The sequence below is a fragment of the Erinaceus europaeus genome, chromosome 4 (genome assembly GCF_950295315.1).
Source record: "Erinaceus europaeus chromosome 4, mEriEur2.1, whole genome shotgun sequence".
NCBI lineage: Eukaryota > Metazoa > Chordata > Mammalia > Eulipotyphla > Erinaceidae > Erinaceus > Erinaceus europaeus.
The window spans coordinates 34658107-34730195 of record NC_080165.1 but is presented as its reverse complement, the minus strand read 5'-3'; the positions used below and the strand labels follow the sequence as shown (position 1 = coordinate 34730195).

General features: G+C 39.6%; 1 protein-coding gene across 5 annotated transcripts; it reads right to left on the bottom strand.

Moving 5' to 3' along the window:
• Nucleotides 1-33957: 33957 nt before the first annotated feature.
• On the bottom strand, nt 33958-67128 carry BLOC1S5 (biogenesis of lysosomal organelles complex 1 subunit 5). 5 transcript variants are annotated; one of them, XM_060189193.1, is made up of 6 exons: nt 66960-67120; nt 64585-64667; nt 50846-50975; nt 47778-47836; nt 38328-38427; nt 37245-37380 (listed from the first exon to the last, which is right to left on the bottom strand). In XM_060189193.1, exons 1-5 carry the CDS (start codon nt 67069-67071, stop codon nt 38329-38331), a joined length of 483 nt encoding a protein of 160 aa, XP_060045176.1. In that variant the 5' UTR covers nt 67072-67120; the 3' UTR covers nt 37245-37380; nt 38328. The 5 variants fall into 5 exon arrangements, with proteins under 5 accessions (XP_060045175.1, XP_007524319.1, XP_060045178.1 ...); XM_007524257.3 differs by lacking the exon at nt 38328-38427 and having other exon boundaries at nt 34378-37380; nt 66960-67118; XM_060189194.1 differs by lacking the exon at nt 50846-50975 and having other exon boundaries at nt 66960-67128.
• Between the last annotated feature and the right edge of the window lie 4961 nt (nt 67129-72089).

The window sequence follows — 72089 nt, the reverse complement described above, 5'->3', positions numbered from 1 at the left end:
CTGGGGTGGATAATACCCACTGACTCAGAGGAAGTCAGTCAGTTCTTCAAAGTGGGCCCCGCTCATTGTGGAATGTTATTCTGAGGCACTGGCTAAAGCCAAAAAAAGAGAGGAGGTTAGGGGAAATTCCTTCCTTTGCAGTGATCAGCTTACATCCTGCACCCTCGGATTTGATTATCCTTATCTTCTCTTGCACAGCTACAAATGTTATGACTGAATAGAAGTGAGTAGACTTCCAAAAGAAAAAAAAAAATAGAAAAAGAAATTCCAGCCAAGATATTTGACTCTATGGCTGCCTGTGGTGAATTCCTTAGACTGACTCCACACTGTGTGAAGACCTATTTCCTTTGATTTATTCATTTACCAGGCCTGAACTCCATCAGGTGCCCCATTTTCACATTAGAGAACAAGGCAATAAGAAAAGCCTGCACATCTTGATCATCCCCTTTTACGTAGGCCATTTAAGTGTCATCTATCCCCCTTCTCTCACACTGCATAGTCCTTAATTTTTTTTCTTTGTCTAAACTAGCTTTAAACAAATTTTAAAAGGCCTGATTAAAATTACTTAGGCACTGATAAATATAAACAGTATCTCTTTTACCAGTGAGACTGTTGACTCACTGTTCCTTTCTCCCAGTTGTTGAGTCAACTCTAGAAATACCCAGACTTTCATATGTGTGCACATTTTTCTTCAGAAGAGCATTTCCCATTGCCATCTGTCCTGGAAATAATACCACTATGTCATGAAGTGTACTGTGTCATACTTTTTCAGAGCTACATAGTATTCTGGCTTGGATATACCACATTGTATTTAACTAGCTCTATATTGACAAGAATTCAAATTTATAGGAGTTTCCTTATACATGTAAGATTTCAACAAATATTTCTGCATACATGTTATCACATATAAGTACGACTGTGTGCAATTTAAATGTTGATAGGCACTTCCAGGTTTTCTTCCAAAGAAGTCACATCAATTTATATTCTCACAAGCTATTGCCACTATAGTATCTAAATGTATTTTTTTAATGGTTCTTTTTTCCCCTTTTTTGTTGCCCTTGTTGTTTTTTATTGTTATAGTTATTATTGTTGTTATTGACGCCTTCGTTGGTAGATAGGACAGAGAGAAATGGAGAGAGGAGAGGAAGACAGAGAGAGGGAGAGAAAGATAGACACCTGCAGACCTGCTTCATGGCTTGTGAAGCGACTCCCCTGCAGGTGAGGAGCCAGGGCTCAAACCGGGATCCTTACGCCTGTCCTTGCGCTTTGCACCACGTGTGCTTAACCCGCTGCGCTAAACTCCCTAAATGTATTCTTCTAAATAATTTATTTATTTTTAAAAATATTTATTTATTCTCTTTTGTTACCCTTGTTTTATTGTTGTTGTTGTTGTTGGATAGGACAGAGAGGAATGGAGAGAGGAGGGGAAGACCTTAGAGAGGGGGAGAGAAAGACACCTGCAGACCTGCTTCACTACTTGTGAAGCGATCCCCTGCAGGTGGGGAGCTGGGGCCTTGAACCGGAATCCTTATCGCTGGTCCTTGTGCTTTGGGCCACGTGCGCTTAAACCACTGTGCTACCGCCCGACTCCCCTAAATGTATGTTTTTCCAGAAAATTTTATGGAACAAAAATTGGTTTATAATATTATGTAAGTTAAAGGTGTGTTGTATAGTAATTCAACAACTGTATAGACTACATTATGTTCATCACCAAAACTCTAGTTTCCAAGTGCTACCACCCACTTGAGATCATTTCCCCATTTCACCTATCCTTTCCCTTTTGCTAACTTCCAGCTTGAGTTCTGTATCAAAGACTTTTTTTTTTTTTTCAAATTACTGTGATTTTTTTTTTTATCTCATACCTGAGAAACAATACAGTGTTTGTCACTCACACTCTGACTTATTTCACTTAGCATAAAACCATCCATCTATAGTGCTGCCAAGGGGCAGATTGTTATCTTCTTTATAGTTGTGTAGGATGCCACTATGTATATATCTCACACCTTCTACATCTACTTGTCAGTTGATAGATTTTTAGCTTGTTTTCATATTTTGTTTTTTTGTGGATAATGCTGCAAAAAAAAAAAAACGAAAGGAGGTGTAGATATTTTCTTGAAATTGTGTTCTTATATTTAGATAAACCCATATAACTGAGTTTATGGAATTTATATCCTATTTTTTGAGAAATCTCCATATTGGATTTCTACAGTGTGTCTCTCTTTCTCTCGTTTTATATAAATCCTTCCACTACTACCTGCTCAACTTCTCTTTGTCCTATCAAATAAAATAGAAAGATGGCGAAGGGGGAAGAAAGGGAAATAATGGCTGTCGGGAGCAGTGGATTCATAGTGCCGGCAGTGAGCCCCAGCGACAAAGCTGGTAGTAATAAAACAAACAAACAAACAATGGAGATCTGGTGGTGGGAATTGTGTGGAGTTGTACCCCTCTTATCCTATGGTTTTGTCAATGTTTCCTTTTTATAAATAAAAAAAATTAAAACAAAACAAAACTAACCAATGAAGAAGTATATTTGGTAGTCTAAAATGAAGAAACGCTGGCAGCGAGGCCTCAGCAGTGGTCAGCATCCACCAGGAGTGCAGCAGCACCGAGTCCCAGTGTCAGGTGGTGGTGCTGTCGTCCCCAGCCTCCTCTCTGTCTTTTCTTTGGGTTTTCCAGGATCTCCCAGTGCAGAAGCACCTGCCTTTGTGCTTTACTTGGCAGCTTTCCAAACAGAACTCACCCCTCCCTAAGCTATCCCTCCTCAGAGTAGCTCCTTCATCACTCTGTCCCATCCATGAACTCTCTCAATCCCTTGGGCACCCTGTCTCTAGTCCTCATCTGGTTTCCCTTGATAATTAATTTCCATCTGGTTTGTGTGATGGCTTTTTCATTACTTCACCAACTGACCTAACCCAACTTCCAATATGAAAGGATCTTTAACTTTCTCCAGCAGACAAAACGTTTGTCCTCACTCTGAATGGAATGTCCTGTCCACTCCCTCTGCAGGGTAAATGAATACACTATAGACTCTGGAGTTAGTCAAGATGAAGTTATGACTGCAGCCTGTTAGAAACCTTGGGAGTTCTTTGTCTTGTTAAAGGCTTATTCATCACACTCAGCCTAGGAGGTAACTATTACTGCTCCAGTTTACAAGCAGAGAACCAAGAACTGGAACTAAAAAAAAAAAAAAAAAAAAATCAAGTATAGCCACGTTTTAGAGAAGGATTCAGATCCACAGTGCCTGGAAGTCAAAGCCAATTATCAGAAGCACTGCTCCTTGCCAACTCACTTGTAGAAGCCTGAGCAAGCTGCTCACCCTCTTCATGCTTAATAGATGGATGCATAGCTGTCTGATTTGTTGGATTCAGAGATCATGAATATGAAGCTACTACCAAAGTATCTGGATTTTGGAAGAGGCTCCATAGATGTGTCTCTTGTTCTTTCTGTCCAGTTACCTTCTACTCATCTGGGGCATCCTACCTCCTCCTGGAAGGTGAAATGAATCACTTTTCATCCTACCTAACTCAAGAGTTCTAGAGCATAGAATTAAATTGTTTTCTAACTGTTTCATCTGATAGTTTTTGTTTTCTTACCTAAAGTGTTATTTAGGCTGCAGACACTATCAGTGCTTCAGTTACCTTCATAAAAAGGTATGGTGCACAGACACCATAAGGACTATATACACTCTGACAAGATTATGGTACAGCCCCTGGAGGAAGCTTAACATATATCTTGCTTTAGAAAATTTTCAATGTGCATGTTTAAATTGTTTAGAAGTAAGTATAGTAAATATAGATTCATGATCTATCATTTCTCCAACATGGATGACAGTGACTTAAAAATAAGGAACCAACCTTAATTTTTAAAATACATTTAAGTGTATTTGTTTATTTACTTTAAGTGTGCTCATTTACTTATTTAGATGCAGACAGAGAATTTGAGAGGGAAGGAGGAGCTACAGAAGGAGGGAGAGAGATACCTGCAGCACTGTCTCACCACTTGTCAAGCTTTCCCCCTATAGGTGGGGACAAGGGGTTTGAACCTAGGTCCTTGTGCACTGCAATCTGTGTACTCAGCCAGGTGTGCTACTCATTACTCATCCCCTAAGCCCTAATTTTTAAGACCCCTTTGTCGACACCAAGATGTACCTGGCACTCTAAGTATTTATATAGCAATGTTGTATCTCATTGAGTTTCTGGATTACAGAAATGATGTTGACACTAGGCACCATCGATTAATGGCAGCAGCACCCCCTTAAGTAGATATCTCAGTTACTAGGGTATAAATGGGATGCATTGGATCGACCTTCTCGTGGTGCATCCCGTGAGTACCCATTCACTGGGGAAACTGACGATCCTTCCTAGCCGACTGAATCCACATGGATCCCAGTCACTTTCAAAGCCAGCAACAAGCAGCTCCTGACAGCTTTCAACCTGACGCTGTTGACTGGCTATGGAAGAAGGGCAAACGCTAGAAGAAGAAGAAGGAGGAGGAGGAGGAGGAGGAGGAGGAGGAGGAGGAGGAGGAGGAGGAGGAGGAGGAGAAGGAGAAGGAGAAGGAGAAGGAGAAGGAGAAGAAGAAGAAGAAGAAGAAAGGGAAGAAGGAGGGTATAAATGCTTCATAGATGTGTCTATTATGAGTAGTGGCTGGTTACCCTCTGAAATAGTTATAAAGACTCTCAATGTAACTGGAATTTACAGAATTGGGAATTATTGTGTTAAGTCAATCCTGGGAAAGAACCAAGAAGCCAAAACTCACCCAAAAAATATAAATTAGAATCCAAACAATAAGCACACAGAATTTAAGTTTGCAGATACAGCTCAACATCTATAAAGCATGAAACTCAGCCCCTTGCTACATGTCTTAACAGGACATGACTTGACATGCTCCACAGAAGGACCCAGTGGCAAGGCTCCCAACATAGACTAGCCCCTAAATAGTACTCTGCCTTTTGGAGAGCCTGCTAGACAAGCCTTGTCTGTGCTCTTATCTGTTATCAATGAACAAAACAAGTGGACCCATTTCTAGCTCCAGATTCTGTGTCTGAAAGTCTCTTGGTTTGAAAAGAGGTCCCTGTCCAGGTAATGACAGGTATTGGAGAGACTGTGGAGAAAAGAGAACTCTGCTTCGCTGCTGGTGGGAATGCAGATTGGTACAGCCCCTTTGGAAGGCTCTATGGAGACTGCTTAAACAAATATAAATGGAAGTACCTTATGATCTAGCAATACAACTCTTAAGCATTTATCCAGTTGACACTCAAGCACTAATTAGAAGGGACATATGCACCCCTATGTTCATAGCTGCATTATTTACAACAGCCAAAGAATAGAAGCAACCTAATGCCCTTTAACAGATGACTGGCTAAGGAAGTTTTGCGATGTATATTCCATAGAATATTACTCCACAGTCAGAAAAGATGATATGGTGTTCTTTGGGATGAAATGGATGGAATTGGAGTGATTGTGCTTAGTTAAATAAGTAAAACAGATGGAAGGGGGACTTCTGGAGGTAGGGCTATGGAGCAGCAGCAGCTGTGTTTCTCTCACCTCCTCTCCTGGGTCAACTAGGGATACCAAAGGAGACCACCTGGGACTGAACAAGACAGGACTAGAACAACTTCAGTAACCCACCAAATCACTGGTGAGTGTACACAACATGTGGCTCATGGACAGAGAGGAGCCTAGGGAGAGATTAAGTGGCTGGTAACAGTTCGGCAGTTTACCGTCAGTTTCAACAACAAGGGGATGACTGAAGGAAGGAGAGGACTCCGCTGAGACCCACTAAATGCAACTGTGAGTCTTCATTGCTACTGCCCTCAGAATCTGAAGCAGTGGCAGGGAGGCCCTGTGTTGACACCAGGGGAGAGAGAACTCACCAGGAAACTCAGGAGAAGATCTATATCTCGATGGCCTGGCTTTGGGGCTATGAGAGTCTCTTTGCATAACCACTGGATTACCTCTGCCCCACCCTACTTTATCTCTTGGTCAGGAATCAATGATTAAACTAAGAAGTCTACTTATAGGTTAAAACCCCTCTGGCTCCCATAGCCTACAGGGAAGAAAAAGAACAAAAGAGGCTTTTAAGCCACTGAGCTCCAAATCAGGGATTAAAATACTATTGAAAAAAAAAAAAATAAATAAATAAATAAATAAATAAAATACTATTGAAACAATTGTCAATTTCCACACTGTGAATCCTTTAATTGCCTTACTTAGATACAAGTCAATCCAGGCAAGAGTGATCAGTAATTTGAAAAGTATTGAGAGGGACCTCATAACATACTATATAAAATGGCTAAACCAACAAGAAGAAATAATGGAGAAATGAACCAGGACAAGAGCCCAGCTAACAGCCCCCCAAAGGTTAAAGCACAACATAGTGAGGTTAACATCTGAACACTACTTAAGGAAATAATCACAGGAGTAAGTAAAAAGTTTGAAAGAATTGTCATCAGAAATGCAGAAACAACAAATGAGACCTTGGAAGAAAATACTAATGATCCCAAGGTTATTAGTGAGCTGAAAGCTGAAATAGCTGAGCTAAGAACACAACTAGTTGAACAAGCTAAAACAGTATCCGAACAGGAGAACAAAATAGATCAACTCCAGAAGAATAAATGAGGCTGAAGACAGAATTAGCAAGACCCAGAAAGAATTAGAGATAACTAAAAAAGAAGTAAGAGATCTCAAAAAGAGATTAAGAGATGCTGAAAACAACAGAGACCTATAGGATGACTTTAAAAGAAATAATATACGCATTATTGGCTTACCAGAGGAAGAAAGAGAGGGAGGGGAAGAAAGCATTCTTAAGGACATAATAGCTGAGAACTTCTCTAGTCTAGACAACATCAAAGACATAAAGGTTCAAGAAGCCCAGAGGGTCCTAAACAGAATTAACCCAGACTTAAAGACACCAAGACACATCATATTTAGAATGGAAAGGAATAAGGATAAAGAAAGGATCCTGAAGGCTGCAAGAGAAAAACAAAGAGTCACCTACAGAGGAAAACCCATAAGAATAGCCGCAGACTTCTCCACACAAACACTACAGGCAAGAAGAGAATGGCAAGATATCTATCGAGTGCTCAATGAGAAAGGCTTTCAACCAAGACTACTGTATCCTGCTAGACTGTCACTCAGACTAGATGGAGGCATCAAAACCTTCTCAGAAAAGCAACAGTTGAAAGAATCAACTATTGCCAAGCCTTCCCTGAAAGAAGTTCTGAAAGGTCTCCTATAAACAGTCAGACCACCATAAATAGGCCATATATCAGAACACTCTAAAACCCTACAAGAATGGAGTTAAACTATCTTCAATCTTTGATATCAATAAATGTCAATGGCTTGAATTCACCTCTTAAAAGGCACAGAGTAGGAATATGGATCAGAAAACTGAACCCAACAATATGCTGTGTATAGGAAACCCACCTAAATTAACAAGACAAACACAGACTCAAATTGAGATGATGGAAAACTATCAAAAAGCCAATGGCCCACAAAAAAAGGGGCAGCAATAGCTATTCTCACATCTGACATGATTTTAAAATAAATAAAATTTAAAAAGATAGAGATGGACACTACTTAATGCTCAGTGTATCAGTCAACCAAGAGGACTTAACAATATATGCACCCAATGATAAGACATCTAAATACATCAAACATCTACTGAAAGAACTACAGCAATATATTAACAGCAACACAGTGATACAAGGAGACTTCAACACCTCACTCTCAACTTGACAGGTCATCCAGGCAGAAAATCAATGAAGACATGAGGGAGCTAAATGAGGAGATAGATAAACTAGAACTATTGCACATTTTCAGAGTCATTCATCCCAAGAGACTGGAATACACATTTTATTCAAATCCACATGGGTCATTCTCAAGGATAGCCCATATGGTAGGCCACAAAGATAGCATCAGCAAATTCAAGAGCATTGAAATCATCCCAAGCATCTTCTCAGATCATAGTGGAATTAAACTAACACTTAACAATCAACAAAAGATTAGTAATAGTCGCAAAATGTGGAAGCTCAACAGTACACTACTTAACAACCACTGGGTCAAAGAGGAAATAAAGGAAGAAATCAAATGTTTCGAGAGTTCAATGAAAATGAAGACACAAGCTATCAAAATATTTGGGACACAGCTAAGGCAGTACTGAGAGGGAGCTCATAGCTATGCAAGCACACATTAGGAAACAAGAAAAAGTACAAATAAAAAACCTGATTGCACATCTTCAAGACCTAGAAGAAGAACAAAGGAACCCTAAAGCAACCAGAAGGACACTAAAGTTAGGGCAGAAATCAATAACATTGAAAATAATCAAACCATACAAAAGATCAACAAAAGTAAATGTTAGTTCTTCGAAAGAGTGAACAAAACTGACAAACCTTTAGCCAGACTCACAAAACAAAAAAGGGAGAAGACCCAAATAAATAGGATCACAAATGAAAGAGGAGAGATCACAACAGACACGTCAAAAATTCAACATATCATTCAAGGCTTCTATGAACAACTATATGCCACCAAGCTAGAAAACCTGGAAGAAATGGACAAATTCCTAGATACCTACGAAATTCCAAAATTAAGTAAAGAGGAAGTAGATAACATGAACAGGCCCATCATAGCTAATGAAATTGAAACAGTTATCAAAAAACCTTCCCAAGAATAAAAGTCCTGAACCAGATGGTTTTACAAATGAAATCTACAAAACCTTCAAAAAAGAACTAATACCTCTACTTTTAAAAGTCTTCCAGAGGACTGAAGACACTGGAATACTCCCTTCCAGCTTCTGTGAAGCCAACATCACTCTGATACCAAAAGCAGACAGGGACACAACCAAAAAAGAAAACTACAGACCAATATCTTTGATGAACATAGATGCTAAAATATTGAACAAAATTCTAGCCAACCTGATACAGCAGTATATTTAAAAGATTGTTCATCATAACCAAGTGGGCTTTATCTCAGGCATGTGAGGTTAGTTTAATATACACAAATCAATCAACGTGATCCACCACATCAACAAAAGCAAGACCAAAAATCACATAGTCATATCAATAGATGCAGAGAAAGCTTTTGACAAAATCCAATATCTCTTTATGATCAAAACACAACAAAAAATGGGAATAGATGGAAAATTCCTGAAGATAGTGGAGTCTATATACAGCAAATCTACAGTCAATATCATACTCAATGGTGAAAGACTGGAAGCATTTCCCCTCAGATCAGGTACTAGACAGGGGTGCCCACTATCACCATTACTTTTCAACATAGTGTAAATTCTTATCATAGCAATCAGGCAGGAGCAAGGAATTAAAGGCATACAGATTGAAGAGAAGAAGTCAAACTCTCCCTATTTGCAGATGATATGATAGTATACATTAAAAAACCCAAGGAATCCAGCAAGAAGCTTTTGGAAATCATCAGGCAATACAGTAAGGTGTCAGGCTACAAAATTAACATTTAAAAGACAGTGGCTTTCCTCTATGCAAACACTAAGTTAGAAGTTGAAAGCCAGAAATCAATTCCTTTTACTATAGCAACAAAAACAATAAAATATCTAGGAGTAAACCTAACCAAAGAAGTGAAAGACTTGTATACTGAAAATTATGAGTCACTACTCAATGAAATTGAAAAAGACACAAAGAAGTGGAAAGATATTCCATGTTCATGGGTTGCAAGAATTAACATCACCAAAATGAATATACTACCCAGAACCATATACAAATTTAGTGCCATCCCCATCAAGATCCCAAACACCTTTTTAGGAGAATAAAACAAAGGCTACAAATGTTTATCTGGAACCAGAAAAGACCTAGAATTGCCAAAACAATCTTGAGAAGAAAGAACAGAACTGGATGAATCACATTCCCAGATGTCAAATTATATTATAGGGCTGTTGTTCTCAAAACTGCTTGGTCCTGGAACATGAATAGACACACTGACCAGTGGAATAGAATTGAGAGCCCAGAAGTAAGCCCCCATACTATTGGGCATCTAATCTTTTACAAAGGTGCCCAGACTATTAAATGGGGAAAGCAGAGTTTCTTCAACAAATGGTGTTGGAAAAAATGGGTTGAAACATGCAGAAGAATGCAACTGAACCACTATATTTCACCAAATACAAAAGTAAATTCCAAGTGGATCAAGTACTTGCATGTTAGACCAGAAACTATTAGATACTTAGAGGAAAATATTGGCAGAACTCTTTTCCACATAAATTTTGAAGAAATCTTCAATGAAATGAATTGAATTACAAAGACTAAGGCAAGTATAAACCTATGGGACTACATCAAATTAAAAAGCTTCTGCACAGCAAAAGAAACCACTACCCAAACCAAGAGACCTTTCACAGAAAGGGAGAAAATCTTTCTCTTTCTCTCTTTTCTTTTTTTTTCTTTTAACCAGAGCACTGTTTAGCTCTGGCTTATGGTGCTGCAGGGGATTAAACCTGGGACTTTGGAGCCTCAGGCATGAAAGTCTGTTTGCATAACCATTATGCTATCTACCCTCCACCCAGAAGACAAGAGGCTAATAACCAGAATATAGTAAGAGGCTAATAACCAGAATATAGTAAGAGCTTACCAAACTCAACAAGAAAACAAATAACCCCATCCAAAAATGGGAGGAGGACATGGACAGAATATTCACCACAGAAGATATCCAATAGGTAGAGAAACACATGAAAAAATGCTCCAAGTCTTTGATTGTCAGAGAAATGCAAATAAAGACAACAATCAGATGCCACTTCACTCTTGTGAGAATGTCATACATCAGAAAAGGTAATAGCAGCAAACACTGGAGAGGGTGTGGGCTCAAAGGAACCCTCCTGCACTGCTGGTGGGAATGTCAATTGTTCCAACCTCTGTGGGGAACAGTCTGGAGAACTCTCAGAAGACTAGAAATGGACCTACCCTATGATCCTGCAATTCCTCTCCTGTGGATATATCCAACACACAAAAAGATCTGTGTACACATATGATCTTAGCAGCATAATTTGTAATAGCCAAAACCTGGAAGCAACCCCGGTGTCCAACACCAGAAGAGTGGCTGAGCAAGTTGTGGTATATATATACACAATGGAATACTATTCAACTATAAAAATGGTGACTTCACCGTTTTCAGCCGATCTTGGATAGACCTTGAAAAATTCATGTTAAGTGAAATAAGTCAGAAAGAGAAGGATGAATATGGGATCATCTCACTCTCAGGCAGAAGTTGAAAAACAGTATCAGAAGAGAAAACACAAGTATAACCTGAACTGGAATTGGTGTATTGCAACAAAGTAAAAGACTCTGGGGTGGTGGGGGGGGAGGAGAATAAAGGTCCAAGAAGGATGACAGAGGACCTAGTGTGGGTTGTGTTGTTATATGGAAAACTGAGAAATGTTATGCATATACAAACTATTGTATTTACTGTCAAATGTAAAACATTAATTCCCCAATGAAAAAATTTAAAAAAATAAAAAAAAACAGATGAAAGACAACCACCAGATTGTTTCACTCATATGTGTAATCTAGAGATCTGATTTACATTAACTTGCAAAAAAAAAATTCCAAACAAAACAGAAGCAAGCAAACTGTTTTTAAGAATTAGGAGAACTGGGGGCCAGGCGGTGGCACAGCAGGTTAAGCACACATGGCGCAAAGTGCAAGGACTGGCATAAGGATCCCGGTGTCAGCCCCCTGGCTTCCCACCTGCAGGGGAGTCACTTCACAAGCAACAAATCAGGTCTGCAGGTGTCTATCTTTCTCTCCCCCTCTGTGTCTTCCCCTCCTCTCTCCATTTATGTCTGTCCTATACAACAACAATGACAGCAGTAACAACAATGATAAACAACAAGGTCAGCAAAGGGAAAAATAGCCTCCCGGAGCAGTGGATTTGTAATGTAGTCACCAAGCTCCAGAAATAACCTTGGAGGCCAAAAAAAAAGAAGAAGAAGAAAAGAAAAAAGAATCATGAGCATGAGAACTATGCTGGTTATTTTTGGGAGATATGGTGAGGATACAGAATTTTGGTGATGGGTATGGTGTGGAGCTATAAATTCTAATCTTACAATATTGTAACAAACTATTAATTACAAATAAAAACATTTTTTTAAAAAAGAAAGAAAAGTCCATAGGAGGCAGTGGGAGTGGCCTTCTGATGTGGGAATGTGGACGCTTGGAACCAGGTGAAGAAGGTCTTGCCAAGTTCAGTCTAAATGGGAAGAGATCCTAAAAGAAGAAAACCTCAACTTGGCTATTCTGCTCTCACTGGAGAATTTTTGAGATTATCATAAAAACACTTTCTAATACAAACTTTACATACTTCTAAGTTACGTATTTCACTGGAGAAAATGTCAGATCACTTGATTCTAATGTATTAGGATGAAAAAACTTGAGAGCAATACCCAAGCTTCCTGATAGGAAGATTTAGGAATACCAACCAGACCAGATTCAAAGCACTCACCTTTCTGTGAAGAACTTCCTGTGACAATTTATACGACCTCCTAAATAATGCCAGTATCTCAAGTTTCTCTTCATTCTACTCAAAGTCAGTCCCTGTGACTTACACATAGTTTGTCATGCTTTATACTTAGTAGGGAGGCTATGTCAACACAGTCAGATGAAATTCCAACCAGGCAATCACCTGGAAGCTTCCCAATAGCTTTATAGATGCACATCCAGATGATTATTCCTAATTTTTCTCAGGACATTAAGAAGAAAACCTATAAATGTATCCTTGATGACAAAATTGACATAACAGTTGCCCTCATAAGAATTGCAGAAAGACAGTGTGGAAATGTCTGAAATCTTTCAAATCAGTCAGGGAAAAAAAAATTTTTTTTTTCTGTAAATGTTATTAGGCCGCCTTGGAACTATCCTATGAAAGAGATAGCTCTTTTCTTATGAATATCTAAAAACCTATCTTCAAGATGAAGACACCACAGGGTTCAGAAAGTTCTCACTCTACTATAAAACGTGTTTGGATGAAAGAGATATTCACTGTTTCTGGAAGGCGTACATTTCTTATCTGGAAAGTCTGAAACAGAAGCAAATCTCCAGCTCTCCTTAGAAGTATAAGAAAAACCTGTTGCAAATAAGTGTGGTTCTAGAAGCTGCAGATAACGTCTGGGTGGCTCCCAAGGTGGAAACTGGATGATGGCTATCACCTCACAAGAGGTCAGAAGTCAACAGAGTCCCCTCAAAAAGACAGGGGCTCAAACGTAGAGCCCCTCTGCCATGATGAATGAGTAATAACCCAATACTGCTGGTCACCGGATTCCAGCGAAGGAAACTGAAACGTTACACTTTCATTCACAACAGTGTCTTATGGAATTATTTTTTCCGGATTCCTTGGGAAGTTAAAATATTTGAGAAGAATATCAGGAACTGTTGTTTCAGCCTGTTTTGTGAGTAGATAATTGCCTTCCAACTCCAGCATTTCAGGAAATGATGTGTGGAGCACTGTTCCTAGACAGGGAAGCACTGTGCTTTTGCAGGGCCTCCACAAACTTATTTAAAAAAAGAAAAAAACTGCACAAAAGCACACAGTCTGAGGCACTTCGCTGAACTCAGACTTTTTGAGTCTGGCTTTTAGATAAGAGACTGGACCCAGACAACCTGCCCACATACCAATAACATTCTTTGGAAACAGTGTAAGCAAAACTTGTTTTGAGAAATGAGAAATTTCACCAATACTGAGTGTGGTAATAACCTCAGTAAATTAAAACCTATCAAAGTGAGTTCAGCAGAGACTGATTTGGAAGGCTAGACTTTTCTCTAATTTGGGTCTGAATCAAAGGCCAGCCTGGGAACTAGAAGTAAAACACATTTCATCCCAAGAAGTACCTTAGATTCCATGGAATATATTAGCCAGTCTTCCTGAAAAGTGACATCATTTGTGGTACCAGCTGTATGGGTGTGCCATCTAAGGATTTACAAAACTAGTACTTTTTTTTTGGCTTTAATGTGTATTTTAAGATCATAGAAAGCAGTCTAATCCAGCTAAGTACCCCAAAGGGAGTAGCTACGGGCTTTGCTTTAGAAGCTTAAACGACTTATCATCATGACCTCTCTACCTTCTTAAGATGGGTTACAAAGCCTTGACTGGATAAAGTGACAGGTTTCTTCCCTGATGTTATGTTCGAGGCAGGAGATTGAGTGTGAGTGCGACAGTTCAGTTTTTATTTGAAATTTGGATAGAATAAACTGCTTCATGATATTGAACATTCCTCTACCACCATATCATTCTATTTAATTAGATGTTCCTTAATGTCTTCAAATAAGAACTTATGGTGTTTGTTTGTATACATTGCATACCTAGTATTTTAGGTTGCCAATTATGTCAAAAAGTCCATTCTCTCATCCTAGTCACACAATCACCCAAAGAGAGATTCCATAGACCCTGAGAACAATCGAAGGCGCAATTCCTAGCTATGGCTCTAGGGGACATAAGGAATAACAGCCTTCATTAAAGAAGCACTGGATTTCCTGGACATGGGTTTTCTTCACATGTTTTGACCATACCATTGACATAGGTCATGTTCATTCAGATGAGTATAGAGTTCTTGAGAATAGCTTTGCAACAAAGTGGAAGGATTGCAGTTTTCTTTATATATATATATTTTTTAGATTTTATTTATTTAATTGGATAGAACAGAGAAATTGATGAGGGAAGGTAGAGAGAGAAAGAAGACAGAGAGACACCTGCAACACTGCTTCACCACTCGTGAAGCTTTCTCTCTGCAGGTGAGGACCTGAGGACTTGAACCATGGTCCTGGAGCATGGGAACATGTGCACTTAACCAGCTGTGCCACTGCCTGGCCCCTGATGATAGGTTTCTATATGATCATGGAAGTAGAGTTGAGCCACAAGCCCAGATTAGGAAAGCTTAAAACTTCTCTTCTAAACAGTCATGTTAGTTGGAGGTGTTTCTTATGGTCTTATATCTTTTTGTACATGGTTAGTTACTGTTTACTAGTGTTTTACTTAGGATGTTCACATTTGTGCTTAAAAGTAAAATCAAATAACAATTTTCCTTTACAGCCTACATTCTTTTTTTTTTTTCTTTGATGCCATAAACTGCATTAAGAATACTTTCACTCCTCTAGAAAATTTAGCTGAACACATCTGTAAAATCTTCTGGGTCTCATGTTGGATAATTTTTTACTACTGGGTGATTTTCTCTAGCTTCTCAAATTTTCTTTGTTAATAAGTAACAAGTACTACCTCAACACAGTTTCAATTTCCATCTTCTATATAACTAAAGGATTGATCGCCTTTCTATGTATATTAATTATGAATTTGACTACTGTTACTTAAATTTATTTATTATTTATAAAAGTACTCTGTTAATTGTGAGGAAAAAAAAAGAAACAGTGATCTGGGGTGGGGGAAAATGGTTGACACTCACACTGTCCCAGTGGAGTTAGAAGAACACGTGGTTAGATTCAAGAGCAACTATGAAGGCAGAGATATCCTGGTCACTGATGGGTGCTGCGTGGTATGAGGGAAGAACAGAGTATTGGGCTGTCATAAAGGTCATGACAACCCAATTTCACACCTAGAATTTGGTTCAATCAGCTTGGCAAGTAGTAATTTTATTCTCTGAGGTTGGGGGAGCCTGAAGGAAATAGGTTGGGGAGGAAAGAGAGATCTGTTTGAGAGTCATAGTGACAGCTCAGTTTTTTTTTAAATTTCTTTATTGGGGAATTAATGTTTTACATTCAACAGTAAATACAATAGTTTTTACATGCATAACATTTCCCAGTTTTCCATATAACAATACAACTGCCACTAGGCCCTCTGTCATCCTTTTTGGACCTGTATTCTCCCCCCAACCCACCCCAGAGTCTTTTACTTTGGTGAAATATGGACAGCTCAGTTTTAGAGCTCAGTTTTAGGAATTGCATGCTCGAGGCCCCAGAACCCCCAGCTTCAATCCCCCAATACTTCCATATGCCAGAACTGAGTGGTACTCTCATATCTATGCTACAAATAAGCAAATAAAACAAACATTCTAACAAGATTACTGTTTGGACCTTGATTTTTGAAGCATCATTTAAGTGGAGATGCTAATAAAGCCACTAAATAAAACATAAATAGATATTTTTGTCTCTAAAGCTTATCTTGGGAGTCGATTGGTAGCACAGCAGGTTAAGCGCAGGTGGTGCAAAGCACAAGAACCGGCTTAAGGATCCCAGTTCGAGCCCCCGGCTCCCCACCTGCAGGGGAGTCGCTTCACAGGCAGTGAAGCAGGTCTGCAGGTGTTTATCTTTCTCTTCCCCTCTCTGTCTTCCCCTCCTCTCTCCATTTCTCTCTGTCCTATCCAACAGCAATGACATCAATAACAGCAACAATAACTACAATAATAAAACAAGGACAACAAAAGGGAATAAATATTTTTTTTTTTTTAAAAAAGCTTATCTCACTGATCTTTGACTTCCACAATGATCACATGCAGGACCTCTCTTTTACCGCAACTCACCATGAACTGAGCCTAACTTTTTTTTAATATAAAAGGAAACACTGACAAAACCATAGGATAAGAGGGGTACAACTCTACACAGTTCCCACCACCAGAACTCCATATCCCATCCACTCCCTTGATAGCTTTCCTATTCTTTAACCCTCTGGGAGTATGGACCCAAGGTCATTGTGGGATGTAGAAGGTGGAAAGTCTGGCTTCTGTAATTGCTTCCCTGCTCCTAGACTTCTTTTGTAATACATTCTATTTGCATTATGAGAGAGAGAGAGAAGAACTAACTGACACCAGAGGACTGAACCTGGTACTTTGGAGCCTCAGACATTAAAATCTTTTTGCATAACTATTACACTGTCTCCTGTCACTCAGACATAGACTTCTGAAAGTCCAGAAAAGCAAGGGAGAAGAGGAAAAGGGAAGAAATGAAAATAGAACCTGGTCCCCACTGCTTTGGAAGAAGCTTCAGTGCTGTGGTGTAATTCTGTATGTCTATTCGGCCAGGAGCAGTGAAATCCTGGCCGGAGAAGGAAGGATGCATGGATGGGTGGATAGATGGAAGGAAGGAAGGAAGGAAGGAAGGAAGGAAGGAAGGAAAGAAGGAAGGAAAGAAGGAAGGAAAGAAGGGAGGGAGGGAGGAAGGAAGGAAAGAAGGGAACAAGGAAGAAAGGGAGGGAAGAAGGGAGGAAGAGAAAGGGAGAGAAAGAGAGTAAGGAAGAAAGAAGGAAAGAGAGAGAATAATCTCCAGCTTCTACTTGTTATTTCTCCAGTCCAAGTGAAGCAGCAACTTCACAGTCAAATGTCACCTCACAGAACAGTCCACTTACCCACTTAGAGAATAAAGAGCAGAATGTCTGGACACTCATGAATCTACAAGTGAAGAGACCTATTCAGTGGTGAGTTCAAAGAACTACCATTGTTATCTAAGTATATTTAAGAGTGTGTCAACAAGGGCAACAAAAGGGAATAAATAAATAAATAAATAAATAAATTTTTTAAAGTGTGTGTGTGTGTGTATGCACACACACATGACAAGAGGGAAATATCTTTTATTTACCTTTTTTTATATTAGCTTTATTTATTTATTGAATAGAGACAGCCAGAAATTGAGAGGGGAGGGTAAGATAGAGAGGGAGAGAGACACCTGCAGCCCTGCTCCACCACTCATGAAGCTTTCCCCCTGCAGGTGGGGACCAGGGGCTCGAACCTGGGTCCTTTTGCACTGTAATATGTGCGCTCAACCAGGTGCGCCACCACCTGGCCCCTTTATTTACTTCTTATTCTGAAAAAAAAATTACAAAATTTCAAATCTCTTAGGCACCAGATTAGAGGGAGCTTACTTCATTTATAAGTGAGGATTTGCAACCCAGAAAATGACACAGTGGACAGAACCTGGACTTTTTGTTTTGCCTCCAGGGTTATTGCTGGGGCTCAGTGCCTGCACCATGAATCCACTGCTCCTGGAGGCCATTTTTCCCCCTTTTGTTGCATTTGTTGTTGTAGCCTTGTTGTGGTTATTGTTATTGTTGATGTCATTCCTTGTTGGACTGGACAGAGAGAAATGGAGAGAGGAGGAGAAGACAGAGAGGGGGGAGAGAAAGACAGACACCTACAGACCTGCTTCACTGCCTGTGAAGCGACTCCCCTGCAGGTGGGGAGTCGGGGGCTGGAACCGGAATCCTTATGCTGGTCCTTGCGCTTTGCACCACATGCGCTTAACCCGCTCCCACTGCACTACCGCCCGACCTCCAAAGCTTGGACTTTTTAACATGTGCTCAAAAATTCAATCCCTGGCATTGCATGTGCCAGAATAGTGCTCTGGTTCTCTCTCCCTCGCTTTCACATTAAGAAACAAGTAAATAAAGCCTTTAAAGAAGTGAAGACTCGACACTTTTGTTGGAATATGTACAGGAAGTAGTCTGTGAGGGAGGTGGGAACAGAGGAATAAGGGGATTTGGCACCAAACTGTAGCAGTCTGCCTGTAGCACTAGGGGTCTGAACTAGCAATTCTGCTTTCAGAGCTGCAGCAAGAAGCCCCCCCCCCCCCCGTTTAAGGTTAAACTGGACATATAGCTGTTGACAGCTGACGGCTTTTCGCACCATTTCACCACTACTGGCACTGTAACTGTACATTTTTTAGGTAAAAAAAAAAAAGAAGAAGAAGAAGAGCATTGTTGGCTTGAAAAACAAGTTGAGAGGCTGGAGAAATAGCTCAACTGGGAGAGTGCAGAACTCACGTACCTGAGGTTTCCGGTTTGATACTGGGTGTTACATATAACAGAGTGGTGTTCTGGCTTCTCTTGCTCCATTATGAAACAAACAAATAAATAAATTTAAAGAGACGTCTTTCAAAAAAAAATAATAAAATAACCCTCAAGTTGAGAAGCTCAACTAGAACATTTTGAGACTGGAAGGACCCTTAGCACCTTAGCACCCTGTACATCATCATACATATCTGGGGAGCCATTCCAAGTCCCAAACAGATGACCTACATTTTTAGAAAGAAAAACTTGTTAGTTGGGAGCTTTTTTTTTTTTTTAAAGAGTCAAGTTTCTACTTTTTTTCATAAAGATTCTTTAAAAAAAATTTTTCCCCTTTTGTTGCCTTTGTTTATTGTTGTTGTTGATGATGTTATTGTTGTCATTGTCGGATAGGACAGAGAGAAATGGAGAGAGGAGGGGAAGAAAGAGAGAGGAGAAAAAGATAGACACCTGCAGACCTGCTTTACCACCTGTGCAGTGAACCCCCTGCAGGTGGGGAGCCGGGGACTCGAACTGGGATCCCTAGGCCGGTTCTTGCATTTGGTGCCATGTGCGCTTAACCCGCTGCACCACTGCCCAGCTCCCTCAAGTTTCTACTTTTACAGTATATGTTTTACCATGAAAGCTATCCAGAGAGAAATAACAGACATCCTAAACTGGGTGGCTGACTAGCAACATACAGGTATAGACTAATAGTAATGGAAGTAACCCGTCCTGTCTTGGTGATATCTTCATATTGTGTATTCCTTTAGGATGAAGTACAGTTATTGACACTCTCTCTAGATATAAAGTTCGGATACAAGACAATACTCCAACAGATAAATGTTTATTAAATTCTACACTGGATTCCAGAAAAGGTGGGTAAAATGTAATGATAACTAGCTCTATAATTCCTACTACAATTTGCCACCAATTATTGTATTTGTATACTCTTCACATTCTTTTTTAAAAAGATTTATTTATTTTCTTTTTGTTGCCCTTGTTTTTTTTTTAATTGTCGCAGTTTTAAAAAAAAATTTTTTATTGTTGTCGTCGTTGTTGGATAGGACAGAAAGAAATAGAGAGAGGAGGGGAAGACAGAGGGGGTGAGAAAGACACCTACAGACTTGCTTCACCGCTTGTGAAGTGATTCCCCTGCAGGTGGGGAGCCGGGGGCTGGAACTGGGATTCTTATGCAGGTCCTTGCGCTTTGCACCACATGTGCTTAACCTGCTGCCTGACTCCCTTACTCTTCACATTCTTACTAGAATGTCTAGCTCAATTTTCAAATGTAGAGAAAGATCAAGGGTTTTTCAAAATCCATTTAAAAACAAAGGAAATGTTCAGTTTCTGATTTGATTTTGGTTACATATGCTATAACTAAGTGGTCTGCATACTATTCTCTGTTTCAACATAAAGTCCTACACATTACTATGTGCCTTGTTGTCTATTTTGTACTGCTACAGGTAAAAACTCCTCATATCAGTTGAATCTGTATGCTTGAGACCTAAAGTCAGGAAAAAAAAAAACAGTTCTCAAATGTAATCCTAGTTGCCCATGGTCATAGATGTTTTCCTATATGTTGTTATTTTTATTGTCTTCTATCTTAAATTCACTTAGCTCTCTGAATGGGTACATAGATGGACCATCTACATGGAACCTACAGGGAAATCTGCTATCACAGTGACACCTGCTGGTTTTAGCTATAAACTTTACATTCGAAGTGAAGGACAGATTTTTTTTTTTTAATTTCTTTATTGGGGAATTAATGTTTTACATTCAACAGTAAATACAATAGTTTGTACATACATAACATTTCCCAGTTTTCCATATAACAATACAACCACCACTAGGTCCTCTGTCATCCTTCTTGGACCTGTATTCTCCCCACCCATCCACCCCAGTCTTTCACTTTGGTGCAATACGCCAATTCCAGTTCAGGTTCTACTTGTGTTTTCTCTTCTGATCTTGTTTCCCAACTTCTGCCTGAGAGTGAGATCATCCCATATTCATCCTTCAGTTTCTGACTTATTTCACTTAACATGAATTTTTCAAGGTCCATCCAAGATCCGCTGAAAATGGTGAAATCACCATTTTTAATAGCTGAGTAGTATTCCGCAGGAGTTCTGTGTCCCCAGCTAATGGATAAATCTTAAACACACACCCACACACACCCACGCATACCCACACTCTAGCTAACCTGATACATTGACATATCCTCTATTTTCTTGGGAAATCATTAACATTATTAATTTATGGTGTTGAGCATTGTGATCTATGTATATTCTACAAAATGACTGATAAAATTAGTTAACATACATCACCTCAGAGTTATTTTTTGTGTGATTACTTTAGAGATCTACTATTATAAGCTTTCAAATATACAGTACAATCGTGGTCTGGGAGATGGTGCAGTGGATAGAGCACTGGGCTCTCAAGCATGAGGTCCTGCGTTTAGCCCCCGGCAGCACATGTACCAGAGTGATATCCAGTTCTTTCTCTTTTTCCTCCTGTCTTTCTCATGAATCTATATTACAATCTTGCTGAGAACAGTCACCATGAGTCATCATGGTGTACACAGCATTTCCCAAACTACTCAATATCTAAATTCTTGTTACCCTAGCTCTATTATTATTGTTATTATTATTGTTGTTGTTGTTATTTTGTCAATGCTGGGGGTTTCAATACTCCAGATCAACTTTTTCAGGTAGAAATATATATACAGATAGGTAGGCAGACACACAAGGGGAGAGAGGAAAAAGACACCACAGCATCGGAGTTTCCCCCAGTGCTATGGGGGCTGGGATCAAATTTGGATTATGTGCACTGTGAAACAGATGTGCCCCCAGCTGAGCTCTGTCTTGCTAGCCCTGTACCTTACCTTATAGCCAGCCACCTTCAGTTTCTTGCTTCTCTCACCTCCCTGTCTCTATCCCAGTTTCTGCTTACTCCACCCCATTCAAAGTTTTCCCCCTGCAGCTGGGGACGAGGGACTTGAACCTGGGTCCTTGTGCACTATAATGTGTGTGCTTAACCAGGTGCACCACTGCCTGGCCCTTAAGTTGATAATTTTGTATGACCCACAAATGATGTCACATATATCCAAATGGCCCTTGGGGCAAGAGACTAGCTCAGTTAATCCAATTGGTCTTTTTGGTCAATACCAGGCCATCCCGTCCCCTGGAGCCCTAGTTAGGGAATCCTCGGATTCCCACAAAGACATGATGGGCCTAGGATTCTCATAGATCCCTCATTCCACCTTTCATCAGGAATATCAGCATAAGCCCTCTCAGGCATCACTCCAGGAACTTATCATCCCTATAAAGTAACAACAATAGGGACTGCCCCACTCTCTAGAGGGAGGCTGGATCATCCTACCCTGTCATTTGAGGAAGACTGGCCTGGAAATGAGTGCAGCCTAGGATGTTCCCAGCTGTAAATATGAATTGTGAGCTCAGACCAACAGGGATTCAGAGGATACACAAGCCCCACCCTGTGCTAAATATAAATATAAGGGCCCTGGGTCAGGTGGATGGGGTAAATATTTAATTTTATTCATATATTTTCTTCAAGACTGGGAGCTAATCTCTGCCCTAATCCAGTTTTCTGGTCCCATTCTCAACTCTGACACCATCTTCTCAGACAATATTTTTGTCCAAGGCCATGTTAGCTATCACACTCAAGCAAAATCATGAAAGTCATAGATCCCTAAAAACATATCTAAAGTAGACTTTTTTGCTCTATTCCTACTTTTTTTGGTCCTGTTAATTAATCATTTTGTCCTGCTTTATATCTTACTACCTTTCAGTTTCCAAGTTGCAGATACTATCATGATTCCATCCTTACTATCCTGGGCAGACAACCTCACCAATGTATCCTAGAACCTCATCTTTCCAGAGCCCAAGCCCTCCAGGGAAAGACAGAAACAGGCTGGGGCGGGGGTATGGGTTGGCCTACCAATGGCCATGTCTAGTGGAGAAGCAATTGCAGAAGCCCGAACTCCCACTTTCAGCACCCCAAAAATAATTTTAGTCCATACTCCCAGAAAGGGAGAAGTAAAAGGGGGAAGATGACCAGAGGACCCTCAATTCCAATTCTATCAGGATCCAGAGAGAGAAGAAGAAAAAAGGAAGGACTTTCAGAAGTAGTAAATAGGTGCAGGTGTGACTTGGAAAGGAAGAGATTAGATTGGACCATTAAAAAAAAGGGCAAAAATATGTAAATAAAGACAGATAAATAGAGAAATAATAGTCAACCCATATCTGTGACTTTGGGAGAACTACTATAGCTTCCAGTGGAGAGAGAATGGGGATACATAACTCTGGTGGTGGAAATGATGCAGAATTATACCTGTTATCTTATAATTTTGTAAATCAGTATTGTCACAAGTAAATTTTTTTAAATGAACCTTGACAGAAAAAAAAATGTGCCCCACTCCTACTCTATAACCTTACCAACACTCCTTCCTTCCTTCCTTCCTTCCTTCCTTCCTTCCTTCCTTCCTTCCTTCCTTCCTTCCTTCCTTCCTTTTCTTTCTTTCTTTCTTTCTTTCTTTCTTTCTTTCTTTCTCTTTCTTTCTTTCTTCTTTCGTTCTCTCTGTTTAATGGTAGCCATTCTAACAGGTATAAGGTGTTATTTCATTGTGGGTTTTAATTTCCCTGAACAATAGCTATTTGAGCATCTTTTCATTTACATATGGTCCTTTTTGAAAAATGTCTATTCACTTCCTCTGTTTGTTATATTTATTTATTTTGGCTAGAGACAGGGAAACTGAGAGGGAGGGGGACAGAGGGGGAGAGGGAAGGGAGGAGAAGAAACATCTGCAGCACTGTTATGCTACTCCTGGAGCATTCCTCTTGCAGGTGGGGACCAGGGGACTGGGTCCTTGCATACTGTAATGTGTGTGCCCAACCAGGTGTACTCTTTGCTTGTATCCTGGTGGCGTCCATAATGTTTCCTTGTGCCAGGGCTAAGAATCAGGCCTTCACACGTACCCTATACCATTTTAAAATCAGATTTCTTGGCTACTGAGTTTATGTTTCCCATGTTAACCTTTTACAGATAAATATTTTCTTCCAGAGGCTACCTTTTCACTTGGTTGATGATTTTCTTAGGCTTCAGAAAAACATGTTGGTAACATTTTTTGTTTGTTTGTTTTCAAATTTATTTCTTATCTCACATATGACTGAAACCATATGGCAACTGTTTTTTACTTCCTTACTTCACTAAGCATAATCTCTGGTTTTGTGTCATCTACCAGTTTTGAAAAAAATTTTTTTTTTCATTTATTTCCTCTGTCTCTTTTTCTCTTTCCTTTAATTATGGGACTTTAAATACACTGGTAATGTAGTCACTATATTGCTCTCTTTTTCTCCTTCATGTATTTTTAAACTTTTTTTTTCATACTTTTCATGGACTTTTCTTGCACACTTCTAGTTCTTTCTTCATCTGCCTCTAAGCTGCTATATATTCCATTATTTCCTTAAATATATTAACCAGTTTTCTTTCCTTTTCCTTTTTTAATTTTTTTTTTGGGGGGGGAGAAGGGGTCACTGTCATGTCTTCATCATTGCAGGCCAACATATTCTGATAGAAAGACAGAGGGAGAGAGAGAAAGATGCCACAGGCCCATAGCACCAATGTTTCCTTCAATGCAGTGAGAACCAGGCTCAGACCTAGTAATGCACATGGCAACTCAGGCACACTATCTGGGTGAGCTTTCTTTCCAGCCCAATTTACTTAATTCTATGCAATGAAATGTGCCATCATTTAAATCATCTTTGAGTCCATTTCTATTGCTTTCTGACTTTCATGCACTTAATCACATTGTCTCAACTCCCACAAACACACTTTTATTTGATTGAGTTATGAACAGAATATAAGGAAACATATTTATTTATTTATTTATTTATTACAGAAAAGCGAGCATCATTCTGGCAGGTGTAATGCTGGGGATAAAACTTGGGACCTCATGCTTGAGGGCCCAGCTTTTTTTTTTTTTCCTCAAGGGTTATTGCTGAGGCTTGGTGCCTGCACTAAAAACCCACTGCTTCAGAAGCTTTTTTATTTGGATGTAATTCCATATCAAATAACAATTGTCAAAAGTCATGTTGGCTTTACCCACATTTTCTATTAGGAGTTTCATGGTTTCATGTCATACCTTCAAGCCTTTAACCCATTTTTGAGTTGACTTAAATCTTTCCCCAATGTATATTCTTGGATCCTTTGTTATAAATATATATATATATCAAGGCTCTCTATTCTGTTCGATTGATGCTTGCCTGTCTTTATGCTAACATTATACCATTATTATTGTAGCGATGTAATATAGCATGAGATCAAGAAGTATGATGCCTCCAGCTTTTTTGTTTCTCAAGATTGGTTTACCCTTTTGTTTGTGATCTATGCAAATTTTAGAACCACATTTCATGAAAAAAACTAATAAATAATTCCATGGAAAGATTAATTCACTAAGGTCTATGGCATTAGTTCCAAGGACTAAACTGGAGGAGGAAATAATTTGAATGGGGTTGATGACCCAGTGAACTAAGGTGGAGTAAGCTGTCAGCTGGTGTTGTGTTGGCACCTATCATGAGGAGATATGTAATTGTACTCATGTGATAACAGTCTTGTAAATCATCACTTTCCCCAATAAAGTGATTTAAAAAATCCACAGAAATTTTGGCAAGGATTGCATGAATCACTTTGTATACTATGGGTACTTTTAACAGTATCAATTCTATTTCACGAGTGTGTATATCTTTCCATATACTTGTCTCTTCTTCAATTTCTTTCAGTCATGTCTTTTAGTTTTTAGTGCTCATGTCTTTTATATCCTTAGTTAAGTTTATTGCTAGGTAGCTTATTCCTGCTGATGCAATTGCCTGCCTTCCCTTTTTTCCTTCCTCCATTTCTTCCTCTCTTCCTTCCCTCTTTATTGGCACCAGCATTATCTCTGCAGCTTGGTGCGTGTATCATGAATCCTCTACCACTCCCAGTGAACTTTTTTTTTTTGGGGGGGAGTCTCCAGTGTTGTTGCTGGCACTACAAATCCACTGCTTCTGACAGTTTTCTTTCTTTTTTTTCCTCTCTTCTTTTCTTTTCTTTTTTTTTTTTCCTCCAGGGTTATTGCTGGGCTCGGTGCCTGCACCATGAGTCCACCGCTCCTGGAGGCCATTTTCCCCCCTTTTGTAGCCCTTGTTGTTGTAGCCTCATTGTGGTTATTATTATTGCCATTGTTGATGTTGTTCGTTGTTGGATAGGACAGAGAGAAATGGAGAGAGGAGGGGAAGACAGAGAAGGGGAAAGAAAGATAGACACCCAGCAGCAACAAATGCTGGAGAGGATGTGGGGACAGAGGAACCCTTTTACATTGCTGGTGGGAATGTAAATTGGTACAGCCTCTGTGGAGAGCAGTCTGGAAAACTCTCAGAAGGCTAGACATTGACCTTCCATATGATCCAGTAATTCCTCTCCTGGGCTTATACCCCAAGGACTCCATAACACCCAACCAAAAAGAGGTGTGTACTCCTATGTTCATAGCAGCACAATTCATAATAGCTAAAACCTGGAAGCAACCCAGGTGCCCAACAACAGATGAGTGGCTGAGAAAGCTGTGGTATATATACACAATGGAATACTATGCAGCTATCAAGAACAATGAACCCACCTTCTCTGACCCATCTTGGACAGAGCTAGAAGGAATTATGTTAAGTGAGCTAAGTCAGAAAGATAAAGATGAGTATGGGATGATCCCATTCATCAACAGAAGTTGACTAAGAAGATCTGAAAGGGAAACTAAAAGCAGGACCTGACCAAATTGTAAGTAGGGCACCAAAGTAAAAACCCTGTGGTGAGGGGTAGACATGCAGCTTCCTGGGCCAGTGGGGGGATGACAGTGGGTGGGAGGGATGGGTCACAGTCTTTTGGTGGTGGGAATGGTGTTTATGTATACTCCTAGCAAAATGTAGACATATAAATCACTAGTTAATTAATATGAGAGGGGGGAAATTAATTGTATGTCTTAAAGTTTTTCAAAACACAAACTGAATCTTTTTAATATATAGGCTGTGTATTTGATATGCGGACTCTCTCAAAAGCCTATACCAAGTAGATCAGATGCATCCAATAGCATAGCTATATACAAGATACTGGGTACTATACAGCAAACCATAACAAAAGGACTTTTCAAAGTTAACCCAATTACCAAATAATGTGATGATAACATTAACTATCCATTGTCTTTTTGAACCCTAAGACAGCAGGAACCTCACATCTCCACTATAGAGCCCCTACTTCCCCCAGTCCTGGAACCCTTGGATAGGGCCCACTTTCCCGTATGCCTTTCCCAATCCATATCAAATAATATTGCATCTGCCGATCACAACCTAACCAACGCAACGATTGCCACCTCAACATGCTTCACCTCAGACTGTCCAGAGACTTCACGTGTGGAATGACAACCCTTCAACTTCATTACTCGGGTGAGACCTTTCCTTTCATAGTATACTCTAATTTCATCTCAGGTGGTTCACTTTCTAACAAAGTCCCAAAACCTAGATACACACCAGTTTCTGTGAGAGAGCATATGTTCACACGTATCCATAAACTACTGCAAAATATATACCTGAAAGCAGAAGTACACTAGAGTTTGCAGTGAGTACCTCCCTAACACTTCCTCTCCACTATTCCAAGCTTCAGGTCCATGATTGCTCAACAATTTGCTTGGCTTCGTATGTTAACTTTCTTTTCAATCACCAGGTTCCAGATGCCATCAGGATGCTGGCCAGGCTTCCCTGGATTGAAGACCCCACCAATGTGTCCTGGAGCTCAGCTTCCCCAGAGACACACCCTACTAGGGAAAGAGAGAGGCAGACTGGGAGTATGGACCGACCAGTCAATGCCCATGTTCAGCGGGGAAGCAATTACAGAAGCCAGACGTTCTACCTTCTGCAACCCTCAATGACCCTGCTCCCAGAGGGATAGAGAATGGGAAAGCTATCAGGGGAGGGGGTGGGATATGGAGATTGGGTGGTGGGAATTGTGTGGAGTTGTACCCCTCCTACCCTATGGTTTTGTTAATTAATCCTTTCTCAAAAAAAATTTAAAAATAAAATAAAAAAAAAGAAAGATAGACACCTGCAGACCTGCTTCACCGCCTGTGAAGCGACTCCCCTGCAGGTGGAGAGCCGGGGGCTCGAACTGGGATCCTTATGCCGGTCCCTACGCTTTTCTTTTCTTTTCTTTTTTTTTTTTTAGATAGGAGAGAGAAATTGAGAGAGGATGGGTAGATAGAGAAGAAAAAGATAGCCACATGTGGACCTGCTTTATCACTTGTGAAGCAGACCCCTGGGGGTGAGCTGGGGCTTGAACACAGGTCCTTGTGCTCAGTAATATGAGTACTTAACCAAGTGCACCACCACGCAGCCCTGCCAGTGGCCATCTTTTCCTTTCTCTTACTTATTATTTTATTTGACAGAAACAGAGAGAAAGGAGAGGGCAGGGGGGTAGGGAAGGAGAGGTTGGAAGACAGCATAATAGTTATGTAAAAGACTTTCAGGCCTGAGGTCTCACCACCATAAACCAGAGCTGAGCAGTGCTCTGGTCAACAGAAAATAAAAGAAAGAGAGAGAGACACCTGCGACACTGCTTCACCATTTGTAAAGCTTCCCCCTGGGCAGGTGAAGAGGAGATTAAACTCAGGTTCTTATGCATGGTGCCAGATGCACTCTACCAGGTGCACCACCACATGGCCCCACAAATACACTTTTTAATTTCTCCTTCTGAGAGTTTCCTCACTGGTTGTATATAAAACGTAATAGTTTTCTCTACAGTATTAAAAAAAAAATTCTTGGGTGGGGGTAGATAGCATAATGATTATGCAAAGAGACTCTCATGCCTGAGGTTCCAAAGTCCAAGGTTCAAGCCCCCACACCACCATAAGCCAGAGCTGAGCAGTGCTCTGGTTAAAAAAAAGAAAGAATTCTTTGTCACGTCTACAAGTGGTACATCAGGTTGAGTGCACCCAGTGAAGAAGGTCTACAAGTGTCTCTTTCTCTCTCTGGCTCTTTATCTTTCCCTTCCCTCTCAATTTTTATCCTATCAAAATTAAAATTAATCTTCAAATGATTAATTGTTTACTGAGGGGAGATAGAAAACACTACTCCAGCATATACAGTATGTACCAGGGATCAAACCTGACACAACCCTCAGGCGTGCAACTCATGAACTCTACCATTGGAGTCACCACCAAGCCCATGCACATTGATTTTTTTTTTTTTTGTCCTATAACTTTATTGAATTGGTTCTCAGATCTAACAGCCTTTTGGTGGTCTGTAGGGTTTTCTTCATATAACAAAACTGTCTCCACTTGCAAATGAATCTTGACTCATTATGAGGCCCACATGTTAAATGAATTATTAATTTATTGCTCTGTGGCATGGATCCCAGTAGAAAAAATATCTAAGCTTTTTTCTTCTGCTTATGGAACATAAATAGAAAAACACCAGAGGAAATGCTATTTTAATGTTGGAGGAGCAGACACACAAAAGGACTGTTTTTAGTATTAAATTAGAATGAGGTAAGGAAGTGCAGGCAGTGAATGGTAGAACTGATTTCCATTCTTCCTTTACTGTATGACCTTGCATTATAATTTGTCTCTAAAACATTAATATTTACTAAAGTTCAAAATGAAATAATTATAAAACTTTTCTGTAGAACCAGGAGAAAAGTCCTAGAAAATGTCTTTCCTATACTGGTAGCTTCAAATATTTTGACTGAATTGATGCTAAAAAATACTTTTTGGGTATTTTTCATCTTGAGATATATACAGCTTTGTAATGCCAAATGGAAAAAGGGAAAAAACAAAGGAAATAAAAATAAGCATTACCTGAAGGTATGATTTCAAGAAAGGCTATGCTAATTTCCAAAGCAGTAAAATCCTCTATTTTTTAATTTGCAATAGCAAGCAGAACCCAATAAATTGAAACAAATGCCCACTAAGAGAACAGGGCAGAGTATAACAGAGAAGAGTACAGATGGACAGCCAGTTACAGGAAGTAAAAGGAGTCACATGATTTCCCCCCTAGATTTCCATGACACACAAATTTAATACCATTACTTCCATAATCATACTAGGAAATTGAGTATTTTCACAAACCATAATGCCCTTAAAAATGAATCCAAAATGAAGTATTCAGATAAGAGTTATGAGAGCTCTGGGTAATGATTACTATATTCTTGTTTATTTAGACAAAACAATTTAGACAAAACAATGTTATAGATTCAGAGCTATATGACAAAAAGGAAATAATAACATTATCATAAAGAATATATAATATGTACATTTATTTTTAAAAGATAGTGGCACACCTTCCAGTAAGGTTTTGGGGGGGGAGTCAATACACAGTTTATAAACAAAACAGAACAAAAAAAACCCAAGACCATAATTAAAAACTAGGTAAGTTAAATGTTATAGATTAGGCACTGTGAGAAAACAGATTAGTAAAATGGACAACAGATTTTTAAAAAAAAATTTTTATTTAAGAAAGGATTAGTGAACAAAAGCATAAGGTAGGAGGGGTACAACTCCACACAATTCCCACCACCCAATCCCCATAACCCACCCCCTCCCATGGTAGCTTTCCCATTCTCTAGCCCTCTGGGAGCATGGACCCAGGGTCGTTGAGGGTTGCAGAAGGTAGAAGGTCTGGCTTCTGTAATTGCTTCCCCGCTGAACATGGGCGTTGACTGGTCGGTCCATACCCCCAGTCTGCCTCTCTCTTTCCCTAGTAGGGTGTGTCTCTGGGGAAGCTGAGCTCCAGGACACATTGGTGGGGTCTTCAATCCAGGGAAGCCTAGCCAGCATCCTGGTGGCATCTGGAACCTGGTGATTGAAAAGAGAGTTAACATATGAAGCCAAATAATTTGTTGAGCAATCATGGATCCCAAGCTTGGAATAGTGGAGAGGAAGTGTTAGGGAGGTACTCACTGCAAACTCTAGTGTATTCCTGCTTTCAGGTATATATTTTGCAGTAGTTTATGGATACGTGTGCACATAAGCTCTCTCTCACAGAAACTGGTGTATATCTAGGTTATGGGACTTTGTTAGAAAGTGAACTACCTGAGATGAAATTAGAGTGTACTATTAAAGGAAAGGTCTCACCCGAGTAATGAAGCTGAAGGGTTGTCATTTCACACGTGAAGTCTCTGGATACATTCTGAGGTGAAGCATGCTGAGGTAGCAATCATTGCTTTGGTTAGGTTGTGATCGGCAGATGCAATGTTATTTGGTTTGAATTGGGAGATGCATACGGGAAAGTGGGCCCTATCCAAGGGTTCCAGGACTGGGGGAAGTAGGGGCTCTATAGTGGAGATGTGAGGTTCCTGCTGTCTTAGGGTTCAAAAAGACAATCAAAAAGACAATCAATAGTTAATATTATCATCACATTATTTGTTAATTGGGTTTTTTTTTTTTTTTGGGCTGTCAGAAAAGTCATGACGTATTTCTCTGTGTGTGTGTTTTTTTTAATACACAAATGCATCATGACTTTTCCAATAGCCCAGTAGTTCAGAAAGTAAAATTGTGTTTTGTATCCTTTGGTGTTTAATAAGAAATTTCATTTGTAGAGCTAACAAAATCGGAAGGTTTTTTTTTTTTTTTTTTCTTCATTCCTTCCTTTTGGTCATCTTTGGGGCTTAATTCTCCAAGTTAACTTTTTCAGAGAGAAGTATGGAAACAGAGTGAGAGTGACAAGATAGAGCGATACCACAGTATTCAAGCTTTCCTCAGTGCAGTGGGGGCTGGGCTCAAACATGAGGTGTGCCCGTGATAAAGTAAGTGCATTATCCAAGTGATCTTGCTGACCACTAAAGTTTACTCTTAAGAATTAGAAACATTTGGGGCCAAGTGATGGCACACCTGGTTAAGTGCACACATTACAGTGCACAAGGTCCCAGGTTCAAGCCCTTGGTTCCCATCTGCAGGGGAAAAGCTTTGCAAGTAGTGAAGTAGTGCTAAAGGTGTCTGTCTGTTCTCTCCGTACCTTCCCCTTCCCTCTTGATTTCTGGCTATCTCTATCCAATAAATAAATAAAGGTAATTTTTAAAAAGGAATTAAGAGACTTTTGAGCACGATCTAATTTCTTCCCCTCAACTTATCAATTAGCATCCTGAAATTTAGTTTGATATTGGCTTGACTCCAAAAGTAGTGCATATATATATATATTTATCTTAATCTTTGGAGGTAGCAGGGAGCACAGTTGTTTCATTTTAATCTTTAAAAATATAGTTTTAAAAGATTTTACTTATTTATTAATGAAGAAGGAGGGAAGAACTGGACATCACTCTGTTACATGTGCTGCTGGGGATTGAACTCAGGACCTTATTGGATTGCTTCACAGTCCAATGCTTTACTCACTCTGCCACCTCCTAGACCACTAAAAACATTGTTTATTATGAGACAAAGAGGGTGAGAGATAGAACCAGAGCCTCACTCTGGCATATACAATGTCAAAGTTGTTCTCATTTATTTATTTATTATTGGACAGAGACAGGCAGAAAATGAGCAGGGAGAGGGAGAGTGGGAGACACCCGCAGCCCTGCTTCACCACTTGTGAAGCCTTACCCCTGCAGGTGGGGACCAGGGGCTTGAACGTGGGTCCCTGTGCACTGTAATGAGTGCAGTTAACCAGGTGTGCCACTGCCTGGCCCCTCAATGTCAAAGTTTGAGCTTAACAAGTTACCCACTTTTTCTTTTTCTCCCCTGAGCCTAGAATCTGATATGCAGATAGATCCAAGTTATTGTCTGGGGAGATGATGTCATGGCTGTAAAAAAGGACCAGAAAGCTGAATCAGGGAAGAGAGTAGCTCCCTAATATTGGAAAGGGGTATAAATATTGTTGACTGTAAGCCCCATCGATTTGATATGATCTGGGCCCGGGCCCTTTGGAATATAACTAAAATATGGTTACTAGCTATCTACAAAATGGAGGAAACCCCCCGCCCCCAACTCTTCATCTGCACTATTCCAGACTTTAGGTCCATGATGGTTCAACAATTTGTTTGGCTTTGTATGTTAACTCTCTTTTTAGTCACCAGGTTCCAGATGCTAACATGAGGCTGACCAGACTTCCCTGGACAGACAACCCTGCCAATGTGTCCTGGAGCTCCGTTTCCCCAGAGGCCTCCCCACTAGGTAGAGAGACAGGCTAGGAGTATGGATCGACCAGTCAACGCTCATGTTCAGCAGGGAAGCAATTACAGAAGCCAGACCTTCCACCTTCTGCACCCCACAATGACCTTGGATCCATACTCCCAGAGGGACAGAGAATGGGAAAGCTATCAGGGGAGGGGATGGGATATGGAGTTCTGGTGGTGGGAATTGTGTGGAGTTGTACCCCTCTTATCCTATGGTTTTTGTCAATGTTTTCTTTTTATAAATAATAAAAAAAAAAGTTACACATGCAAATCCTACACTGAGCCACCACCTTAGCTGCTTAAAAAGGGGGGAGGGGAGAGAAAAGAAAAAAAATTCAGGGGGCTGTGGAGGATGAGAGATGGATTACCCGAGTGTACATTTTATGTAGGTTCAAGTCCATGCCACCATGTGCAGTACAATGCACAGGGCAAGTTTCAGCAGCAGCTGGAGCGATGCTCTAGTCTCTCTCCTTTTCTCTGTGCCTCTATCCCTATCTGACATTGAAAGGAAACAAAAGTCTGCTAAGAGTGGTGGAATAGACAGAAGATTTATAATGGGGGGAGGGAGAAACAGGACATTCTCAGTTTTTAATGACATTGTTTTACTGTCAACTTCATTGCTGTCGCTGCTGCAATCATGTCATCTGATCAGGTCTCTTAGGTAATCTGACTTTTCTCAGTAACTTTCACAGTCTTCATGTCTGGGTTTCTACAGTCAACTGTCATTATACTACAATTGGTCTAACTGTGGACTTCTTTTCCTCACCCTATTCAAATCAGGTAGGGCACAAAGGCATATTGATGGTATAAGCAAACCCCAATGTGTTTAGAATTTCAATATATAGAAATGGATCAGACAATAATCAGATCAAAAAGATCTAGTAACTGTTTTGACTTTTTTTTGGAGGGGGTTATCACTGAAGTTTCACCACCTTGGGATGGCTTTTTCAGGTAAAGAGACAGAGAAAGACACGGTAGCACTAAAGCTTCCTCCAATGCAATGGGCCTTGAGCTTGAACTTGAGTTGCTTGCATGGCAAAGCAGGTACGAGTTATTTTGTTGGTTCTAGTTAAGTTTTTATTTATTTATTTTATTGATTTAATAGTGATTGACAAGACTGTGGGATAACAGGAGTACAATCCCATACAATTCCCACCACCAGAGTTTTGCATCCCATCCCCTCCATTGGAAGCTTTCCTATTCTTTATCTCTCTGGGACCATAGACCCAGGGTCATGATGGGGTGCAGAAGGTAGAAGGTCTGGCTTCTGTAATTGCTTCTCCACTGGACGTGGGTGTCTGCAGGTCAATCCATATTCCTAGCCCTAATTACAGTTTTTTAATGGCATCTATTAAATAAACCAGAAAGGTTCACCAGAAGAATGAGTAGATGCATACCATAGAAACACTAGCTTGCTAGGTATTGCCTATGTAAATGTTTTTCTTAAAAAAAATGTTAAAGCAACATAAAATAAAAACATTATAATGTAATGACTATATATAAAATGTTCAATTCTAAACTTGGGAGATAATGTTGAACTTGCATGTATCTAATAAAATTTCAAAATATATAAAACAAAAATTGATAGAATTACAGAGAAATCAGAACAATGTCCTGTAGTATGAAACTACACCTCTCAAAATCTGAAAGAACGTGCAAGGACCAGCGTAAAGATCCCAGTTCAAGTTCCTGGATCCTCACCTGCAGGGGGGATGGCTTCACAAGCAGTGGAGCAGGTCTCACATGTCTATCTTTCTCTCCCCCTTTCTGTCTCCCCTCCTCTCTCGATTTCTCTCTGTCCTGTCCAACAGCAACAACACCAGTGGTAACAATAACAATAATGACAACAAGGCAACAAAATGGGAAAAATGGCCTCCAGGAGCTGTGGATTTATAGTGCAAGCACCAAGCCCCAACAATGATCTTGGAGGTTAAAAAAAAAAAATCTGAAAGAACAAGTAGAAGGAAAAACACCAGTAAAATGGAGACTATACAAGTACTGAAAAATAACAAGCTTGGTCTAATGCATACCCAGCAATAGAAAATACATATGACTTCATAAAAGCTAACCATATTTTCAGTCATAAAGCAAATATCCACAAATTTCAACATACCAGTCTTATATGAACCTAGTCTCTGACTATAATCTAGTTAAAACAGAAACTGATAAAAAAAGATAATTTTAATATACCTCTTAAGAAATGCAAGAACTATGCACATACATAAGTAAAACTAAATAATAATATAAAATACTTAGAACATAAAAACAAATATTCCTATGTTGCTTTAAACATTACATCATTTGATCATCACAAAATAATCTCAAAGTTACACAGAACTCCTATCTCTGTTTAACAGCAGAAATGTAAACTCTAAGTTATTAAAGTTAATTTCAAACATATAAATAAAAATATATATCAACAGTAATTTGGGAGTGGGAAAATAAAGTGTTCACTGAGAACAGTAAAAGGAAAGCAAGTAAACCAGTGCTTTTAGAAGTTATAGTGAATGAAAACAAAAGACTGGGAAGTTATAGTCAATGGCTAAAAAGAAGAAAAAAAAAATCAGCATCTTAATGTTTAGAGTTCAAAAGCCCATCAATTTATTTTGGATGACGACGTCTCTGAGGTCCTCATATAACATATACAAACTCTTAAGGTAAAGTATTTATTATGTGCGGTGAACAAACACTTGATGAGCCCCACCTCACTCACACAAAGTCCTCATGGATGCCACATCTGTTCAATGGTGTGCTGCCAGCTAATAGAATTCCCAAACCTGCCTATGGTACAAGGAGAATTTTCATTTCAGCTTCCCCTCCCATCCCATGTGTGGATATTTTTGGAAGTAGGGTTTTTCTTTCCATCCACTGAGAGAGAACTGTGAAAATTCCAACGTGCTGCAGTGTCACAGCCAGGGGCTCCTCTGAGCCCAAGAATCAAGAATGATGGATGGACCTGTCAAGGCCACAGCAGCGGACAGAGAGAGAGCTGGCACAAGTTCAGTGTGATTGAAAGAAATCTCAAATACTTATTTCATCTCTTCTATTAACTTTAATCACATTTTCAACATGCAGCCAAGAATGAAGCTTTGACAGAGAGCCATGAATTCACACAGCCCAGCATTGTCACTTGCCGGCAGCAACAACTCCTCAATGACATAGGAACATACATGCTTTTTCTTGAGCTTTTCTTCACTGAAGAGCAAGAAAAATATTTGAAGGAGTTCTCCATACCTCAAATCCATTTGCCATAAATCTCTTGAAATTATTGCATTTAATTTTGCTTGATTTATGGTAAATAAGATCAACTTAGTTCCTTAACTAAAACAGTTAAGTGCAGATTTTAAAAAATCACAGTGATGACAGAGTTAATACATATTTCACCACAATATACCTGCTTATGAGAAGAGATGTTAATCACTAAAAAGGATTTACATTTAACATGGAACGTCTGGCATGTAGGCAAATATTTCTGTTTGATTTGTAGCAGAAGTTGCACATGTTCAGAGGGACTCCCTGGCCCATTCTACTGGCCACTCACTAAGCTGTTGAAACATGTACAAATATTCTCTTACAAAACTTACCCATAGCAAAACAGACACAAAAATGAGGTAAATACTATGGGCAAGGTGATAGTCCTCAGAAAGGCTAAAAGTCAAATGTCTTTTTGGTAAACTTTTCCTTCCAAGCAAGTTTTAAAAGCTGTAACTATGAAGTGCTGGAAGGCCTGCATTCTGTCTTCTCCTCAGTGAAGCATCCCCACTGTGCTACACTGAAACATCCCCCCTTTCCAACAGGCAGACCACCACAGCCATCAGCCAGAGGAGGGGCACAGGGTGAGTCTTGCCTCTTGTAGAAGTGCTTTCTGCTCCCTCCGAGACAGTGGATTTTAGCACACTATGTATGGAACAACATTTTCTATTCTTGCAATAGTTAAGCAGGTTGTGACAGGTAGATGATATCTGTAAGTCACATGAATAAAATTCACAGTTGTCTAAGAGTCGATGAAAAAGAGGACCAGATCTGACCAAAAAAGAGTAAACTTATCCCATTTTCTGCTTACTCTTCCCCATTCAAATAATCATATATAGATAGGCACTTAGAACTGGGAAGACAGAGCACTCTTCCTTTTTAAAATTTAACTCCGATACTAGTACAGGATTTTTGCTCCTGATATGAGTGCCATTGAATATATTGCTAAGTTTGAAGCAGAGGCTAAGCGATTTGCTGACAACAATTTTCAAAGGGGATGTAAATGTTTCCCCAAAGTTTGTTGCTGTCCTGGTTCAGGTTTCTAAAAAGTTGAAAATTTTGCGAGATCCTTCTCCATCTGGGCATATTGCTCCTTAAGCTTCTCCATGGCCTTTCTGTGTTCTTCATCCACTTCAGCCTGCTTGTTGTGTTGCTCTTTCATGAAATTTTCCCACTGGATCACATGCTGCTTTTCACTAGTTATTAAATGGTCATTATGAATCTGAGAAAAAAAAATTTTTTTGAAGTCATGTGACATTTTCCAGGCAATTATTTTTCATGCAGAAGAGATAAACATAACTTTGCCTCGATCAGCTTGAAACCATTGATAAAACTATAACAGTCCTGGGAGGTGGTACGGCATTAGAGAACTGGACTTGCAAACATGAGTTCGGACACTGGGCCCTGACATAACATATGCCAGAGCAATGCTCTAATCTTTCTCTCTTTCTAGCTCTCTCCCCCTCTGATGAAATATATAAGATAATTGAAAAAAACTTCTATTAAAAAGTCCAATGAGAATATGACACATTATAATCATTTATGGCTACTTTGCATAACTGAACAGGTATTTACACATAAAAACTTCAAGTGTCTAGAATTTTTCTTTAAATGACAAAAACAAATAAAATCTGAGTAAATTTTCAAACCTCAGCTTCTCAACTACATACAACTTAAAAAAAAATAAATTGGAGGAGTCGGGCTGTAGCACAGCAGGTGAAGCGCAGGTGGTGCAAAGCACAAGGACCTGCATAAGGATCCCGGTTTGAGCCCCGGCTCTCCACCTGCAGGGGAGTCGCTTCACAGGCGGTGAAGCAGGTCTGCAGGTGTCTATCTTTCTCTACCCCTCTCTGTCTTCCCCTCCTCTCTCCATTTCTCTCTGTCCTATCCAACAATGACAACAACAATAATAACTAGAACAATAAGCCAACAAGGGCAACAAAAGGGAATAAATAAATAAAATAAATATATATATAAAAAAAATTTAAAAAATAAATAAATAAATTGGGAGAATGAATGCCAAAGGTAATCATTATCATAAGAAACTGAAATATATGTCTTACATTAAGTATTTTAAATGTATAATAAAGAATCATAAATTATTAATTACTAGAAGAAACTCAAGAAATCTTTTCTGGTTCCATTCCATTCCTTAAAGCAAGTAGTCACCTTAAGCATTTGGGTCAATTACTTGGGTTCTTTTTGAGATGTTCCTTAGTCTTCTCCAGTATATGAGGGAAAAAAGTATTTTGAAAAGAAAAAAGGAATACTACACCAGTAAAGATGAAAAAACAGATTAACAATAAGACCACAGTACAAGCCAATGATCACCTTACAGTCAACAATAATACTCATAAACCTTTCCCAAATTTGGGAGCTACTTTCTTCCCTGATCCTGGTCCTTTTTCCAGCCATGACATCATTTCCCCAGACAATAACTTGGATTCACCTACATATCAGGTTTCAGGCTCAGAGGAAAAAACAACAAAAAACTAATATAGTCACGGGCCCTTTGGAATATAACTAAAATATGCCTACTGGCTATCTACAAAACGGAGATCCCCCAACTCTTCACCTGCACTATTCCAGCCTTTAGGTTCATGATTAGTCAACAACTTGTTTGGCTTTATGTGTCAATTCTCTTTTCAGCCACCAGGTTCCATATGATACCATGATGCCAACCAGACTTCCCTGGACAGACAACCCCACCAATGTGTCCTGGAGCCCCAATTCACGAGAGCCCTGTCACTCTAGGGAAAGAGAGACAGGCTGGGCGTGCGGATCAACCTGTCAACGTCCATGTTCAGCAGGGAAGCAATTTCAGAAGCCAGACCTTCCACCTTCTGCATCCCATAATGACCTTGGGTCCATACTCCCAGAGGGATCAAGAATAGGAAAGCTATCAGGGGAGGGGATGGGATACAGAGTTCTGGTGGTGGGAACTGTGTGGAGTTGTATCCCTCTCATCCTATGGTTTTGTCAGTGTTTCCTTTATATAAAAAAAAAAAAAAAAAAGGAAAGAAAGAAAAAGAAAAGAAAGAAAGAAAGAAAAAAAGCCCTACAAAGCACGTAAAGTCATTACTAGTTCAGCACGTTAATCCAGAGCTATAAAATTTTTTTTTAATTAAAAACACACACACAAAAGTCTGGTATGTACTCAGATGCCAGAAGTCGGATGACCCAACAGTAGTATGTGGTGTTTTTGAGGTGCATAATGTTCTTGGTGTTCTGTTTTCTCTCTCCTGGACCATGATGTAAAAGAAGGATAAAGAAATGGGTTGGCCCACAGGTTATGAGTATCCTTGAAATGCATATTCCAGATGGCTGCTTTGCATCTCTTTTACTAAAGACCTCTCTTATTCTCATTTTAGAAATGAAGACATTAGGGGCGAGGGTAGATAGCATAATGGTTATACAAAGAGACTCTCATGCCTGAGGCTTCCAAGGCCTAGGATCAATCCCCCGCACCACCACCATGAACCAGAGCTAAGCAGTGCTCTAGTAAAAAAAAAAAAAAGAAAGAAAGGAAGGAAGGAAGGAAGGAAGGAAGAAAGAAAGAAAGAAAGAAAGAAAGAAAGAAAGAAAGAAAGAAAGAAAGAAAGAAAGAAAGAGAAATGAAGACATTAAGGTTTTAGGTCATTAAATTAACTTCTCCATGGTCACTCAGCTGTTAAGTTGGAGATTCAAAGTTGGGACTTTCTGAAACAGAACTTAAGTCTTTCCTATGACAAAGTACAAGTCTGATCTTTGCAGTGGGAGTTTTTCAGTGGTAGCTAAAGGTCCCTTTCATGATAAGAACAAAAATTACAGGCTTTTCAAGTGAAAAGAGGTTCAAGTGAGTCTCAAGCCTGAGTTACAGCAGATACCCCCTAAAAAATGTCTCGTAGAACTTGAGTATGACAGGATTGGGCAGGAAGGTTAGAGAGCAGGATGTTGAACCAATTAACAGTGAGAAACAAATGAAAAAATTCAAAACATTATGTTTTACTTTCTGGCCTTACAGACTGCAATTCTCCAAAGATGTTCAAAACATGAAAACTTCATTAAACTTTTAGTGGAGCTTCTCCAAACACAATTCTATTCTGAGAGTAAAACCATAGACTGAACTGACTACATCAAGATGTTAACTGTTTGATCTAGAAGCTGATTGTTTTTTTTCCTTTTTAGCAAATATAGAAAACACTAAGCATGCATGTTAGAATAAGAATATACTAAAAGAAAAGACAGTAAGAGATCATCTCTTTTCCTTCCCCCTTGGCTTGGCTGATCTACGGTGGCTGTCAAGGCAACTGCCCTAGCTGTCCTCCTCAGGCTGCATTTTATCTAGGCAGCTAGTGGAGAAAATGAAGATTGCAGAAGCACAGAAACCTTACTTTACATTCTGGTTCACTTGCTACCAGCTGCATGAACCTTAGAAGCTAAAATTTCCTTAACTATAAAATGTGGATAATAATACTTTCCATTCATAAATAATATTTATGAAGACCAGAGGTTACACATTTCAAGTTCCTAGCTCAGTGCCTGGGGTGCTTAGGAAAAGGCAAATATTATTATTAGTCAAACCATAAGCCAAGAATCTAAATAGAAGGCAGATCACACTGCTCTTTATCCTCTCCAGTTTTAGTCTTTTGTTCTTTAAATTGAGCAGCAGATTCTTATTAGTTTCTTCTTCCCTTCCCCATATTTAATACATTCTCCTTGATGATTCCATGACTTATAATTTGACTAAAGAAAAACTCTTAAAACACTACCAAATATCAGTATCTATAGTTTCAAAATGTTAAGGCTAAAGATATACACATCCAAGTAGCTTTTCTACATAGGACTCATTACCCTTGGCCTCACTGTTTAGGTGAGGAAAGGTGAATGACTATCCCCCACTAATACAACTGAAAATCCAGTTCTCTTAGTTCTTGTATGTTCTTACAACTACTGTGCCTCCTCCCATCTATTTTTCTTAGTCTCCCACCATAGTAACAGCTATGCTATATTGCATTATTCACCACAATTAGTAAAGGAGAAAAAGGAGAGGCATCTTACTCATTCATGTATTGAGAATACTGCAGTCTTCACAATAAGTAAAACTCAGTTATGTGGAAATAATATCCATCTGAAACTTAGTGGGGAACAATATGGTAAGACCTGTAAGTCATGAAAAAAACACTCACATTCCATTTGCAAATTCTGAGATATTCATGAAAAATTCTGATTCTGAATCTATTTGCCTTGTTGTGTAAACAATTCTAACTTAGCTGTTTCCCAAAACTATAACATACTGAAAATCACAAGTTTGGGAGCCTATGGTAGTGCAGCCAGCTGAGTGCATGTTACAGTGTTCCAGGACATGGGTTCAAGTCCCAGTCCCTAACTGCCGGGGGAAGTATCATAAGTGGTGAAGCAGTGCTACAGGTGTCTGTCTCTCTCCCCTATCTTCCCATTCATTTTCAATTTTTGTCTCTACACAATCAATCAAATTAAAATAACAAATTAGAGAAAATGCTGACAAATGAGAAAGGAAGAAGTGACAGGCATCAGCTTTACAGTAATGGAGAGGACAGACGCAAAAACTAAACCATGCAGTATCTAAGGGCACTTGGAGAAGAAAATCACTCTTAGGACATCACTATAATCACCACAATGTAGAAATGGCAGATTCTCAATAACCTCTAACTCAAAATAGATAATATGCACGCAACACTTAATAGAGTGTCCCTAAAAAATCAAACTAGCATGGAATACATTTTTGAAGATTTCCATCCAAAATAAAATTATAAAGTGTACTGTACTTCAAGAATAGAAAAACTTCAGCTTTGTGGTAATTCCCAAACAATTCACTTTCTAAGATTTTTTTTTTTTTGAGAGAGAGATGCAGAGGGAGAGAGAGACAGTGAGAAACACCAGAGCACTGCTCAGCTCTGGCTTATGGTAGTGTGGGGGACTGAACCTGGGACTTTGGAGCCTCAGGCACGAAAGTCTATTTGCATAACCATTATGCTATCTCCTCCGACCACTTTCTAAGATTTTTAGTCACGTGAAATAGGGTTGTGTGTAATATATATATATATATATATATATATATATATATATGTATATTTCTTTGATTGAATTTTTCATATCACTCAAGAGAAAGTTGTATGTATTGTCATACAATCAGAGTAAAGGTTACCTTAAGATAATGGGGTCTGAGAATCTTATTATCACTGAATTATAGGGAAACATTTTTTAGTGCTAACATGACCCCCAAATGCAACCTACTCAATTATCCAAACAAGGATGTTCTACTTACACATACTGAGAAAAACCTTAATCTATTCAAACTGAAAGGACAAGTAGTCCTATCAGTGGCCACTCAATAGAACAGGACTGTGGTTTCATCAGAAACAATAAAAATTATCCTCTCATGGAGGGACAGAAGAACACTTTCTCCATGGCACTGAAACCATTCTAACATCAACAGGCATTCTAGTTCACAAACAAGCAATTATGAAGTTCAAAGATTCAGTTAACATGACAGTGCATTTGTTTACATCTAAAAAGAACTTTGGAAAGAAAAGGAATTTTGTAAGTACAGAGCTAACCATAGACTATAACAGCCATTAGCCTTAGTGCTTCAACACAGTTATTCTTTCATCTTTAACTAATAGGGTTCTACATAAGACTTAGTCTGACATAAGGGTTTTTCTAATGAAAACAGGTCTGAGAAAAACAACCATCACATCTCACTATAGTTATTCTCAAACTACACCACTACCACTGTGAACAGTTTTGAGTAGCAGTATAGCTTCTAATTTTTATTTTATGTTTCACTTTTAAATTATATGCTTAAAAGTAGATATTTAGAAAACTGAGAAATGAAAAAGAAACCTTTTAATAATTAAAAAAAAGGTGGGAGGAGCACATTATTACTGAGTACAATTCATGTTTATGGTGGTGGTTCATGTTTTTGGTGAACAATTTCCAAGAACATACCAAGACTGAAAGTGAAAGTATCACATGGCTCAGTGATTTCTTTAGTATTTACATTTTTCTTAATTTTAATTAAAGTAGTAAGTATCACATGCTCTCAGGAACAAATTAGAAAGTACATTCTGATATCACCTCCACAGACACACAAAACTTTTTCCCTGCTATACTTTTTCCTACTAAGTTTGGTGGACACCCTTTTGCATTTGTTTCATACTTGTATAATTTCTTTTATAACAAAATGAAGTTATTTTGCAGGGCTGGCAAATAGCTTCCTTGGCTAGTGAGCCACATGCTCATGACCATTGACTTCTGGGGAATTTTGAGCACTACTGAAATTAGTTCTCCCGGGGCTAGCCTATATCAAGATAGTAAATGGTTCCCCAATAAGTGTGCTTTTTATACACATGCAACTAATACAGAAACTATATTCCAAACATCTCTTTTTTGTTGGCTCCCACATTCTGGACCAAGTTAAAAGAAAACCAGTAGTAGCTGCTACTCCCAAAGCCTGCTAAAATTACTCCATGTATTCTGCCTGACAAGGACTCTTCTGTGGAAACTGCAATAAGTTATTGTCAATGTTTCTCCCTTTCACATGCTATGTCCTCTGCCCTCTCCCTTTCACTGCCTCCTGACTTTGGTGCAAATTGTCAAAATAGCAACTGCCAATAATAACTGTATATAGAATTTTACTTTGTAATTTCAAACTCTAGCAAGAATAATACATAGGTCATACTATCTCATTGACCACATAAGAAAAAACTCATACAGGGTATAACAAAATATAGTAATTATCTGTGGAGAGGATGAGTCAAATGATCTATGTTTGCTTTTAATTCTAATCTGGTTGACAAAAGGCTTTAAAGTTGATTTGTATATTATACGAAGTTTAAGCTAGTGACAGTATTGACCAGTTCATCTCCTTGATAATATCTTTTTAAGAGTCAGTGAGTTTTATAAGCTAATTGTATTCTCAGTTCAATACTTTTATTTCTAGTGCCCAAAATACAACTTCGTATTAGTGGGAGTTTTGAAGACATATGTCACATTGCTGGAAAATGTGCATTTATTGTTCTTCTCCACGTACTTTTAGATATCAATTGTGGGAAGTGTGATTTGGAGAATGACGTTTATCATAACTTACTTCCCACAGAAATCCACACATTGTCTTGACATAAAAGAATTAGAGATTAATAGCAATCAACTTTTTATTCCATTATAACTCCCATCTTTGCTCTGAGAGCCATTCAAATATACAAAATGTAGTCAACAGTATAATGAAAGACAGATATTAATATGACATTGTAACATACAGCTAGAGATCAATTTGCTTTGAAAATTGCTTCCAGGTGATGATGAAATTTTACCTCTTTAACATGTAATTAAAATTTTCTGTCATGCCAAAGTTTCAGCAAAAGTCAACTATGACAGCAGGAAAAAAAAAGTCCTTAAAGATCCATATTTCCAGTGTCCTGTTAACTAGATAAGTGTCAAAATAGAAAGAAGAAAGAATGGCTTTTTGGCCTATAAGAATATAAAGAATTCTACTTTTCTTTTAATTCTGTGAAAAAATGAATTTTTGTATGACTTTTGGCTGGTCTATTTTGTTAAGTTATTCCCCTAAAGAAAAACCAAGGTGACTGCATGTAGGTCTCATAGACTTTATACCTACTATTCTTGGTCACACAAGTATCTGTCTACTCTAAAATACTCATTTTGGAGCCAGGAGAGAGCCCACCTAGCAGAGCACACACACCACGTGATGGGTGACGCCCTGAGTTCAAACCCTGGTACCACGTGAGAACACCACGAACACTTAAAGGAGAGCTCCACGGAAAACGAGGCAGTGCTGCGGGTGCTTGTACTCTGTTTATCATCTCCTCTCTCCTGTCTTTTTAAAATAAAGAAATAAAAAAAAAGGCCCAGGGAGGCTGTAAACAGTGCTGTTGTGCATGTATGAAGTGCTGGTTTTATTGCCTGGTGGAGCATAAAAAAACATTAAATTTGGATTTGGAATCCATAAAAATATCACAGTAACACTTGAAAAGTATAATGTCAATAAAATATACTTGGACTAATATATGTTAAGAACTGTGTCATTTTATTTTGTAACTTAAGATGCTGAATCTTTTAGATAGTCATAAATGGGCAGATCTCCGCAATACTTCACCAACTGTAATGGACCAAGCAGGGTTCTTTTAAACAGATGCAGAGGCTGCTTTATGTGTGGAGAGAAAGATGCAATCTACAAAGCTTATCCACATATACTTTATAATGTGGTTTCTCAAGTAAGGAGAATAGCAAACTGTCAAGTAAGTATAGCAGGGATTTAGTTTTCGGGAAATCTGAATGTTGAGGACCTGTTCAAGGGCTAACAGCTAGCTCATAAAAGGAACTCCAAGAAACAATAAATGTCCAGGTTTTTTGTTTGGTTGTTTTGTTTTTAAGTATCATAGATCTTTTTCCACTTATACATGATTAATACACTAAAATGGAAAAAAAAAGTTTTAAGTAATAAAAGCTATCCAGGGAGATGAGGAGGAAATAAAACCAGAAGGAGGAGGAGAGAAGAAAGGAAAAAAAAAACAAAGAAACTGTGAGTGTGTGACAAGGACATGTAAGTAGACACTGACATGAATCTGCTTCAGTCACAAAGCAGTCTGCTACAGTGTCAACTCGATGCACAGAATATCCACTTTTTAGTTTTCATTTTGAAAGCCAGGAGTTGGTGTGTTACCAACAGTAACAGCCAGTATTCCATCAGAGCCTGTTTCTCAACAAAATATGAGCTCCAGTGCCCCACATCGCATATTGCTGATTATAGCATTCAGGATTTTCCATAATCATGCCCAGAAGGATCCACTTAAGATGCACTCTTCTCTACTCCCCCAATTCTGATGAGCCCTCACATCTGCCTTGCTTATACCACACTCCCGTCCATACCATCTTTCTTCCCACCTTCTATCATAGGATCAAGGTTGAGCTTCACTGCTCCCTTCTCCCTAATAAACTATTCCTTCGATCAATTTCCTATGTTTTTTTTTAATCAATCACAGCTTTTTCTTTATCCTAAAGTATATTACTATTAATGGTCTGGGACTCCTGTTCTAGACTTTCAGTTTCTGAGAATATTAACTTCAAACACTTGTTGTTTTTTATATTTATTTATTTTCCCTTTTGTTGCCCTTGTTTTATTGTAGTTATTATTGTTGTTGTTATTGATGTCATCTTTGTTGGATAGGACAGAGAGAAATGGAGAGGGGAGGGGAAGACGGAGAAGGGGAGAGAAAGATAGACACCTGCAGACCTGCTTCACCGCCTGTGAAGCGACTCCCTTGGAGGTGGGGAGCCCAGGGGTTAAACCGCCAGTCCTTGCGATTTGCGCCACATGCGCTTAACCCACCGCGCTACCGCTCGACTCCCCGAACACTTGTTCTAAACTTACGCTACAATCTATCTATCTTTCTTTCTTCCTCCCTCCCTCCCTCCCTCCCTCCCTCCCTTCCTCTTTCTTTCTTTCTTTCTTTCTTTCTTTCTTTCTTTCTTTCTTTCTTTCTTTCTTTCTTTCTTTCTTTCTTTCTCTCTTTCTCTCTTTCTTTCTTTCTTTCTTTCTTTCTTTCTTTCCCCATGGTCCATCTAACAAAGCGGAAGGCTGAAATATATCTGCCATTAAGCCCAGCATGTCCATCAAGCACGCCCCCCCAACCTCCCACCTCCAGTATTTCCAGGACTGCTGGAACCCATTCTGACCAGCACTCTCCTCTCAAGCAGCCTCCCCACAGGCTTAACTGTTAATTCTGTGACTCAATAAAGCCTGAGTCATCAAATTGTTCCATTTTTACATTTTTTTTAAATCAAAATTTAAGAGTTACGAGGGTGTTTAAGAGTTACTTAAACCTTGGCAAGGTTGCTTCCATTAGATTTTTCTACAGTGTTAGATCTGAACTGTTATTGTGAATGTACTAGAGAAATGGCAAGAGCAAAACTGACATGCAAAAAGGCCCTATTTTCAGTGTGACAGTATATTCAACACTTTTCAGTAAGTGTATCTTTATTAGTTTAGAAAAATGAGTAAGGTATAAAAAAAACACTGAAAATTGTAAGTGAAAACACCTAATTATCACAGAAACTTGAATTTTTGTGCTGTTGGCAGGATTTTGGCAATCCACATCTGACTTTAGTTAAGATATAATTCAAATAAGCAGAGCACTAGCCTGTCAGTGGTTCACATGCTCCTTTGATTATTCATTAAATAATCTATCCACAGACATGAATGTTTCCCTTTCTACAAGAAATATACATAATATACTTAATATTTCAGGTTCAGAGGATTTATATTTCCAATCCTGTGAGCATTTTTATTCTGTGTAAAAGTACTATATTTTCTCCCCACCACGAGACAAATAACACTTTCTGGGTGGGAGAACCCTTAGAAATACTAAAAAGGGAAAAAAAGGTCTGCAATTTGAATCATAAAATATTCATACTAAAATCAAGACATCTCCCACCAAGTAGCCATTTTTAAAGCTTTTAAATCACACCATAAAAGAAAATAAATTCTGAGCATTTTTTAAGTCAAAATTCACCATTAATAATGTGACGATACCAAAGCCCAGGAGTTAGGAGCCCATTAGTCAAATGATCTACATTCACCTTTCTTCGTTCCTGCTCCCTCTGTTGGAGTCTACAGACTGAATTAGTGGCTGTTTGCACTGAAATAAAACAGACAACAGATTTTCACTCAGCAATCCTTAATCAAAGAGAGACTCACCTGGAAAAAAAAAATTCCATTATTTCAGATTTCAAAAAACTAGACACAGAAAGAAACCTGATAACACTTTGTTCTTGGTGAGTAACTAGAAGGGGAAAAAATGTTTTGCCATTATACTCAGGATGCTGTCACTGGAACCATCATCATTTCCTGAACATTGAGTAGCAGACTCAAGACACTCAAGTACTAGCTCTGCCATGCTGTCAGCAGGATCGCAGAATTCTCTAAAAGATGCAAAACACCTAATAAATGTATCATCACCACCGTGTGAGTATCTCTGTAGTGGTTCTCTGACTCTCTAACTGCCCCTCCCAGATTCAAATTGTTTGCACTGTTTGCAAGTCATTTCCCGTGCTAGTGAACCTAACTTGCAAGTAATATGCCGAGACCTGTGCTAAGTACCTCCCAGGTGTTAATTCAATTAGGAGAGGCTCATCTCCCATTTTGAGATGTTGGCATCTGTAATCATTGAGGCAGAGACGTGCAGTGTCATTTAAAGGGTGACTGGACTAGTCAGGACAGAAAGCAGGATGTGGGAGTCGGGAGGTAGCACAGCAGGTTAAGTGTGCAAAGTGCAAGGACCAACGTAAGGATCCCAGTTTGAGGCCCCTGCTCCCCAACTGCCGAGGAGTCTTCACAAGCGGTGAAGCAGGTCTGCGGGTGTCTATCTTTCTCTCCCCATCTCTGTCTTTCTCTCCTCTCTCCATTTCTCTCTGTCCTATCCAACAACAACAACAATAATAAAACAACAATGGGAACAAAAGGGAATAAATAAAATTAAAAAAAAAAAAGAAAGCAGGATGTAAAGTAAACCTGACTTGACTCCAATTTGAGGTCTTGACTCTCAGCCTCAACACTCTTGTGGTTTAATCATAACGCTGGTTTCAATGAATTTACATGAAAACTTTTGTTCACTGGATCCATTTCATTTCTGTCCACAGACATTGTTACCTAATTGGTTGCTGGTGTGTTGGTTCAGTCTGTCTTAGCCCATTAAGCCCAGCCCTGAGCATGTATTTGTCATGAAATTGTATTGGGCAGTGTGGTTACTTCTTAGTTCTCTTGTTAAAAGCTTATTGGACATTTGCAACGTAACCAGGGATGCTATTGATGCTGCCCAGCTCTCACACCTTAATTTCATTTGTAAAATGAGTCAAACAACTTAGGACTTCAAGGCTGGCATGAGAACAAAATGAAATCACACAAGTAGATGTTATGCTTCAGAGTTGACCTGAATATTACTAATAAAACCCCTGAGAGCAGCTCATCACACTGGGTGAATGAATAGTCAAGATGTGGGTGGTGTTACAAGATTTTGCCGAGTGAACTCATCTGCTGAAAGTACCTCCCCTACTCTTCTCCTCTATAAGAAGTTTGACTTGCTTCAGAAGCCCAGTTCTAGGTTTTCTTCTGGATGAATTGTCCTCTATCCAGTTTTCCCTGACTGAACATTCCTTCAAGGGTATGTGTGCACCCACCACAGCATCATGCACTTAGAACTTTATCTCAGGCTGTACAGTGAGACCTTCCCATCCCACCCAAGCTGGTCCCAGTCAGGTCACACATTCAACAAAGGATCAGGACTGTGATATCTCTTTCAGAAAAATGCTGGACTCTTCCTGAGAGAATCTGATATAAAGGTGTGGGGGAGGGAGATTTCTGTTTTTAAAAGCCATGATTTTAACAGTAAACCACTCAATGTAACTATATCAAAGATAATATTTTAATACTGAAAATTAAGTTCTCTAACATTATTTGTTCTAACAGAGATGAAAACAGAATAAGAACTGATTAGATCTGTCTTCTTTCTGTGGAATGTTAATATTACATCATTTTTCCTAAGCAATGGTTCTATCATTTCCTGGTAGATTTTTTTCCTGGCTCTGAACATAATTAAAAAACAAAACAAAACAAAACAAAAAAACCACTTTGTAGTTTTGGGGTATTTCATCATTTTTAAGATAATTGTCTGCTTAGTTTAAGAGCTGTAGGACTACTACACTTACATAGCAGCAAATGTTCTGTAAGCTTTTAATTGGAGTGCAACTGACAAAGACACATTTTTGTTCTTTATCGGGATTTTCTCTGTACTTACATAAGAGTATCCATTTTTAGAAACTTTAGTCTCTTTGAAATATTTACTTTTGAATTAGCCACACAATGAAAAATGTTTTACTTTCTACAATGAAATCCGCTTTTCTAAAGCCTAAGAAAATCTAGTGACCACACCAAACATTCCCTTTCTTCACAACTGAACTTCCGATAAAGGGAATGGGGACACAGAACTCTGGTGAATTATACCCCTGTTATCTTAGAATCTTGTACATCAATTTTAAGTCACTAGTGAAATTTTTTAAAAAGTAAAAAAAAAAAAAATGGCCTGTGAAGCAAGCAGACCAAAGGCCTTGCATTTAAAAGTTCCCAGGTTTGATTCCCTGGCATGTATACTAGAGCTTAATCACGCTCTGATATCTCTCTCTTCTTCATAAAATAATTAAATCTTAAAAATATTTTGCTTATTAAAAAAAAAAATATATATATATATATATATATATATATATATATATATATATGAAAAAATACAAGCATTTGACAGGATTACCTTTCCAGAGAAAGTAAAACTCCACTGTCCTGTCGAAAAAGAAACTTGATTTTACTTTTTTTTTTCCTGGTCATCAAACTTTTTCTAATGGATAAAACTTTTTGGTAAAAATAATTTTACTTTCTCTTATCCTAAAAGGATTGCTTTATGAACCCAGATAACCCTGCAAGAATGCTCTTATTACCAATGGTCACATGCTTTCCTCCTCAGATCTTCTCTCATGCAGAGTTATCCTTCTCTGTACGCCGGACAAGAATTCTCCCAGTACCTCCCACCAACACCCATGGAAACACATGGTAGCAGAGTATTCATGTGACAGGTAGCAGGATAAAACAACCACTGTCTTACATCTCCGGAGAACTGGGCTCAAGCTGCCCTGCACTGTTTCTCTACATCTGGGAAGTGTATGTTCATTTGCCTCATGGATCATATTCTTCAGATTCTCAAGAACGCGCATTTCTCGAAGACCACGTTTTTCCTGTTAAAAGAAAATAAAGGACTAGTATAAACTGTGCCTTAAGCTCTAGTCATTACTTCCTGAGACTTCCATCCAGATTTTGAATGTTAAGTGGTAAATTATTACTGAAATTTACAGTCTTTTCTAAGTTGGTAACAAATAAGATCACAACATGGAGACATTTATTATGATGACATGTTTCAAAAGTTGCAATATGCAACTATTTCTATAGCAATGTTTTCAAATGGGTAGGAAAAATACCAAAAGAACAAGAAGCATGGCGAGGTTGCTATATATTTCACTCTATAAAGCAATAAAATTAGACATGCAGGGTCTGATTTTAAATTTAGTTTTGTTGTCCTTATCATACTACAACTTTTCTTTCTTTCTCTCTCTCTCTCTCTCTCTCTCTCTCTTTCTTTCTTTCTTTCTTTCTTTCTTTCTTTCTTTCTTTCTTTCTTTCTTTCTTTCTTTCTTTCTTTCTTTCTGTGGAGCCAGGAGTGAATTTACCATTTTAAGGCCGTTCTTGCATTCAGACAGCAAGACAGACAACAAACACGAGAGCTTCCCTTAGTTCCTGAGCCATGTGGTGCCCGGGCTCAAACCTGGATGTAAAAAAGATAAAACCCATTCCATGCCTGGTGAACTAACTCTCCAGTCCCCTAGTTTCTATGATGCGCTGTTTTTTTTTTTGTTTTGTTTTTGTTTTTTTGTTTTGTTTTTGTCTTGCTGAATTCTCTTCTCTAAAAGAAAAGCATGTTACAGGTACTATTATATAAATGTATTTCCCCATGCAGAAAAGAGTTGACAGTGTACGCCTACAAGGATGGCTATTGTCTATGGCTGGACATCTGATGAGGGAACTGTTCCCTACATGGCAAAAAAATTCTACAACACAAGACATTCCTTCATTCTGAGAGGATGAGTTTATTATTTATTTGTTTGTTTATTTATTTTGGTCACTGCCAGGGCTTCATTGCTCTGGGCCAACTTTTTTACTTACTGAGAGAGAGAAAGACGGACAGACGAACAAAGACAGGCTTGGGAGGGGAGATATTATAACACCAAAGCTTCTTCCAGTGCAGTCGAGGCCAGGCTTGAACCTGGGGTCGCACACATGGCAAAGCAGATACACTATCAAAGAGAGCAACTGTGCAAATCTGGGAGTATGAATTTTGATGTGTGCATCAGCCCCCAGTAAAAAATCCAAGATGCATGGCCCTACAAACATTTCCTATGAGTTCTCGCACTTGTGTCTGGGAAATGAGGCCATCCTGTGTAGCCACAGGGGACATGTTCTGGAAACTTTTCCTGTACACCTGTTCTGCTGTCTGGTTCTGTGACCTTTGGCCATAACAAATTCAGTCACCAGTCTGGCCACAGATGAGTCCTGTTCCTTCTAATGAATCACTGACCCTTGGAGCATTCTTGGGGGATCATGATCTATTTCCTCTTCAGAAAGCAGAACTTAGTGCCCCCACCCACAAACACATACACACACACACACACACAAACAAACACACACTGAAGTTTGGGCTCAACTTCACAACTTGCTTCTAAATAACTGAGTAGGGTAGAGAAAATATGAGCTCTGGGGAGAGGATTACAGCTGACATCCCCAGTGACATCACGGTGATAGCAAACATGCCCTAGTAGGAAGTGACAGGAGAGTTCTTTAGCTCTGTCACACTCATCATCAAAGCCCATAGCTCTGATCTAATATTAGAGAACATCAACCAAACCCAGATTTGGGGGGTGGGGTGGGAAAAGGATTCCAGGACTACCCAATATTCACACTGCCAAAATTGTAAAAAGCAAAGAAACATGGGGAGTGGGGGAGGGGGTTAGAATGTTATGTGGATATACACCAGTTTCTGTGAGAGAGAGCTTATGTGCACACGTATCCATAAACTACTGCAAAATATATACCTGAAAGCAGGACTACACTAGAGTTTGCAGTGAGTACCTCCCTAACACTTCCTCTCCACTATTCCAAGCTTGGGATCCATGATTGCTCAACAAATTGTTTGGCTTCATATGTTAACTCTCTTTTCAATCACCAGGTTCCAGATGCCACCAGGATGCTGGCTAGGCTTCCCTGGATTGAAGACCCCCACCAACGTGTCCTGGAGCTCAGCTTCCCCAGAGACACACCCTACTAGGGAAAGAGAGAGGCAGACTGGGGGTATGGACCGACCAGTCAACGCCCATGTTCAGCGGGGAAGCAATTACAGAAGCCAGACCTTCTACCTTCTGCAACCCTCAACGACCCTGGGTCCATGCTCCCAGAGGGATAGAGAATGGGAAAGCTACCATGGAGGGGGTGGGTTATGGGGATTGGGTGGTGGGAATTGTGTGGAGTTGTACCCCTCCTACCTTATGCTTTCTTAAATAAAAAATTAAAAAAAAAAAAAAGAATGTTATGTGGAAAACTGAGAAACGTTACACATGTACAAGCTACTATATTTTACTGTCAACTATAAACCACTGATTCTCCCAATAAAGAAAAGGAAAACAGAGAGACAGAAAAAGAAAAGAAAAGGAAAGGAAATAAAAAAAAGAAAAAGAAAAACTGAGAAACTGTCACAGACCAAAGAAGAGGAAAAACACAACAATGAAGTGCCATATGGTACCCTGAATTTAATCTCAAAACAGAAAAAGGGCTGGGATGGAAAAACTGATAAAACCCAAATAATGTCTGGCTTTTCACCAGTAGAAATGCACCAATACCAGTCTGCCGTTCCTGCCCCAGTGGGGCAGGGCAGTGTAAGGCACAAATAATGGGAGGACTAGGCGGAGTGCACCCGAGAACTCTGTCATATCTTAGTAACCTTAAAAGCTGGTACAATTTTTTTTAATAAGTGTGGTATACTCTACTATAAATAAATAATAAGTTATGTTATAAGAGTTTTTGTTTTGCTTTGAACCATTTTCATGAAGTATATATGGCTAGAATTTCTAATCAGATTTCTATTTTTTTCTTGGTAGAAACTTACACAGAAGTTGGGAGAGAATAAGTGTTTTTATACTCGTCACATTTTACTGGCTGGTTTTGCTCCCTCTACAAGACTCCACACACCATCTACCCACACCCCTACATACTTGGAAACAAACCCCAGGTAGTAGGTCATTCCAGCTGCAAGTATTTCAGCATGTTATCTTTAGAGGATAAAGACTTCTCTTTGTAACATATTTTTACTTATTTATTTTGGAATGAAACAGAGACAAGTTGAGAGGGAAGTGGGAGGGAGAGAGGGAGAGAGGGAGAGAGGGATCACTGCTAGTGAAGCTTCCCCCCTGCAGGTAGAACCTAGGACCTTGAGCCCAGGTCTTTGTATGCTGATATGTGTAGCTCAACCATGTGCATCACTAAAACTTCTCTTAAAAAAAAAAATGTGTGTGTGTGGGGGGGCTGGGAACACAGCATAATTGTTATGCAAAAGACTTTCATGCCTGAGGTTCTGAGGTTCTGAGGTCCCAGGTTTAATCCCCAGCATCACCATAAAACAGAGCTGACCAGTGTTCTGATTTATGTCTTCCTTTCTGTATCTGTATCTCTCTCTCATCAATAAAATATTGTTTTAAAGCTATAGTAAGACTACCTCCTCCTTACACACACAATAATTCTTCAGTAACACTCAGGTAGCTTTTGGATTCCTTCCACACTGTTTCACAAAAGATCTGTTGTATTTCCTGATGTTGAAAACTAAATTTAAATAAGAGTCACACTGCCATCGATCACAGATCATGTTTCCTCAATATTCTTTGATCTGTAGATTTTCCCCTCCATCACTTTTTCCCTGAAGTTTGGTGAAGAAAGTGAGTCATTTGTTGTGCAGTTTCCCAAAGTCTGTCTTCACTGAATGAATCCCCATGGTGATATTTAACATGTTTCTGCGTCTCTTCTCTTTCCTGTGAATTAGTAGTTAGGACTAAAGGCCTGATAAGATTCAGGGTTTTATTTTGATTTTGTTTGCAAGAATATTTCAAGACTGCAAAACAGCTTACTTGGATAGTGCTTGCTTTGCCAAGTACATGACAAAGGTTTGAGCCAGGTTCCTTTCCTTCTCTGTCTCTCTCTTTTTTTAAATTTATTTCTTTATTGGGGAATTAATGTTTTACATTCAACAGTAAATACAATAGTTTGTACATGCATAACATTCCCCAGTTTCCCATTTAACAATACAACCCCCACTTCTCTGTCTCTTTATCTGAAAATGTCATCTCAGAGCAGTGAAGCACCAGAGAAAGACTATATATAAATATATATAGTGAGCGAGGGAGAGAGAGAGATTATTCCAGTGATGGGATATGTCCTTGCACCAAGTTGGTGGTACCATTTCATCTCCATTTATTAGCAGGGATAACTACAGAGAGAAACTTCTCCTCATCAACTAGTTACTTTGAAGAATGCTGACTAGAAGGCAAATTAAAACACTTGAATATTGGGAGATTGAATAGATATTATAATGATTATGCAAACAGACTTCCATGCCTGAGGCTCCAGTGCGGAAGAGTACAGGTCCTAGAAAAGGATGACAGAGGACCTAGTGGGGAATTTACTGTTATGTGGAAAACTGAGAAATGTTGTGCATGTACAAACTATTGTATTTACGGTCGAATGTAAAACATTAATCCCCCAATAAAGGAAAAAATAAATTAAAAAAAAATCACAGGTTCAATCTCCTACACCACAGTAATCCAGAGTTGATCAAAGCTCTGGTAAAAAACAAAACAGAAGAAAACAAACAAACAAAAAACACTTGAATATTTACCAGCCTTAAAAATAATAATTTGATTACTTACTATTCTCTAAAGGTTTCTCTTTGAACTTCTCTCTCCTAGTCCTGCCCAGTTTCTAAGAAAGCCCCCTCCAGTTCTTCTAAGTCAATTGGTGATTTGAGGCCTTCTAGAACTCCAGGTTTTATAAACCTTCTGCTACCCGCCCCCCATAGTGTCTGAGGTGATAGTAACTTGAAGGTACTTTGTCTCTTGGTCCTATTATAGATGCTGTTGGGGATTGCTATCCTAATTGCTACAGACAGTTTGAGAAGAAAAACAAAACAAAGAACCCATCTGCTGTCATTTTCTCCAGATGGCACTGGAATTTGGAAGACTCAAGAGTTGATAACATTACTACATTCCTTATGATAGATTAATTTCTTTATCAAGATGCAAAAGCATTTGATCTCTTGGGCCAGGTGGTGGCACACATGTCAAAACGTTCAAGGACCTGGGTTCAAACTCCAAGTCCCCACCTGCAGGATGAAAGCTTCCTAAGTGGTAATGAAGGGCTACTGGTGTCTCTCTGTCTCTCTCCCTCTATATCTCCTACTTCCTCTCAATTTCTGGCTGTCTCTGTCAAATAAAGATAGAAAAAAAAAAATAAAAAGAATATCTCTCAATTCAAATTCAAAGACATGAGAGCAGAGTGGAATAATCTAGGGCTCCATTTAGAGAATTAATAGGCTTTGGGGGTTCTAGAATCCCCTCAAAATTGCACTCAAATTGAATATATCCATGACCTACCAAAATGAGGATCCATTTATTTAAAGGGTTGCTTCTTGCAGTGGAAAAATTGGAAGTTACATATTGTGGCTTCATCTCTTCAACAGTTTATTAACAACAATTTAAACAACAAATGGCTGAATGATTGTGCTACACAGACAGAATGTCACAGTCTGCCTTAAAACTGCCATCTGGTATGTTTTGATTTTTTTTCCCACTAAGGCATAATGTTAACAACTACCACAAAATAAAGACTACAAACTAACATCTACTTATTGGTATGTGCCTATTGTTTCTAGGCTGAAACTTCTAAAAAAAAAAAAAAAAAAAAGATAGAACAAAGAATAAAACTGAGTTCTGATGAAAGCTGGTTTCCACTGTGTATCACTCCATAAAATTACATATACAGGTAGTTTTTCTTCCACTGAAATAAATAATAAGACCTTATATAATGTGCTTAAACCAGTGCTGAGTAGTAAGCTCATAGTTTTAACAGGGTTGGGAAATAGCATAATGGTTATGTAAAGGACTTTCAAGCCTGAGGCTCTAAGCTCCCAGGTTTAATCTGCAGCACCACCATGGGCCAGAGCTGAGCAGTAAAATTAATTAACTAACTAATTAAAAAGTATTATTAGTAGTACAGTTGCCATAATATTTATACTAAGCACATAATTTGAGAACATTTGAGAGTAAATGAGAAAACAGTATTTTTATTAATCATGAAACTAGTCAGTCCAAAATGATTTAAAAACATACTGTATATACATAGATTTATTTCATGCTATGGGGGAATAATCTAACAAATATTCTAATAAACTAAAAGATCAGACTATCAAGTGAAATTCTAGGCTGCCTTGTATTTTTAGGGCTTTTTCTCATTTAATTCAATTCACTTTCTCTCTATGAAAGCTTTCTTCTCAATTATTAGGTATTATTTCTCCTCTGAAATCTCAAGGTGCTTATTTTATCACAATTCTACCAGTACAAATCTTTTGTTTCTTCTCCCTAAATTATAAACTTCCTGAAAGTAGAGACTGTCTTACATTTTTACATATCTGGTGTGACTCAGTTCTAAATCTACTCTCTTCTGTTTTGTTGTCAGCATTCAAATGCTGTTTGAACACGTGCCCATAACAGAAACTTCCAATTGTTTGCCACCGGCCTTCCTTTTGCAACACTTCATGCAGATGTCTAGTTGGAGTTCTCAAAACTGGCTTGTATGCTTAAGAGTAACATTCTCAAAGGAGGGTACAAAAACTGAGATTAGAGCTGTCAATCAGTCCAAGGTTCTGAGTACTGTAACAGAAAAGCCACCACATGTTAAAGCCACTATTTCTCAGAAAACTGTTAGTAGTAAGTAAACGCATTCCTTACTGATAAGTCTCAGGACTCAATAACCAAGCAATTAATTCACTCAAAGAACAAAGTTTGCTAAAACTGAAGTACAGGGTCATATATGCCACAGGTACTTTATAAATACTGACTAACAGGGATGTCTTCTATTCTAATGGGGAACATGTCGTCAGCTCCATGGTCCTCCTTTGCTGCTGAAAAGAATATAAATCATAACCAGCAACACAGCCAAGCTGATGTTCATCATCACTGCTGCTTATGAGGTCTTGGTAGTAAAGGAACAAAGATTTGTTAAAGTCTGGAGAAAGACAGCTGACTGTTCTGAATACACACAGAGAACTGAAACATTATACTAGAACATAGATAATTTAAGTTATACTGCCACCATGTGGCACTTACTCCCATTTTTTCAGAAATAAAACTGTATAAAGAAAATAACTGGGAGTCAGCGGTAGTGCAGCGGGTTAAGCACAGGTGGTGCCAAGCACAAGGACCGTCTAAGGATCCCGGTTCGATCCTCACCTGCAGGGCAGTCAGTTCACAGGCGGTGAAGTAGGTCTGCAGGTGTCTATCTTTCTCTCCCCCTCTCTGTCTTCCCCTCCTCTCTCCATTTTTCTCTGTCCGATCTATCAATGACGACATCAACAACAACAACAATAACTACAACAATAAAACAAGGGCAACAAAAGAGAAAATAAATATTTTTTAAAAAGAAAATAATTATTGGTGCATTTGGTTGAGTACACATTACAGTGCACAAGGGTCCAGGTTCAAGCCCCTGGTCCCCCACCTGAGGGGGGAAAGCTTTTTAAGTGGTGAAGCAGTGTTGTAGGTATCTCTCTTCCTTGCTATCACCTCCTCCCCTTTCGATTTCTGGCTGTCTCTATCCAATAAACAAATAAAGATAATAAAAAAAAGAAAGAAAATAATTGTTATTTTCTTTATAATAATTGGGGCTAGGAGGAAGCTCACCAGGTAGGACACACATCTTATGTATGAAGTGATAGGTTCAAGCCCTGGTACTACAAAGGAGCTCCACAGCACCAGGGGAAGATCCACTGACAGTAGAACAGTACTGTGGTCTGCCTCCCTCTCTTTCCCCCATTTCTCTCTATCTAAAAAATTTTTTAAACACTGGAAAAAGTCATCCTGGGGAGGCAGCACAGAAGATTAAACATCAGACTCTCAAGCATGAGGGCCCAAGTGTGCCAAAGTGATGCTCTGATAGTCTGTGTCTCAGATTCATTACTTAATAAATATACCTTTAAAAAAAAATGGGAAAAATCACACTGGGGGAATAGAGTCGTGCATGTGTGAGGCTGTGATGATGATGACAATAATGATAATGGTGTATTGCATCAAAGTAAAGGACTCTGGGGTAGGAGGGGGGAGGAAAGAGGGGGAAGAAAGGAGCAGATGAGAACCGTCAGGTCCTAGTGAATAATTAAATTGTACTCATATATCAGTGACTGCACTATAAAGCATTAGTTCCCTCAATAAAAATAATAATAACAATAGCAAGCAAATAATAGAAAATCATAGTTGCTATATGCAGTAAAACATAAACTACAAATAATTCTAGTTTGAAACAATAACCAATTTTCTTACAGTGGCTCCTTCTCTGTAGTACAAAAGATGAAACCCTTAGGAAATGCTGCTAGCTGCTTCCTTACTCTCTGCCCAGCCAACATTTCTGGATCAAAACCACTTTTAGTAAACATGCCTACCATTATTTGAGCCAGAGAGAAAAGAAATGTCAATAAAGTAATTCATCCAAATCTAATGTCTCCACAATGCCCTCAGGTTTTAATTTGTGGGGAAACGATCGTGTACAATATATAGGAAAGCAGGTTGAGGGTGGGACAGATAGCATCCTGGTTATGCAAACAGACTCTCATGTCTGAGGCTCTAAAGTCCCAGGTTCAATCCCCCCCCACACACACACCACCATAAATCAGAGCTGAGCAGTGCTCTGGTTAAAAAAAAAGGAAAAGCAGGTTGAGAGGCTAGAGACAGCTCACTTAGCAAAGTGTACATTTTAGCAGCCTTGAGGACTCAGGTCTGAACCCCCAGCTATTGTATGAGAGCAGCATGCAAAAGGGTAGCTTCACTAGCAGTAGGGCAGCGCTGTAGTGTCTCTCCACCCCCCACCCCCAACTATCTAGAAAAGAAAAAATTAAAAAGTCAGCTGGGAAATGGAATTGGCATATCGCACCAAAGTAAAATACCCTGGGGTGGGTGGGTGGGGAGAATACAGGTCCAAGAAGGATGACAGAGGACCCAGTGGGGGTTGTATTGTTATATGGGAAACTGGGGAATGTTATGCATGTACAAACTATTGTATTTACTGTTGAATGTAAAACATTAATTCCCCAATAAAGAAATAAAAAAAAAAAAGTCAGCTGGGAGGGAGTGATGGTACAATCATGCAAACATGAAGTCCCAGCAAAGACCGGGCAGGAAAACAAAAACAAAAACCTGTGGTTCAACTGACAGATGTCAGAAAGGCCACGTGGAGAGACTATACTAAGTACTAGTACTTTCCAAGAAAAAGAGTTCAGTAGTTGACACTTAGTTGAAGATAGTTCAAACCTGGCTGACAAATGTTTACATGATATTGTAGAAGCACCTGACACCAGAAAGGCGACCTGTTCATGACATTATCTTACATCATATACATGTTAAAGACATTTATATAATAAGCTTGGATCTATCATACATAGTATGAAAATTGTGCTGATTATTAAACATTTTTCTATGATAATGAGATAATGCTCATTTATTATTATTTTTTCTTTTCTTTTCTTTTGCAAATCTCTTATTTCCCTAACAGTTAAAAATTGAACTCAAAGTCACTCAAGTTATTGAAAATTCTGCATTAATATATTTTTATCTGATTGTACTTCCTGTTAATAATAAGCTACCAACATCTGTCGAACACCTGTATATAAGAATTTTTTGTTTGTTATTTCCAGGACTTTACTGCTCCAGCTGTTTTAAGATGGAGGCAGAGTGAAAGAGAGATAGAAACCACAGCACCAAAGCTTTCTTCAGCACAGTGGGGCCAGGCTGGAAGCTGATCTGTGCGCAAGGTAATGCAGTGTACTACTCAAGTAAGTTATTTTCTAGCTCTACCAGAAACTTTTTAAATGGCACGTCACCTAATTCTCACAGTAATTCTGCAGTAGATATTGTCCCCATTTTCACTGTTTCACATAGTGCTGGGAAGTCTACTGAGGGTCTCCTTTGTGCACGATCCATTGTAATTCTAAAATACTAAACTTTTTTTTTTTTTTTCAGTATAGGTCAGTATATACTTTTTTTTTTTTTTCTTTTTCCTCCAGGGTTATTGCTGGGCTCGGTGCCTGCACCATGAATCCACCGCTCCTGGAGGCCATTTCCCCCCCTTTTTGTTGCCCTAGTTGTTGCAGCCTCGTTGAGGTTATTATTGCCATTATTGACGTTGCTTTTTTGTTGTTGGATAGGACAGAGAGAAATGGAGAGAGGAGGGGAAGACAGAGAGAGAGGGGGAGAGAAAGATAGACACCTGCAGACCTGCTTCACCGCCTGTGAAGCGACTCCCCTGCAGGTGGGGAGCCGGGGGCTCCAACCGGGATCCTTACGCCGGTCCCCGCGCTTTGCGCCACGTGCGCTTAACCCGCTGCGCCACCGCCCGACCCCCACTAAACTTTCGTTAGTACAAAGTAGACCTTTAAATGTACATTTAAGGGGTGGGGGTAGATGGCATAATGGTTATGCGAAGAGACTCTCATGCCTGAGGTTCTCCCAAGTCCCAAGTTCAGTCCCACGCACCACTTTAAGCCAGAGCTGATCAGTGCTCTGGTAAAACTATTACATTTAAGAGGGGCTGGTGAAACAGCTCACTTGGATAGTGTGCTGTTCTGCCATGTGCACGACCCAGGTTAAATCCATGCTCCCTACCACACTGATGAAAGCTTTGGTGCTGTGATCTTTTATCTTTTACTTTCTCTGCCTCTCTGCTTCTGTCTCCATCAAAAAAAAAAAAAAAAAAAAATCAGGGTCGGGCTATTGTGCAGCGGGTTAAGTGCACATGTCACAAGAAGCGCAAGGAACAGCATAAGGATCTCGGTTCGAATCCTGGTTTGAGCCCTGGCTCCCCACCTTACGGGGGGTGGGGTCACTTCACAAGCAGTGTCAGAAAGAGAAAGTACGTAGGATAGGGGGTGGGGAGAAGGAAAATAGCGCTCGAACCAGTGGGGATTAAACCAATGAAAACAATGATTATGTAAATAGACTACAATGTCAAGCAATGCAACAGAAAGGGGTCTTAGAAGCAGAATTTAGAAGCAGACCAACATGTAAGTGGCCTAGGGGGTGGCTCAGTGGATAAAGCACTGGACTCTCAAGCATAAGGTCCTAAATTCAATCCTTGGTATCACATATACCAGATCAGTCCTCTGGTTTTTTCCCTCTCCTCAATTAATGGATAAAATGAACATTTTTAAAAGCACATTCAAATACTTTAAAAAAAAACAAACTAACTAGTATTTGAAAAAACCAAATTGGCAACAAAAATAAATGGGGAGTGACTTATGAAAACAGATGACAGCATCACTGGCTATCAAGAAAGTCATATTTAAGGAGAATCTCTTATTCTTCTGAATACTATCTTAATGTCAGCATAGCAGACATTACTTTTGGCATTTTGGACACAACAGAGAATAAGAAAGACAAGTCCCTGTTTTCATAGTACTGATGTTCTAATAAAGGAAGATAATAAACAAGGAAATCACAAAAAAAAATTCTGTTACAGGTAGGTAAGTGGGATTCTGAGATGCCCCTCCGCCAGTGTGCAGCGCACGCGCACACACACACACACACACACACACCTTCTCTCAGACACATAAATAAGCCCTGATACAGGAGTGCCTGGGGGCCAGGTGGTGGTGCACCTGGTTAAGTGCTCGCTTCACAGTGCACAAGGATCCAAGTTCAAGCCCCTGGTCCCCACCTGCAGGGGGAAAGCTTCACAAGTGGTGAAGCAGGGCTACAGGTATCTCTCTGTCTCTCTCCCTATCTCCAACTTCCCTCTCAATTTCTCTCTATCCAATAATAAATAAATAATAATTAAAAAAAGGAGTGCCTGTGAATCTAATCTGCTAGTATACTGAAGGGTCCAACCAATTGACTTTAAGAAAGGAAGACTATCTTCATGGACACAGCATAATCAGATGAGTCCTTATAGGAGCCAGGTTCGTCTTAGTAGTAGGAGAGGGATTCACAGAAGGGAGACCCATTTATGGCTCTGAAGATGGAAGAAGCCATATGATATGGAATGTGAGTGGTCTCCGGGGGAGAGCAATATCCGATTAACAGTTATAAAGGAAATAGGAACTGCATTCTCCCATAGCAAGGAAGAGCATCCTGCTACACTGCAAGAATTAGAGAATCCAAGCTCCAAATAAGGAGGGTATAACCAACACCTTGATTTTTAGTCTTGAGAGACTCCAACCAGAAACTCTAGTCATGTATGCCAAGACCACCCTGTCCCTATGGAACCTAAAATAATCTCAACAGGGCACAATAAGGAAAAGTTCCTGAATAATTTTCCACGTTCACATTACTCTAACCCCACAATAAGGGTACAGTCGGTAGAGTGTCCAACTTGCGTACATGATAAGGTCCTGAGTGCAGTTCTCAGCACTGTGTATGTAAGAATGACGTTCTGGTTCTTCCCCTCTCTCCTTCTTGTTAAATACATGAATGAATAAAGCTAAAAGAAAATGTCAAACTGGAGTGGTGAAGCCCTGATGATGGGAAGGAAAAAAAAAAAAGCAACAAATTTTTAAAATATTTTATTTAATTTTTTAAATTTATGATAGAAACAGAAATAAATTGAGAGGGAAGAGGGATATAGAAAGGTGAGACAGACACCTGCAGCACTACTTCACTGCCTGTGCAGCTTTCCCTTGCAAGTGTGTCTGGGGAGGGGTGAGGGGGGGGCTTGAACCTGGGTCCTTGCACACTGTAATGTGTGCACTCAACCAGATGTACTACCACCTGGCCCCTGAAGCAAAAATTATTAAGAGCACTCACACTGATAAGATGGTGCCCAAGACCAGGTGCAGATCTGGGCTCGTTCACCTTGTTACTACTCTGGGGTATTTAGTGTCTGTCTCCCTCATGGGTTTGTTTGTTTTGTTTTGTTTTGTTTTCCCCCATCTGTAAGGTGAAATATAGATAGTGAAAGGAAGATGGGTCTCTATTTCTCAGAGAAAATGTATTTTTCCTCAGTTGGGGTATCAGTACCTACTCAGAGTACATGAGCGAAAATACGAGGATCATTCTTGGGGACTATCCTTCCTTTAGGATTCACACTCAGTGACTAAGCATTCTAGCTGGTGCCTGACATATACTGGGCCATTCTAGGTTGACTTTTTTAGACAGAGACACAGAGAGAGAGAGAGAGAGAGAGGAGGGAGGGAGGGGGAGGGAGAGAGAGGGAGAGAGAGAGAGAGAGAGAGACCACAGCACCAAGAGCTTCCCTCAATGCAATGGGGACTGGACTTGAACCTGGGTTGTGTACATGGTGAAGCGCACTGGAGTCTATGGTATAACGACAGGTAGACTATCTGAGTAAGCTGTTTTGCTGGCCTTTGCTTTCACTTTTTTATCAGTAGATGAACAGAAACCAGCAATTCTAAAGTTAAAGGATTTTCCTTCCATATAATAACACACTAACAATAATTAGGGCAGTATCTTGGCAAAATAAGTTTTAAATACTCACTTCAAATTCTTTCACAAAATAACGAGTTTCACCTTGAATAACTGGTCTGTGGTCTAGTAGTCTTGAATGAATTTCTCCAAGATCTACAAAGACAAAATGAAATCAAGGTTAACCCATGCTCTTTGGTATTTGCTAGTGTTATTTTCCCCACTTCCCAGAGAGGCAGATTAAAATCTTCTTTAGAGAATGGATTAAGAGTGGTCTGGGAGCTGGTGCAGTGTCTAAAGCATTGGACTCTCAAGCATGAGGTCCCTGGCAACACATGCATCAGTGATGTCTGGTTCTTTTTCTCCTATTTTCCTCATGAATAATTAAAAAAAAAAAAAAGATAACTGATTAAGAGAAAAACCTCATTCATTTCCTATGAATTAGTAAAGTACTTTTGAGAGTAGTCTGGCAATATCTAATACAATAGAAGACATGTCTACATAGCAATTTTATGTATAGGTAGAAAAACTCTTAGGGGGCCAGGCAATTGCACTCCCAGTTGATCGTGCTTGTTATAATGCACAAGGGCCAGGGTTCAAGACGCCAGTCCCTACCTGCAGGAGGAAAGCTTCACAAGTAGGTAGCGTTACAGGTGTCTCTCCCCCCTCTGTCTTTCCCCTGAGTTTCTCTGTCTCTATCAATAAATAAATAAATGAAAAATCTCCAAGCAAATGAGAAACATTCACAAATGTTTACTATAGCATGAGCACAAAAGCTGAAGTTGTGGTCTGGGAGGTGACACAGTGAGTAAAGCATTGGACTCTCAAGCATGAGATCTAGAGTTCAATCCCTGGCAGCACATGGACCAGGGTGATATTTGGTTCTTTCTCTATCTCTCCTCCTATCTTCTTCATTAATAAATAAAATCTTAAAAAAAAAACCCTGAAATTCCCCAGAAATCCCTATGCTAAGGTAGGAGCTAGATAAATATTCCTCATATGAAAGACAGAGACAAGCCTGTTAACTGAAAATCAACCAGTGATAAGTCAATGAATGAGAAAGCAAAAACAGACTAACTGCATACAGCACACTGGTCCTGCCAGGCTGTAACCATACCACTTGGGCATGTACTAGGCTACACCATCTACATGTGTGTAGTGACACTCTAGTCAATGTTCTCACTATGCACTGCTCAGCACCTGTCCTCAATGAATGCCTGATTATATAAACACTATCGCTCAACTCTAAAAGGGAAATCGTAATTTGGAGGCACTTTAAGGGCAATATGGTAAATGAACCAACTCAGTCACTTACATTGCAAATGGACACATACTGTATTATTCCACCTACATATAGGAAGTACTTATAGTCGTCAGACTTAAGAGCTAGAAAGCAGATGTCAGTTGCTAGTGTTTATTAGAGGTCGGAAGACTGAGAAAGTTCTCGAGATGGACGGTGGTGATGGTTGTGCCATATGAACGCATTAGTGCCACCGTGCTGTGCACTTAAAAGTCACTGCAATAAAGTCTGCTGCATATATTGTTGCAATTTAAAATAAGCTTAAGCTTAGCTGCATCTATAACTCTTAATTTAGTCTAATATCCATGCACCATTCTCAACTCCCAGTTTTTTTAAGGAGTCAACCTTAAGTCTAGAAGCAGTCATCCGTCAATGGTCGGGGCTGCCAGTTCTGGGCAGTTAGTGAAGGTTGCCCAAAGCCGCAAAGACCTCAACTGCTGGCCTGCTATACTAACCGAATAGATTAGTAAGGAATGAAGAAGGGAAAATGCAGTTTCTTTTCTTTTTAATTTTTAAAAAATATTTATTTACTCTCTTTTGCTGCCCTGGTTGTTTTATTGTTGTAGTTATTGTTGTTGTCTTCATTGTTGGATAGGACAGAGAGAAATGGAGAGAGAAAAGGTTGATAGAGAGGGGGAGAGAAAGACAGACACCTGCAGACCTGCTTCACCGCCTGTGAAGCGACTCCCCTGCAGGTGGGGAGCCGGGGGCTCGAACCGGGATCCTTAAGCCGGTCCTTGAAAATGCAGTTTCTAATGGGCAGAAAGACCTTCGCGGGCGGCTGAGGGCAGCTGGGCGGTTTGGGAAGCAGACCTAGCTAGTTCAGGTCCAGTTCAGACTGTCAGTAGACAGTAAGCTACTTCCAGTTCGGAGGAGGACAAGAAGAGGTGCAAGCGCCTAAGAGATTTAACTCTTTTATGCCATGTCGCCTCGCTTTCTCCTTGCAGAGACCGGAGCAGTGTGGGTGTGAAAGAAGCAAGATCATCAATCCGGTGCCTCTCAACTCCTAAGCGGGCTCCTGGGCGCGGGCCCAAGACGCGGTCGCTGCGGGCCCCGACACACTCAAGGACCCTTCTGACCCCACCAGGCGGCAGTGTGAACCGGGAGGCTGGCCCCGAATCAGGGAGGGGCCACGTAAACCTCCGTACCCTTAATAATGAGGTGCGCAGGCGAGCCCGCGTTCCCCAGCGGGTCCCTCTTCTTGTCGCCACGCAGGGCGGCCTCTCCACTCACAGAAGTCTCAGTCGCTCCGCCGCTCATCTCGGCCACTCCGCCCCTAACCCAAGGTCCGCTGCGCCTGCGCACATGTACGCTGCCCATCTGGGCGCAGACCTATGACATCATCCACAGGCAGTGAGGCACCGAATTTACCCAGCAGGCCACTTGGTAAGGGCGTGTGAAACCGATGCCGCCACATTGGGCTAGGGCAAATGCTGCTCGCCCTTTCAAAGTTGGGGAGAATGTATTGTTCTTCTCTCAAGCTGGAAAATTGTTTGTGCTTTAGAGGTTGGGAGGCAGGAAGTACAGTCGCGAAGTCATTTTAATAATAGTGATAATTATCACTTGATGCCAGTATTTGATAATATTTGACATTGGTCGTCACAGCTCAGAAATCACTGATCTAATTAAGTAATAAAGTTATGGGAACCAGCCAAAGTCATTTATCAAACTCATTCGTGCCCATCACCTTTCAGGGGCGACAAAGTAACTTGCATAGTGCATCTGCTTTGCCAAGCACATGACCCAGGCTTGAGCCTGGCCCGCACAGCACTGGAGGAAGTTTCGGTTCTGTGATGTCTTTTCCTCTCTCCATCTCTATCTGACAGAGATGATAGGGGGCAATGAAACCTGGGCGGCAACAAAATCGCCTCTGTCTCCTGGTATTTGTGCTCCTGGTATTTTTGCCAGTGGTCATGAGTTTTAGATCATATGCATTTAGTTTTGCAAAGAAACATCTTCTAGATAATGGATTGTGCTTCCCGGGAGACCACCACAGAACTTCTCTCTATGTAACAATGGAGAACTCCATACTTATATATGGTAGACAGGTCTCCTTATTTATTTAGGGTGCAGCATGCACCTTCACAGTATCTCTTATCTTCATTTAGTCTTGAATCAGGTCCTTGCACAAGGTAGTATGTCTGCTCAATCAGGTGCGCCACCACCTGGCCCCCAGGAGTAATTTTTTGTTTACACCGACATACTTAATATGAAAAAGGTTAAGAACTAAACAAATACACGTATACTTCTGGAAATCCAGTTGATTTTTAAATATAAGAATGGAATTACAGGGGACAGGGTGGTGGCGCACTGGTTGAATGCACAAGTTACAACACTAACATTTTCTGCTATATGACAGAAAGTAAATTTATGGATGTGTTTTTTTGTGAATTATCTTTTAACTAAGAACAAGTTTGCAAATGTGTTGACTTTAAAAAATAATCATCAGATTATGTTGAGTGAAATAAGAGATGAAAGACAACTTCCAGATGGTTTCACTTGTATGTGGAATCTGGAGAACTGATACACATGAACTTGGGGAAAAAAACAACAACACAGAAGCAGGTAAACTGTTTCTAAGACTTGAAAGAATTATAGTGGTTATTTTGGGGAGGTGGGAGAGTGGGGACATAGAAATTTGATGGTAGGTGTGGTATGGGACTCCACACCGTAATCTTTCAGTCTTGTAGCCTACTATTAATCACAAATAGAAAATGAAAAAAAAATCACCATTGGAAGGAGGAAAGGAGAACTCTGTTTCTCAGAATTAAAATGGGGTAGTGCCATCCCTACATGTTCCACTTCGGACTGTATCCAGAGATGCCAGGTGTGGGATGCCAACCTTAACAACTCCAATACTCGGGTGAGACCTTTCCTAGTTCATAGGACTCCTTAGTTCTATTTTGGGTGGTGCATTTCCTAACAAAGTCAGAAAACCTAGATATAGACCAGGGCCCGTGAGATAGGGCACACATGCACATGTATCCATAAGTTGGAGAAAAATATAGACCTTAAAGTAAAAGTGCACAGTGGTCTACAGTGATTCATTAAGTGCAGCAAGCAAGTAGAAGGACCTGAAAAAGACACCATAAGGTACTTAATGAAATATTTTCTACTTAGACCTAGATATACCCCTCACCTATTCTCCATTTCACTTCCCTCAATCATTCCAAGGCTAGCCTTGTCAGCTAAAGTAAGGACTACAAAAGCTGGATAAGTGCAAGAGACTAGCACACTTTAATGATTGCCCTTTTGGTCACTACCAGGCCACCCCACCATCCAGGGGCATAGTCAGGGAATCCTGGGACTCCCACATAGATATGATGGACCTAGACCTCTCTCCACATCACTGGTCATGTGCAACAGGAACAATATCATAAACCTTCTTGTGGGCTTCTACAAAACCTTGCCCTCAATGTAGAACAACGGTGGTAGAAATTGCCCCACTCTTTGAAGGGAGGTTGGGTCAACATACTCTGCCACTTGAGGAAGACTGGTCCTGAAATGAGTACAGCTTAGAATGTTCCTAGCTATCACCACGGAATTTGAGCTCAGACTGACAGGGACACAGAGGTTACACAGGTTCCTATGGTAAATATGAATAGACATGGGCCCAAGATCAGATGGATAGGGTTTACAGTTAATGGGTATTTATATAATTTTCTCATACTTGATCCAGCTTTCTAGTCCTGTCCTCAACTCTGATACAATCTTCCCAGACAATACTCCTAGTCCACCTGCATGCTAGCTATTGGTCTCAGTCAAAACTTAGTAAAGTCATGGACCCCGTGGCATATTCCTAAAATAGCCTTCTTATTTTTTTCCAATGTAAAGACCCCAAATTTCATCTGCTATACTTTTATATTTAGATTCCTCATTGTTAAACTAATTGTTCTACTTTATATCTTAATGCTTTTCAGCCATCAAAGTTCAGATGCTACCATGACACCAACCTGACTTCCCTGGGCAGATGATCTCACCAGTGTGTCCTGGAACCCCACCACCCTAGATCCCTAGCCCACTAGAGAAAGATAGAAACAGGCTGGGAGTATGGATCGACCTATAAATACCCATGTCCAGCAGAGCAGTAATTACAGAAGCCAAACCTACCACCTTCTGCACCCCATGAAGATCTTTGGTTCATACTCTCAGAGGGATAAAGAATAGGGAAGCTTCCAATGGAGGGGAGGGGATATGAAACTCTGGTGATGGAAATTGTATGGAATTATACCCCTCTTATACCACAATCTTGTCAATCATTATTAAGTCACTAATATATATATATATATATATATATATATATATATATATATATATATAGAATTAAAACAGGGCTGCTGGGAGCAAAGAAAGACAACATAGAGAATTCTCTGAGTATATTCACTCATGTAAGTTTCAGTTTATATACCATTACTGATGAATCCTATTCTTCACAAAGGAAAACACACACTAAATTAACATTTTAAAGTAATAAAAAAATCACTTCATCTTTGAAAAGTATATGATAAATCCTAATATCCAAGCTGAACAACAACAAAATGTTTATTTTGGTGGCCCAGAGGGTGGGGCAGTGGTGGCTAAGTGTTGAGCTCTCAGGCATGATATTCGAAATTTGATCTGCAACTTGATTTCCAGCGTTGTGTATGTCAGTGTGATGCTCTCATTCTCCCTCTCTCTCATGGATAAACAAACGGATAAATAAATGGATCTTAATGTAAGTACATTTTGAACTCAGTATATTGATATCTGAGAGGCAGAAAGCATTCAAGGTACAAGAAATGCAAACTAAATGACAAAAAGTTCAAGATACTTTAGATGGCTGTTGTTTTTACAGACTCTCAGCGGGGTTTCTTTATGCTGTGCAGCAGGGATCTGGCAGGTGGATGAGCGAAAAACCAGCAGGCTCTTCACAATCCAAAAGATTTTTTTTTTTTTTTGGTCTCCTGGGTTATTGCTGGGGGCTGCACTATGAATCCACTGCTCCTGGCAGCCAACCTTTTCTCCATTGTTGTTGCTGCCATTGTTGTGATTGGATAGGACAGAGAGAAATTGAGAAAAGAGGGGGATGAGAGGCTGGGGGGGAGAATAGGGGGAGAGAGAGAGAGACCTGAAGCCCTGCTTCACTGCTTGTGAAACGACCCCCCCTGCAGGTGGGGAGCTGGGGCCTCGAACCGGGATCCTTGCACCACTCTGAGCACTTCGCACTATGTGCCAAATGATTCCTTTTATTTCCATGGTTGACCAGAACCTCTGAAAATCCACTTCTGTGTCCAATTTTGCAAACATTCACAAACGATAGGTAGAGAATAGTGGGGCACTTGTGAGGGATCCTTAGGGATGGAGGAGGTCAGGAGAGACTTCCTATAAAAGGTCTGCATTTGCCTTCTTGTTTAAAAATATTTTATTTATTTATTTTTTATTGAATAGAGACAGAGAGAAAACGAGAGAGGAAAGGGAGGTAGAGAAAAAAAGAGACACCTGCAGCACTGCTTTATTGCTTAGGAAGCTCTTCCCCTGCAGGCTTGAACCTGGGTCCTTGTGCATGGCAACAGGTGCACTTTACCAGGTGCACCACCGCCCGGCCCTTGCATTTGCTTTCTTAACATGAAATGAAAATAAATGATCCAGATGGGGTGGAGTGAAGATGGAGACAGGGTTTCTCTAGTAGAGGAAATAACAAGCCTAAAATATATGTATATAAAACAAATGAGTTAATTAATAAAACATAAATGTAGTAGATTGCAATTGGTGGATCTATCTAAACTTTTTAGTCTTACTTTCTTTTAAAAATACTTATTTTAGGGGCCAGGTGGTGGCACACCTGGTTAAGCACACACATTACAGTGCACAGGGACCCGGGTTCAAGCCCCTGGTCCCCACCTGCAAGGGGAGAGTTTCACAAGTGATGAAGCAGGACTGTAGGTGCCTCTCCCCCTTTCCATCTTCCCCTCCCCTCTCAATTTCTGGCTGTCTCTATCCAATAAATAAAGATTAAAAAATTAAAATAATAATAATATATCTATTTTACTTATTACATATGAATAGAGAGAGAATTTCACATGAGACAGAAGAAAGGCAGTGAGGCTGGGGAGATAGCATAGTGGTTATGCAAAAAGACTTTCATGCCTTAGGCACCAAAGGTCCTAGGTTCAACCCCCAGAATTACCATAAGCCAGAGCTGAGCACTGCTCTGGCAAAATAACAACAAAACAAACAAACAAAACAGAAGAGAGAGGCAGAAAGAGAAGCCAGAGCACTCTATTACATGTGGTGCCATG

Coding starts and splice junctions, on each gene's coding strand:
- BLOC1S5 (XM_007524257.3), bottom strand. CDS start 67,071: ATGAGCGGCGGAGCGACTGAGACTTCTGTGAGTGGAGAGGCCGCCCTG. Junction 50,976..64,584: donor ATTTTGTGAAAGAATTTGAA/GTGAGTATTTAA, acceptor TTCTTTTAACAG/GAAAAACGTGGTCTTCGAGA. Junction 37,381..47,777: donor GGGAGCAGGAACGAAGAAAG/GTGAATGTAGAT, acceptor TTTTTTTCTCAG/ATTCATAATGACCATTTAAT.